The sequence below is a fragment of the Cetorhinus maximus genome, chromosome 32 (genome assembly GCF_964194155.1).
Source record: "Cetorhinus maximus chromosome 32, sCetMax3.hap1.1, whole genome shotgun sequence".
NCBI lineage: Eukaryota > Metazoa > Chordata > Chondrichthyes > Lamniformes > Cetorhinidae > Cetorhinus > Cetorhinus maximus.
In genome coordinates, this window is record NC_135910.1 from 5,091,895 (window position 1) to 5,151,887 (window position 59,993).

At 45.7% G+C, this 59,993-nt stretch overlaps 1 protein-coding gene across 4 annotated transcripts; it reads right to left on the bottom strand.

Annotated features, from left to right (window-relative positions):
- Positions 1 to 1,100: 1,100 nt before the first annotated feature.
- Positions 1,101 to 38,219, bottom strand: LOC144671354 (inositol-trisphosphate 3-kinase C-like). Of its 4 annotated transcripts, none has more exons than XM_078533211.1 (8): positions 21,866 to 22,088; positions 21,494 to 21,602; positions 14,340 to 14,439; positions 12,695 to 12,911; positions 9,470 to 9,674; positions 8,088 to 8,186; positions 7,812 to 7,883; positions 1,101 to 6,606 (listed from the first exon to the last, which is right to left on the bottom strand). In XM_078533211.1, the coding sequence occupies exons 2-8, from the start codon at positions 21,551 to 21,553 to the stop codon at positions 6,403 to 6,405; spliced, it is 957 nt and encodes a 318-aa protein (XP_078389337.1). In that variant the 5' UTR covers positions 21,554 to 21,602; positions 21,866 to 22,088; the 3' UTR covers positions 1,101 to 6,402. The 4 variants fall into 4 exon arrangements, with proteins under 4 accessions (XP_078389337.1, XP_078389335.1, XP_078389336.1 ...); XM_078533209.1 differs by having other exon boundaries at positions 8,088 to 8,189; XM_078533210.1 differs by lacking the exons at positions 21,494 to 21,602; positions 21,866 to 22,088 and adding an exon at positions 38,086 to 38,219 and having other exon boundaries at positions 8,088 to 8,189.
- Positions 38,220 to 59,993: the final 21,774 nt, after the last annotated feature.

Below are 59,993 nucleotides of genomic sequence, written 5' to 3' on the forward strand. Positions count from 1 at the left end.
GTATCTAACCCAGTGCTGTACCTGCCCTGGGAGTGTTTGATGGGGACCGTGTAGAGGGAGCTTTACTCTGTATCTAACCCAGTGCTGTACCTGCCCTGGGGGTGTTTGATGGGGAGAGTGTGGAGGGAGCTTTACTCTGTATCTAACCCCGTGCTGTACCTGTCCTGGAAGTTTTTATTCTTTGTTCATGGGACGTGGGCATTGCTGGCTCAACCAGCATTTATTGCCCATTCCTGCTTACCCTTGAGAAGGTACTGGTGAGTGACTTCTTGAATTGCTGTAGTCCATATGTTGCAGGGAGTTCCAGGATTTTGACCCAGTGACAGTGAAGGAACGACGATATATTTCCAAGTCAGGATGGTGAGTGGCTTGAAGGGGAACTTCCAGGTGGTGGTGTTCCCATCTATCTGCTGCCCTTGTCCTTCTAGGTGGAAGTAGTTGTTTTGGGAGGTGCTGTCTAAGGAGCCTTGGTGAGTTGCTGCAGTGCACTTTGTAGATGGTACACACTGCTGCCACTGTGCATCAGTGGTGGAGGGAGTGAATGTTGAAGGTTGTGGATGTGGTGCCAATCAAGCGGGCTGCTTTGTCCTGGATGTATCAAGCTTCTTGAGTGTTGTTGGAGCTGTACTCATCCAGGTAAGTGAAGAGTATTCCATCACACTCCTGACTTGTGCCTTGTAGGTGGTGGATAGGCTTTGGGGACAGTGTAGAGGGAGCTTTACTCTGTATCTAACCCCGTGCTGTACCTGTCCTGGGAGAGTTTGATGGGGACTGTATGGGGAGCGTTTTACTCTGAATCTAACCCCATCCCAATGAAACAAAATGTTTCATCACCCCTCTACACTGTCCACCAATAATTTTAAATATTTAAGACCAGCCAATAAGATAGAATGTTGTATTGGCTTTGCACAACCAGTCGGATAAAAGTGGGATGGTTCCCACAGCTGAATAGTGAATTGGATCCTGGACAAAATTCAGAGCATGAGCTCCAGGCTGCACTCACTGGGACAGTTTGGAGTAGGCTTTGTGCCTGAGGGAGTGAGTGAGGTGCTGACAGCAAATTAAAACCTTTTGGAATATGAAACAGATGGACACATGTGTAAATATGTAGAAATCCCCACTAGAGGCAGGTTTATTATGACAAAGAATCGGCTAGTTAACATTGTATGCAAATTAGTCCAGCAATACAATTTTAATGCAATATAAATTAGAAAAACATGCAGATTCCAGTATTTTCCAGCAATTGTTCATAAACACAAAGATATAGAGGAGGGTTAACACTTTTTCAAGGATAGCTTTGTAAACAACGTGTGCTTGTGTGTATTGGGAGCCGGAAGACGAGACCTCAAATGAGGGGATTGGGCTCTCTATTTGCAGGAAATATAACGAAAACTGGAAGAGAGTTGGACAGTCTGGCACAGGTAGCTGTGCTGGGATTTTAGATCAGTCTGGTTAGCTAGTCAATGTCCCAATCAGTGTTTTACTGGCAGGAATCTCAAAACCAGAATCCACTCAAAATACACTCGTCGACTGGTGAAAGTCTGAGGGTAGGACTTATGCTCTTCTACTCTCCCTGCATTCACCTGGCAGACGATGAGACTCTGGGAAGCTCTCAGTACTCAGAGCACTGGGCCTTGCTATCTCTGCAATGCTGGTGAGCGCAGTCAGACCTGCAACAACTGAGGTGAACCTCCCTCCATCTGTCCTGGCTATGTTCAGCTGTAGCTCAGTCAGGCAGACTCTGCACAAAGGTGCACACTCTCTTTCTGATCGGCACTAAGAGACCTGACTCAGTACCAGTGCCAAACTGCAACTCATGACCTGACAAGGGGCAGGCAGAATCTAACACTCTCAAATCTTTCAATCTCAACGGCAGTGAGAACTTGGAGGAAAACGATTCCAAAAGTGTACCGGACTAAATTAATACTGTAGGGGCCAGGTAGCATTCCGTCCTTCCACCTCCCTGAACACAAGGTTTTCAAATTGTGACCGCAACAGACTAGTGGCTTACTAATGTTAAATAACTCTCTTCCTGCTGTCTGTGGAGAAAGCATGGGGGAAAAGAGAGAGCTCACATCAAGTCTGACCACCTGTGCCAAGGTCACTTGATGGCCCTGAAAAGAGAAACTCGAGGTACCTTCCCTCACTCTCCGACACGACCCCGTTTACCCCAGTCCCGGGGATACATTTTACTATTCTTTTTAAAACTAAATGATGTGTTAGTCCTCCAAGAACTCAGCACCAAGGGCAACTCGGGATGGGCAACAAATTCTGGGCTTGTCGGCAATGCTCACATCCCACGAAAGAACCAAAGAGCTTCCAGGATTTAAAATAAAAACGGTTCCACCATGATACAGGCTGCTCAACTGGTTAATGTCCCACTCTGCAGCCTTTCCCTCAGCATCTGACCAGAACCAAATATTACATATAAAACCCTTGGCCAGAAAGGTGAAGAAGGTATACAGCAGGAAACATATTCAGTTAAGACACATTGCAGTTAGGATTCAATGTACACAGGCCCATATAGTACAACAGATTTTCGTATATAAGGCGGGAGCCCTCTGAACAAGGCGAGACATCAGAAATATTTACAATGACTGAACTCAATTATACCACCAACAGGATTATTTTGTTCTGATATTTCAGTGCTGTCACCAGAATTTCAATGCAGAGATGCAGGCTGAGACACATTTCCTGCTGTACAACTACAAACCTACCCATTCAGACCTGGGCTGTGTGAGAAGGAATCTCTCCGAGCCAGTTAACACATGGGCAGAGGGATCCCTCGGGGCTCTTTCACACTGGGGCAGAGAGCTGGTGGAAACTGGTCCACCTCAGTAAGGGGACAATTGAAGGTGGTCTCTGAAATTTGGTCACCGCCCCAAATATCTCCAGTGTCTGTTCTTCCCTTTCCATTTTAGGCAGGTTTTTGTACATTAAGGACAACATAAAGATGCAACTTGCTGCAGACTCAAGAGTTGCTTTAAGCGTAATGGATGCTGAACATTCTGCTGCTACTGTGGTCCCTGATGTACCACAAATGGGTTTAGTTCTAAAATGAAGCTTGAAGAAGCCCTGCAGAGACAGGGAGTGACTGGGCTGGTCTGAACCTGTCTGCTGCTGAGGGCAGCTTTCCCTCTCCACAGCACCCACAGGCCACCATCACTCCTTTTACACCTATACCACACAGGAAAGTCCAGGAATTGGTCCCAGTTTCACATTGTCCTGTCGGACAGAGGGGCAGAATACAGGCTTAAACGGATAGAGGCACAAATGGTCTTTTTGTGTTTAAAAAAAAAAATCCAGTTTACTCCCAGGATCAATGAATTAAATTCCTGTTGAGGTTGCAGCAAGTACGGGCCCGGAACTGATTACAACCAAATTCCGGAAACAAATCCCTGTAGAAATAGTGCCAGGAATTCACGGGAACTGCGTTGGACCGGAGTGGGATGAAGGGAAAATCTGACCTTTCTTGGAGATAATTCTAATGCCACTTGAAATATTCCACAGAATTCAATAAAAACACCTTGCTGGAAAGGGATTTAAACTAGGTCTAAAACTACTCATCCACGGAAAGCCACAATCCCCAGCTACAGAAACCTGGAATTAAAATCTGCCTTTGGGGGTCAAGACTCTGTTGGTTGAACCATGTTCCTAACTGTCCCAAGTCTGCTGCCCCGTGTACTGAATGATGGGAATTTCCCAGAGCCTGAGATTCAGCTCATAAAAGACTCGGGAGAGACTGAAACACGGGACAGTAAAACGCAGCGAAATACTGCAGCCAGTCCAGAACCGGGAATATCCAGGTTTGCATTCCAGACAGGAGACCCATTCACACTCAGCCGCCCCCCCCACCCCATCTCCCAGAACCCCCACTTGTCCGTTTATTTCAGCCTCGATTCAGAGGTTTCAGTTAACACTTTGGGAACATTTGGAACCTGCAGATGATGCATCTTCTCCCACTTTACAATCATGTGGGAGGCATTCCCAGGAGCGCTTCCCATTCCAAACTCTCAAGTCCTGAGGGTTTGGAAGAACCGGAGTCGGGGCAGAATAATTTTTAAACGTACAGTTTCTAAGCCTGGCCCCAGATGGCACCTGCCTCCCTGAATCAGTGAATAGCAGCACTGGGCAATTAGATCCCACCCCCCTCCCCAGTCTGGAATCACTGACCCTCCCTCCACTGTTATAAGAAAGGCCCTTAGGTGTCAAGTCCAGCATACCCAGATACTTTTCCCAGAGCTAAACACTGAGCACTCAGAACCATCCTTCCAACAAGAAGATTGTAACTTTCCAGGAACTATCCCATCTCCTGAGTGTTGGGGAATGTGTCACAGTTTGTTGGGGCCTTTATACCCTGTTGGAGGAGCAAGGTGGGGCAGCACAGGCATCAGAAACAGGAGAAATCGTCAGATCAAATCTGCTTCGCTCTCCAGTCAAAAAACAGATCCCAAAGGAGAGACCGCACAGTATAAATCCACTCTTGCCTTCCAGATCCCCTGTGTCAGTGTCATTGACTCTATGCTTATTTCCACGCTCAAGTGGGCTAACATTAAACCATGCCCCACAGAATGCTAGAATGATTTGCTCGAGTTTCGGCACATATCTTTCCTTGGTCATCAGCAGCCGTGCCACCATGAGCAATGTGGAAACTGCAGAGACTCTGGCTATCCCACTACAGACCTGCACCTCTTCGGACCCTGAACACGAGGGGGCAATGGCTTCACCTGTTAAGGTCACTGACAAAAGAACCCGAGGCGACATGAGGAAAATCGTTTTTTTTCTTAAACGCAACAAGGAGTCAGGATTTGTAATGTGCTGCCTGATAAGGTGGTGGATACAAATTCAATAATAGCCTTAAAAGGGGAATTGGATAAATACTTGGAAAGAGCTGGCACAGATGCATAGGGCCGAATGGCCTCATTCCCTGCTGTATGATTTACACCCATACCTGTGCTGCAAGGGGCACCATCCACCCAGTCTAATGGCACTGCCCAGGGCAGACTGCCACACTAACAGTGAGCTGTAAGTGGCAAGGCCACACAGAGCACTTACTGCGCACTCCCCTGTCCTCTGGGGCTCACCTGCTCTCTGACATTCTCTCACTGTTTGAGGCAGGAGCCCCAGCCCTCAAGCACCACATTCCAAGAGTGAGCAGAAACTAGATCAAGAAAGCTCTGCACTCATGGTTAAGCCCCCTTGCCCCAATCTTAACCAATCTCCTTTGATAAGATGCCCTTGCATCACCATGAGACAGGACTTGGTGCACAATCCTGTCCTGCTAGTAAAGTCTAGTAAAGGCTAGTAAACAGCAGAGAGTGCAAGGGGTGCACTCTCCTGGACACAGAGATACTGCAGAGAAAGGACAAATCAGTGTGGCTAGCTGATTGCGGAATCAGATTAAAATGAAACTGTTTGCATGGACCCTCTCTATTTCTACTCAGCTAACCCCCTCCCCAGTTTGTGTTCACAGCAGGTTTAGAGATTTTTTTCAATTTTTTAAAAAAGAAGTGTTTGACTCTCACCTGAGTCTCAGGAAGATTAGCACTGGATTGTTCCACCCAGTTTCCATTCAGCGTCACCCTCCCCTGTCCAGGGGCTTTTCACCCCACCCCCACTGCCCGGGGGTCTCTCCCGAGTTTATCAGTGCACAGTGCAGTGGGGAACCCACCTGGCTGGGGTGGGGGTGGGAGGGTTTGGCCAACGGGGAAATTCGGTTGAGTGACAGCACATCATTTGGGGCCTGAATATGGCAAGTTGAGAAAGAACGGAAAAGTATTTCTAATCTGTACAAGAGCCACAGGTCCCTGTGTCAGTGAAGGATTGGCGGGTTTTACTGCTGTTCTGTTCTGCAGTTTTAAAACCGTCGAACAGACCCAGGAATGAATTAGAAACATCTCGGCCTCTCTCCAGTGTTTCTGCTCGAGTTGCACATTGGAAAAAAAAAAGTGTTCACTGGCTCCACCAGTCATGGTGTCTGCTCTGCACCAACCCACAGGGAGCAGTGCCCACAGTTCAAAGTTCAAACTCTCCTTTCCCCTGCTGAGGTCAGAGGGTTGGCACAGTGTTCAGGAATGATAGCTTTATAGTTTGATCACAGCACATCAAACCCCGGAAATCACGAGCATGCTCTCGGCTCAGCTTTCATCACCCGTTTTTAGAACCGACACCACCAACCAACCCCTCCCTGCCCTGGACCACCCTCCCAAACGAGTGATGCACTGTCTCCCTCCTTGGTTACTGCACCAAGCTTCAGGTCCTGTCAGAGGTGTTGAGGAGGGAAGAAGTATTTTCCAGAGAGAGTCCAACCACCTCACTCCCTATGCCAGGGCCAGTGCGTCATCCTCAAAGCAGCAGACTTGGCCGGCTGAGAACAGAAGTCCTGAGGGCTGCCAGAAACAGTCACCCCTCCACCATTTGGTTGATAATGTTTATGAGGTTGTCCATCCCCCACAGGTAGCCGTCCTCCCGATTGCCCTCCACCCAGGCCACCCTGTGGTTCAGTGTCTCATGGTTGGGTAACAACACTGTCTTCCCAAAGTCAATCATCCAAACCTTTGCCAGTTCCGACTTGTCATGGACAAAGAGGAGAGAACTTCCCACCACCTGGAAACAAGGGAACAAAGAGAGAGACAATTCCACAGTCAGTAGTCAGAAAATGCTACAATTGGAAGAAATACAAGTAGGCCATTCAGCCCATCAAGCTGCACTACTATTCAATAATTTCATGGCTGATCATTTAACTCAAGCCCAGTTTCATACACTATCCCCATTTCCCTTGATTCCCGTAGCATCCAAAAACCCATCGATCTCAGTCGAACACATTCAATGATGGAGCATCTACAACCCTCTGGGGTAGAGAATTCCAAGGATTCACAAACTCTTGAGTGAAGAAATTTCCCCTCATAGTCCAAAAGGACTGGGAGATAATTAATAATACTCTTTTAATGCATTCTCAGGATGTGGCTAGTTATTGGTCCAAATTTTCTGCCATCCTGATTTGCCCTTGAGAGGGAAGTGGTGAGCCACTGCCTTGAACCACTGCAGTCTGTGTGGTGAAGGTACACCCACAGTGCTGTTAGGAAGGAAGGGTGAAAGAAGCAAAGGGAACCATCAACTGAGCTCCAACTCAAGTGGATTCTAGGGGAGGGAGTGGCGAGGTGACAGTGATGCACTCCATGGTTAACCAGCATAGTGACACTATTTTTTAATCAGCTGGGAATCTGATATGTGTAGAAGCCATCAACAGATTGAAGAGCCTCCAAATCCAACTGCTGAGAAATCTTCAGCATATGTGGAGTGTGCAAGTGTTGGGGAACCACCCACACCCCAGCTCCACTCCTACTCCCTCCCAGCCGCCAAGGGGTCCAGTACCAATAGTTGCCAAGCCTCAAACACTGGCATAAGCAAATGGACAGAGTGATGACATGAAATGGAGATACACAAAGCAGCAGCTTCCCCGCTAACCCCAAGCCAAAGACCAGGAGTCTCAGGCTGACACTTCAGCATCCTTAGGAACTGACACACAAGAGGAGCCCAAATCAGGATTGCTAGGCAGAGGTACGAGACACCCAGATAACCAGATAAAAAACAAATCAGAGACAGCAGTTCCTTTAACATCTGGACAGATGTTTTCGATTCTGAAAGTGTCACAAACCCTGAAGGTTTATTTTTCCATTCCAGCTGCTGCTAGGATTACTGTGCATCTTCCGCTGTAATCTTTTAATGTGGCGGTTGTTTTAGAAGCACAGTGATCTTAGCTGACTGGGCTCTGTACACTAAGCTGAGGGCGGACAGGGAAAACACATTACCTCATGTGTGTTGAAGAACTCGGAGCCCTCCAACGCTGTCCTCAGTTCTTTCAATCGCGTCAAGTAGTTTCTCTGCAAACAGAACAGGAACATTAGCGACACATGGACCCAGTGTTAGGATAAGGGAATCAGCCTAATTGTGGGTGGTGGAAGGGGGCCCACCCTAAACTACCCAGACTATTGAAAGAGAGAGAATCTGGGGGAAACTATGATCTCTGAAACGATGCTGAGAATCTGATACCTGAAAAAATGTAGTAACAAAGGGTAAATAGTTACCAGGATGTTTCTGTTGCTGTCCACAAAATCTTCCAGTGCCTCCATAACCTCCTCTTTGAGTCTGGTTTTCTTGAAGCTTGTGCTGCAGGAGCCATCGGCCTTCTGGGGGAATGAAAGAAATCTTTAACAGGAGATCTGAGCACAATCAACAACAGATACAAGTGCCCTGCAGCTGGGACTGATGACCACGGTCCCCCATGTCTTGCTATCTCCTCCTTTCCTGTTAACCTACCCTAAACCATTCTGTGACTAGCTAACACTTCTATGCTCAGTCCTGAGCACTGCGCCTGAGGAAGGATATATTGGCCTTAGAGGAAGTACAACATAGATTCATTGCAATGAGACCTGGAATGTAAAAGTTAAATGACGAGGAGACATTACACAAACAAACAAATTTCTTGGAACTTAGCAGGTTAAGTAGTGATTGGGTCTAAATTTTCAAGATAGGAACGTAGGACTTGGGAGCAGGAGTAGGCCATACAGCCCTTCAAGCCTGCTCCACCATTCAATAAGATCCTGGCTGATCTGGTTGTAGTCTCAATTCCACTTTCTTGTCTGCCCCCCCATAACCCTCGACTCTCTTGTCTATCAAGAATTTATCTAATTCAGCCTTGAATATATTCAATGACCCAGCCTGCACTGCTCTCTAGGGGGAAGAGAATTTCACATACTAACAACCCTTTGAGAAAAAATTTCTCATCTCAGTCTTAAAAGGGAGATCTCTTATTAAACTGTGTCCTCTCGTTCTAGACTCCCCCACAAGTGAAAACATCCTCCCGGTATCCACCCCATCAAGTCCCCTCAGGATCTTATATATTTCAATGAGGTCACCTCTCATTCTTCTAAAACTCCAATGGGTATGGGCCCAACCTGTTCAACTTTTCCTCATAGGTTAAGCCCTTTATCCCAGAAAAGATATTGAGGGGAATAGATAGGATAGATAGAGAGAAACTGTTTCCACTTGTTGGGGAGTCCTGGACTAAGTGACATTGTCAAAAGATTAAAGCAAGACCTTTCAAGAGTGAAATTAGAAACACTTCTACACATAAAGGATGAGAGAAATTTGGAACTATCTTCCACAAATTACAGTTGTTGCTGGGTCAGTTATTAATTTTAAAACCGACATTGTTTTTTGTTACCAGAGGTAGTAAGGGATATGGGGCAAAGGTTGGGGTATGGGCCCAACCTGTTCAACTTTTCCTCATAGGATAAGCCCGTCATCCCAGAAACATAGGAAAAGGAGTAGCATGGCTGATCTGTGACCAAGGTATTGGGATATGCAGTTAGGTCACAGATCAGCCATGCTACTGCTTTTCCTATGTTTCTTCCACATGTTCTTGCCAGTGTTGGATGTTGACTGGTACATACAGCTCACCACTTACCCTGATGCCTTCTATCCTGAACCCTAGTGTTGCAGTTGAGCTGAGCGTCTCCCGCCACTGCATGTAACGTGGCTTTAAAACAGCTTTCTGCTCATGCTCCTCCTGTGTGGGTGCGTTTGGATCCACTGCGATCATCTTCTCATACATGTCTTTCCTCAGTTTGGGCTTCTCGCGAGCTTTGGTCAACTCCTCCTCAAGGTATGTCCTTCAAAAGCAAATTTGGAATCCAGCGTCAGAAAAATATAAATGGACAAAACAAGCACAAAAAACATTAACTGCGATTCACAGAGATAGTTATTGTACCTGTCCTGTTCAAATCTTGTATCACCTCTCATTACCCCTCTCAATCTCAGTACCTCCCACAACTGAGATCTCTGCGTTCTTCCAATTCCAGCCTCTTGCCATTCCTCAATTTCCATGACTCCACTAGTGACAGACATGCTTTCATTTGACAAGGCCCAAAGCTCTAGAATTCCCTCCCAATATCTCTACCTCTCTCTTTTAAGGCGCTGTTTAAAACATCCCTTTGTGAAGCTTTTGGACATCTGCCCAAATATCTCCTTATGTGGCTCAGTGTCAAATTTTGACTGATTACATCACATTAGATATACTGCACAGAATCAGACCATTCAGCCCAACCAGTCCATGCTGGTCTTTTGCTGCACTCAAGCTTCCTCCCATCTTTCCTCATATAAATCCACCATCATAACCCTCTATTCCCTTCTCCCTCATATGCTTGTATAGCTTCCTCTTAAATACATTTATACTATTCACTTCAACCACCCACTGTGCTAACGAGTTCCACATTCTCACCACTCTCTGGGTAAAGACATTTCTTCCGAATTCCCTACTGGATTTCTTGGTGACTGTCTTATATTGATGGCCTCTAGTTATGCTCTTCCCCACATTCACTCTGTATCCACTCTATCAAAACATTTCATAATTTTAAAGACCTTGATTAGGTTACCCACTCAGCCTTTTTTTTAAAAAAGAGAAACGAGACCCAGTCTGCCAATCCTTTCCTGATGTGAGTAGGTTCTGTGAAGCACCCCTATATAAAAGGGGCTATATAAATACACATTACTGTTGATGTGGCAGTTGCACATGCTAAATCCCCTGAGACACTAACAGGGGACAAGCCTGGAGCAGCAACCAGAATTAGGTGCGATGATCAAGAGCGTGGTCCAGAAGGTGAGTCTTCATGTGGTTTTGATATATCAGAGAGAAGCAGTAAGGCAAACTGTTGAGGAGCGAGCAGAGCCACAGCAGCTGACTGCTCAGCCATCAATGAGTGGAGAGAGTGCACTGAGGTCAGAGTAAGGGTTGAAAGGATCGGAGGATAGGGCAGGAGTGGGGGTCTTCGAAAACTGGGGATACTGTCCTCCATTTATTGAAGGCCATGCCAAATGAGCTGGAATGTGTGTAGGGTGGAGTTCGGAAGGGGGTAGTTGGTATTGACCTGGGAAAAAAGGGCCAGGCCACAGGAATATTCTGACCCTTAACTCTACAATGCACAAGTGTTCTTGCACTAAGTGTGGTGACTCAGACTGGGGGCTGGGGGCTGGTCAAGTGATCATGGAAAGAACCTCCAGCAAGAAATGTTCCGGGACAGGCAGGGGTGAGGTGGTGAAGACGTTAAGAGTAAAGGGCCATTTGTAAAGGGCTGGTGCACAAGGAGGAGAGTTAGAGTTAATTAAAGCCCCTCTTGGCTGGAATATTTCTGACTGTTACAACAAAGGATTGTTTCTGATGGGCCTGTACGAACATGGTGCTAAAACTGGATAAACACGGCACATTGAAAGACAACAGGTCAGCAAGGATGTGGAGTGAAAAAAGAATCACAAAGCTAGGTATGTAACACAGAGCAAGCAGCTGGAGCTAAACACATAGCAGCACTCCCTGCACCTCACATACTTTTGGAGATTAGGACCTGTCAAAGACAGAGAATTAGGCAGGTTAACAACTAAGGAACAAGCTGTGGTTTAAGAGGAGACACAATGCTGCCGTGCCTTGAAATGCAGCAGAGTGGAAAGTTTGAAGTTGCTTTGCAAACCACACATTTGCATTCTGGTCTGGTGGTTCACAGCCAGCGTGCTGTAAACCTCATGCTCATATGTCTCAGAAATGTTCCTCGATGCTTGTCAAAAGTTACTTCACAGCTGCCATCCAGTGTTTCCACAGGTTTGCCAGCTATATCCAGGCTGGAACATTGAAATACGAAGGAGAGGCATGGCGGGAGTGGGGGGAAATCTGAAAACTCCACAGGGTGTTGGTAATATCACAGAGGAAATTTCTCATCCTCTCCTGCTTCTCGCTCAAAGATGCTCTCACTGGGATATGTCCCCCTTGTGGAGCAATCAGCCCACCACATCTTGCCCAAGTGCTTATTTTTCACATGCGAACCTAGACAGCTAGCACTGATAAGCTATTCGCCCACAGGGGAATCAGAACTAGTCCTCACCCTCCATCCGAGCACATTTTCCAGCAGAAGACATGAGATAGTGAGGGGGTTTCCACACACTAACCCCAAGAGCACTCAGTCAAATCGCAACCTCTCAGCCCAATATCACGAACTGCGCAGACTGGAAATCAAATCTGGATCCTGTACATTCAGGGTGGCTCCGAAACAGTAACTTTCTCCAATTACAATCTTAACTGACATCTATACAAGCTCTCTGATCGAGGCCCTGCTGTGGTGCATCAATATATCAGGATGTTAAATTCTGAGACAGAGCAACAACTTAAATTTATATAGCACCTTTAACCTAATAAAAACATCCCAAGGTGCTTCACAAGAGTGTTATAAAGCAAAATTTAACAACGAGCCACATAAGGTGATATTATGACAGATGGCCAAAAGTTTAGTCAAAGGAAAAGGTTTTACGGAGCATCTTAAAAGAGGAAAAGAGGGGTTTAGGGAGGGAATTCTGAAGCTTAGTGTCTCTGCAGCAGAAGCCACAGCCATCAATGATGCAGCAATAAAAACTGGTGATGCTCAAGAGGCCAGAATTGAAGGTGGTTACATAGATTGGGAAGAGTGGCAGGACTAGAGGAGGTTACAGAGATCAGAGAGGATGACAGGACTAGAGGAGGTTACAGAGATCAAGAGAGGATGACAGGGCTAGAGGAGATTACAGCAAAAGGACACAGTGGCACACTCACTACCAGATGGCACTTGAAGGCCCATTCAGTGCATTAAAATTGAGCGTTAACAGTTCAACATACCTCACCCCCATCTTACAGTCCATGATTGATGGGGAATCAAACTCTGACAACAGATCATCCATCTGGTTGTAGCTGTCGCCATCCTTGTCCACCACTCCATAGTAGCCTGGCACATAGGGGCGCAGCAAAGGATCCTTCATCAGGGACTCCAAACACTGATGCTCACACTCACAGTACTTCTTCAGGATCTTTCCATAATCTCCAGCTTTAAAGTTACCTGAAACAAACAGGCAGCTTTGTGAACACCATTGGTCATCCTTCAATAGTTCGCATTTCTGCTGCTACCCATCCCACCCCCACATTCTAATCTCCCCCCCCACCCACAATCACCCTCCAACCATCCCCCTCTACTTGACAGTGTCTGGCTGGGCAGCAGGGAATGACATTACTTGAAAGGGAAAGAGGAGGTCTGTTACTGAACCTCCCCCATCCCAAGGGATGGTAAATATCAGTCAAATACAACTGGACTAATGACAGCTGCGCCTCAAGCGTGTAGCTTTGAGACAGAAGTTTGTGGGTTCAAACTCCATTCCAGAGACATGAACACAAGATCTAGGCTGATGTCCCAGTGCAGTGCTGCACTGTCGGAGGTGATGTCTTTCAAATGAGACATTAAATCCTCTTGGGTGAATGTAAACAATCCCACAGCACCCCATCCCATATTTCACAACGAGCAGGGGCTGGGAGTGGGGGGGGGATTATCCCCCGGTCAATATTTATCCCTCAACCAACATCACTGATCAACAGATCATCTGGTCATTATCACATTGCTGTATGTGGGATCTTGCTCTGCAGAAATTGCCTGCCTCGTTTCTTACATGTCACAAGCATTGTATTCATTGGTTATAAAGCATTTTGGGGCATCCGGAGAATGTGAAAGGCACTGTCTAATCACCAGCTTTCCTTTCAGGGTAACTGATGGAGTAAAAGAGAAATCCCAGCTGGACATCACATCCTTGAGAGGACATTACCACAGATGCAGGATGTGTGCCTGTCTACAGCTTCACTATTCTGGGGTGGAATTAACCCTAGATGTGTGTACTGGTCAGTTTACTCGAAGAACCTGCTGGTTACTGTCCTGGGAAAGATGAGGAGGCTCAGCCTGGCAGCATTTTACAAAGTCACAGGACAGTATCAAGAGAAATAGTATTGAATCCATGTGCCGTCTGTCCCATTCATCAGTCATTACTTTCCCCTTCCTCTAGCAGGAGCATCCCTCTTGCACAATTCCACAGTGCCTGCTGACACCAAAGTGGACATGCTTCAGGAGTGAGCTGAATGGAGCAATGCCAGGCTGCTCGACCACAGGGAGCATCACAGTAGAGTCTGATTCCGTCCTCACAAATGCAGACTCTCGATTTCAAGCTAATGAAAACTGCGATCGGGAGTGGGAAGCCTTCCCCCACCTATCAAACTCCTCCTAATCCAGACAATCCATCACTCCCAATGATGCAGGCTGTGATCAAACAAACTAGAAAGGGAGAGGTTTCATTGTTTGCTTGACTCGGCACCACCCCAGGAGACACATTTACCCTGTGAGCTATTAAGGGAGCCTGGGCTGCCAGCTCTCACTGCCAGTCATTCTCCTGGGCAAGCGCTCAGGTAGGGGAGCGCACACTGACACATAGTATCCAGGGTGCCTTACCTGCATGACCTGCTAACTGTACCCAGGGATAGCGTTTCTTGAAGGAGACAACAAACGGGGACCAATGCACCATGGTCTTCAGCTTTTTCCACGACTTGTTCTGCAAAAAAATTAAAAATGACGTTTAGACAAAAAAAATGCACATCACATTCACTGGAGTGACACCATCCCACTCCAAAAGCCAGTGAACCCCCCCACCCCCAAAACTACCATTCCACCCCCAAAACCACTGAGCCAACCCTCTCCATCCCACGTGGAAACCTCTGTCCCACCCCCAAATGTCCCCGCCCTATCCTGCGATGAAAGCAGCCAGCAACGGGTGAACTCGCAAGGCAACAGTAAAAACAACTCGTACTTATTTGGTCCCTTTAACACAGTAAAACAGCCCCAGGTTCTTGACCAAGCTACATAAAGAGATATTAGGACAAATGGCCTGAAACTTAGTTAAACAGATAGGTTTCAAGGAGCACCTTAAAGGAAGAGAGAGAGGCAGAAAGGTTTAGGGAGGGAATTACAGAACTTTGATCCCAGGCAGCTGAAGGTTGTTCCATATTTTGAACGCTGATATATTTCAGCCCTGAGTAATCGACTGTACAGGCAGTATTCAATGGTAGAGCTAAGAAAATCTGTGTACAAGGGGCTAGAATTGGAGGAGCACAGTGATCTTCAAGGGTTGTGAGGTTGAAGGAGGTTACACAAATGGGCAGGTGGTGGGTGGGTGGGGTGAGTGCAAGGTCATGGAGGAATTTGAAGACAAGAATGAGGCTTACAATCCTGTAAGAACTTTGGACTACTAACTAAACGATCTGCTATTACCAGCAGTGACAGACAGTCCTCTCCCTCTGTGTGTGTGTTTTATTGACACTGCTGAGGTTAATGCTCCTCTGAATCTTCCTCAAACTCCAAACACAGTCCTGCTGCCACTCTCTCCTCTTGCACAGGAACATCTACCTCAGTCTTTACCAGGACTTTAGATAATGTAGTGGTCATGTTACTGGATAAACAATGCAGAGAACAGTAGTTTAATGTCCCCTCACCTTTGCCTTTCAGTTGAAAAAAATGAAACAAATTATAAACCAGGGCTACACAAATAACAGGGAAAACAGGAACATTGAACCCCAGATGCTGTCATACTGAGTGTTTGCAGCCTGTGAGTATTTAAGCTGTCTTTTTTTTTCCCGAGGACTCTTACAGCCAAGATCACAACTGAAAATTGTGGCATTCCCTTGTGTTCTGAACTAACTTAAACTTAGCCAGCTACTTCTAACCCTAGAGATAAACAAACAAACCACACAGCCTCTTACTAAGACTGCAGTGTCACTACTGGAAAGCTAAACACACAGCTTTCCTCATGAGAGCTGGTCTTCAGAGTACAAGATGCCAAGAGGAAGCGTTTATTATGTAACCACGTGTTCGATTTCCGGTGACTATCGCTAATATGTGCTACACGTCCTGCCTGAATAGTCGCCATGCATGTCATCCCAGCACTGCCTCACTCAGACGCTTCTGGACACAACGGTGAGTCTTCTCCTCAAGCTGATGCTGCCTTCTGCCAGCTCAATCTCCCCTGTGCAAGTGTCCTAAATTACATGTGCAGCCTAACTCACCCATTCAATGTGGGCAGTCCCTTGCATACCTGTATGCACGCAGAGCCTCACACACATACTGCTGCATTAAATTACATCTATCTGTGTAACCTACTAACAATCGTGTACCATCACTTAGCTCCCCCATCCCCAGATAACAACACACCATCTATTGTTCGCCTTCTTTCCCAATTCCAGATTATTTACATGAACTGGGAAGAGTTTAACGCTGATCCAGGTCTGAACACTGACCAGCAAATTTCAACCCTCCTGTCCAAAAAGCATCCATTGACCACGACTGGGTGTCCTTTAACCAGCTCCTATTCCTGCCGCCCCTATAAAACCCTGTGCCTTAACTTTCATTGACAAACACCCACCCCACTGCCCCCCACCTCACCTATGCTGCACTTCAGCCAAAGACTGAAAAATCCAGGTTCACAACATTCACCGACTTTCATCATTCCACCATCATTTCCTCAAAGCTGCTTTGTTAAAGTTCGACAGCATTCCTGCTGGCTGGATGAAAGGAGCCAATGTTTTTCTGATGTTTGATCCCAGTTTGGGGTCCTTCATTATGCAGCGATCCGGGAGGTGCACATCTGGGTGTTGGGCGAATGAAAGATTGGGATTGGCTGGGATGTCGAATGAACAAATTGCTTTTTGAAGGCGACTGGCCATTGGCGGCCGTGCCTTCAGCTGCCTGTGCCCCCGAGCTCTGGAATTCCCACCCTGAACCTCTCTACCTCTCTCCCCATCTTTAAGAAGCTCTTTACAACCGCTCCCTTCGACCAAGATTTGGTCACCTGTCCTAATATCTCTTTATGCGACTTGGTGTCAAATCTTGTTTGATAACACTCCTGTGAAGCATCTCGGAACATTTTACTGCATTAAAGGTGTTATATAAATGCAAGTTATTGATGGATGAGGTACTGAGAATCCCTGGTGGCTGTGCTTTCCAAAGTTTAATCAGACAGTGAGCTCAGTCCCATTAACTGCCCACTCCACATCTGGTAGTAGGCAGGCACCACAGGCCATGTAACCAACAAGTTCAGCCCAATAAACTATTAATCAGCAGCCCCATCAATTGCTTCACAGGAGTTTGTCTCAATAAGTCAACCATTTTCACAAGTGATCAAAGCGTGAAGCACTTTTAGGCGTTTCACACTTAAGGTGCAACATTAAATCACCACTGTATATTTTAACACAGACATCTCTACACATATGGCAGATGCCGACCCTTGTGATGTCCTCTACTGCTGGGATCCAACACGTTGCACCTTTCATAAAGATAAAAGCAAAAAACTGCGGATGCTGGAAATCCAAAATAAAAATAAAAATGCCTGGAAAAACTCAGGTCTGGCAGCATCTGCGGAGCGGAACACAGTTAACGTTTCGAGTCCTTATGACTCTTCAACCGAACTAAGTAAAAATAGAAGAGAGGTGAAATATAAGCTGGTTTAAGGGGAGGGGTGGGACAAGTAGAGCTGGGTAGAGGGCCAGTGATAGGTGGAAATAGCCAAAAGATGTCATAGACAAAAGGACAAAGAGGTGTTGAAGGTGGTGATATTATCTAAGGAATGTGCTAATTAAGGGTAGAAAGCAGGACAAGCAAGGTACAGATAGCCCTAGTGGGGGTGGAGCAAAGGAATCGAAATAGGCTAAAAGGTAGAGATAAAACAATGGATGGAAATACATTTAAAAATAATGGAAATAGGTGGGAAAAGAAAAATCTATATAAATTATTGGAAAAAAAGGGGGGGGAAATCGGAAAGGGGGTGGGGATGGAGGAGAGAGTTCATGATCTAAAATTGTTTGAACTCAATATTCAGTCCGGAAGGCTGTAAAGTGCCTAGTCGGAAGATGAGGTGCTGTTCCTCCAGTTTGCATTAAGCTTCACTGGAGCAATGCAGCAGGCCAAGGACGGACATGTGGGCATGAGAGCAGGGTGGAGTGTTGAAATGGCAAGCGACAGGGAGGTCTGGGTCATGCTTGCGGACAGACCGAAGGTGTTCTGCAAAGCGGTCACCCAGTCTGCGTTGCATCTTTCATCGTGTGAACAGCCTTCAGATTGCAACAGACCCATTGTACCATTGCACAGTGCAGGAGGAATGTTTCATGCACGCAAAGTCAGACCTCTAGGAGATGGGACTCCTCCCTTGTGTTGAGAAGACGAGCAATGAACTGGAACATACCGGTAGCACAACATTCTTTTGTTGTGTGGTATGGTGCTTTATCTGCACATCAGGCAGCAGCACTCTCTCTCTCTCTCATACACCACTCTCACACTGTTCAACTTTGTACCAAGGTAGCACTAAGAGTCAGGGAGGTATTGCTCCCCTTGTACCCCTTATCATAGTAAGATGTCCCAAGGTGCTTCACAGGAGTATTATCCAACAAAATTTGATACCAACACATATGACATTAGGACAGATCACCCAAAGCTTGGTCTAAAAGGCAGGTTTTAAAGATAGTCTTAAAGGAGGAATGAGAAACAGAGATTTATAGAGGTAATTCCAAAGGTTAGACCCTTGGCAGATGAAGGCACACACAGCCAAGATGCCAGTATTAGAGGCATGCAGATAGCGCAGAGTGCTGTGGGGGTGGAGGAGATTACAGAGATAGGGAGGGGTGAGGCCATGGAGGGATTCGAAAACAAGGATGAGAATTTTTAAATCGAGATGTTGCTTAACCAGAAGTCAGCGAGGGCAATGGGGAAAGAGCGAGAAAGCACAGGGAGGGCAAAGGACATAGGGGAAAGAGGGGAAAGGGCACAGAAGCAAAGGAGGGAAAGACAGAGAGAGAGAGAAATCAGCTAGGACTGCTGCTCCTCACTAGGCAATGATGTGTGCTGACTGAACATGTCGAGCAGTGGAGAGGAAACCCTAGAATCATAAGGTACAATGAAATATCCGAATGGAATTGAGGCAAGGGGGGCAGACGCTCTGGGGTTTAATGGAAGGATGAGGCAACAAGGGTTGAATTGCCTTTCCCTCCTCTATCTGTCCATATCCAATACCACAACAATAGCCATGCTCCTAATACTCACTCAACATTCATACAGAACTGCCACTGGGAGTGAGGTGTCACATTTAATCAACAGGAATTTGCTTTCTGAATGTGTAATTTGGTGCAGGAAATAAGTCAGAAAAAAGCCCAGTGGCCTGTTCTCAAACCAACACATTAATTCAATTCAGTCAGCCACGGTGAGGATAAGCTCCAAGTGGCAGGAGGGAGCTTCAGTCCCCATCTGGTGTGACCCTGAACCTGTCTCTCACCCTGTTATCATCCTGCCCTGCACAAGCTGAGTGCTGGTTCAGCTCTGCTGCAGCTTGCCTGTAACCAGTGATGACACATCTTTTCCATTACAGCCCATTTGTGGTTTCTGTGGATCTCTCAAGGTTTTTTTTTTGTAACACAATAAACACAGCATAAGTTGCAGCAAATCTGGCAGAAACCACATCCACAGCGAAGGCTTTATTTTCCATCTACACAGCTGTGAACTGAAACATGGATTTAAAAAGGCCTTCAGGAACAGCGCAAACCGCTGGGTTAATAAAACTCCATTCACTGCCAGGTCGACGAGTTCACACAACACCGAGACATGTTGGGCAAGCCAGTCATTTAAAACATTAAACTAGGAATTATAAACTTGCAGCCAGCAATCTCTTCATTCAGACAAGCATGTATTTGAGCTGCCCTCAACAACAATGTGCATTTATATAGCGTCTTTAATGTGACAAAACATCCCAGGGCCCTTCACAGAAGTAATTATCGAACAAAATTTGACACCAAGTCACAAAGAGGTTTCAGGGTAGATGGCCAAAAGCTTGGTCAAAATGGTAGGTTTTAAGAAGCACCATGAAAGGAGGAAAGAGAGGTAGAGGGGTTTAGGGAGGGAATTCCAGAGCTTAGGGTCCAGGCAGCTGAAAACATGACTGCCAATAGTGGAGTGATGGAAATTAGGGATGCGCAAGAGGCCAGAATTGGAGCAGCACAGATATCTCAGAGGGTTGTAGGGCTGGAGAAGGTTGTGGAACTCTGGAGATACTTGGCAAAACCTGGAGTGGAAAAGGAGAGCAGAATGCATTTTGCACTAGAGTCAGCTACACTGTCAGTGACAGCCCGGAGACCAGAACACCCCTCTGCTTTCAGAGCTGTGGAAATGGTCCCCTATGGATGTTTCAAAGGACACCCTTGATGCTGAGATGTAAATGCACAAGACGAGAATACGAAGCAAAGCTTTCAGCAAGTTGAGCATATCTATGACGACCCTTGCTGCCTCTCCTCCATCCCAGTCCTGCTTTGTTACAACATATAGGCCAACTCATATTCCAAGAAGAAATGGCTAGAACAAGTGATAGGTGCAGCAGGTTCTTCTGCCTTCAGCATCGGCCAGACCAGCAGATCAGTCATACTCCCTTCCCCTTCCATGCAGCAGCAAAATCCTGCACCCCCGCAGTAAGCAATCCGACACAAGTGGAAGGTTAGAATTCAGCAGAACGGGTACTTGAGATAACTTCGCAAGACACCGCACCCCACACCCATACACAGGGAACCTTCTGTACAGCAATGCAGCATATCAGGGTACGGGGGGGTGGTATTTTCCATCTCAACCCCAAGTGGCAGGACAGACCTGCCCACACCCTTCCCACTGCCTTGAACCCAAGAGCCACAAACAGGGACACACATCAGAAGAAAGATCCACAAAAGAACAAGTATCAGTTACAGGTCCCTTATCCAGCATCCAAAATCCTGAAGGACCCAAAAACCGGCTACATTCGAAGCTGGCGCCCTGGGTAGCAATTGGAATAAAACCCTTTTATTATTTATTTTTCATACTTTATTTTTATGTATCATAAGTACATGCTAGGCCTAAGATCCAAAATCCGTAAAATCCCCAAATCCGGCACACGTCTGGTCCCAAGCTTCCCGGATACAGGGCCCAGTATCTATAATAATAGCATATCCTCCACACTGAAAGCACCAGGTTTCAGGTTTCTAGCATCCACGGTATTTTGTTTCTGTACCAGTACCCTGCTATCCATATGAAACAAGAGTACATCAGGCTGGTGGTTATGGGATCGGACCAGCAACTCGAAAGCCACGAGTTCAAATCCCAAAGCAAATTGTGAAATTCAATTCAAAAGAACCATAGAATTAATACTGAACAGGAGGAGACCATTCAGTCCCTTGTTGCTTGTGCTAGTTCCTTTCCGAAAAGCCCTGCAAATTTCTCCCTCTCAAGTATTTATCCAATTCTCTTTTGGAAGTTACTATTGAATCTGCTTCCACCGCCCTTTCAGGCAGTGCATTCCAGATCATTGTAGCTTATTGCACAAAAGCATTCTCTTGATCTCCATTCTGGCTCTTTTGATAATATGTTAAATCTGTGCCCTCTGGTGACTGACCCTCCTTCCTACCAGTGGAAGCAGTTTCTCCTTATTTATTCGATCAAAAACCCTGTGTGATAGATTGCAATCAAGATCTGGTTGGAACCAGAAGTGAATGAGCACAAAAACTTGTAGAAATCCAACCTTTCCTTTAAGGAAGGAATCCTATCCTCCTTACCCAGTGACTCCAGTCCCACAGTGTTAGATTCTCAATGCAATCTGAAGCAGCGTGACTCATGTTGTACAACAATCACTGCTCAGGCAGGTCTATCACCTCCTGAGTGTCACTGCGAACACAAGCATTAAAAATTAGGCTTCACCAACACTGACCCACATGCCAAGAAAAATAATCCAACATTCCCATCACACCCCCCCAACTTGACAGGTGCTTTCAGTCACAACACATACAGGAGGGACAAAGCATTAACCAGCTTCACCAAGCATGATTCAACTAGTGACCTCAGCTGCCCGAGAGAACACTGAGCATTCCTGCTCCATGTGGCTAACAGTCTGATTAAAAACCATTCAGTGGTAAAACTCCACTACTCACTGATTTGACAGACTCCAGGAGAAAATGGTTTCAACAATTACAAGCGATCACAAATCCTTGAAGGTTTATTCCACAAGAGCTGAGCATTTGAGCGGAGAATTCAGAGGCAAAACCAGTATTGCATAGAAGGGGGAAAAAAATCAACTCCAGATCACAATCGCCACGGATGAAAAACAAAGAGAATGCTGCAAGGCAGCTGCTGCGACTAGGAGTGCCCCCTCAGTTAATGGTGCAGCCTGAGTCCTGGCTTTATCCCATGTCTCAGGGAACGTCACTAAGACACTCCCCTCAGTACGTGAGAGACAGCAGAGTGACGCTTGCAACAGCTCATGGCTGATGATGTCAGAAAGCGACCTTGGCTCAGTTGTTTGTTTTTAACTCACCACTTTACGGACAGGATCAGGGCACCGAGTTTCAATCGAACCTCACTGACCAGCCCTGTCTGGCCAGAGCTTCTGCAATAATCTCAGCTGCACCCAAACTGTCAGGTGTGGCAGCTGCCCGAGCTGCTTCTGCGCTCAATGAGAAGGATCTTTCTAAACACAATTGTTTTCTCTCTCCCAGGGAAAGCGAGTTTCTAGCTGTGGCAGCTTTGAGACAAATGCTCAGAAAAATTACAATTTCACAAGATTTGATGATTCCGCCCTCCCACTAAAGATTGAAGTCCAATTCTTCTTAGGCAAGAAACTGAGATACCAGTCACCAGCCCACAACCCAACAGACTACACGGCAGTCACTATACAACAGAGATTGGTATAGTACGTACACAGCATTAAAAAATACAACTAAGCTTCTTTTGGCTCAGGACTTGTAAAATTACTTATTATAAAGTGCCCAATTCAAACCACAGGACTGAAAATGGCTGTATGACTGCAGAAATTGTTATTCTAGTTCCTAATTACTAAGTTAGGATTCTTTCATGTAATTTCTGGAAATGGATGAGCCCCTGATAGCTATTTCCTCAGCTTTGCCTCCACACCCAAACACAAAGGTACACAACTATTTATGTAACACCTTTCACAACCTCAAGGCACCCAAAGTGCTTTCCAGCCAATTAAGCACCTTTTGGAACGCAGTCACTGTGGTAACAGAGGAAATGTGGCACACAGCAAGATCCCACAAACAGCAATGAGATAATGGCCAGATTTTCTGTTTTAATGCCGGTGGCTGAGTGGTAAATATTGACCAGGGCATCAGGGAGAAATCCCCTGCTCGTCTTCAAACTAATGGGATATTTTGCCTCCAACTGAGAAGTGAGGCAGGGCTTCAATTTAATGTTTCAGCACCTTCAACACTGCATTGAAGTGTACGGAAAGAGAGCAAGATACTTCCAATGCATTAAACAAAACAGTCAATCTGATGTATTCCAGCTCCGGGCCCACAGATGATTGAAGTTGTGGTAGAAACACCAGTGTGTACGGTAATGAAATACTCAAGTGTAACAGTATGTGAGAATTATCATATGCTGACCTGCCCTACGGTGTTGTGTGCTTTGGGTGTGTGTGCACAATACAAAAAAAACCATTGTGCCAGAGTGTCTCAGAGGGAACGACTCACGCTCCTTGATTGATGTGCCTTTAGGGATAGTTCTGCCGACACCAGGTGAGCTGCTACACATCCAAACTGAAAAGGCGATACTAGGATAAGCTACACTGCTAAAGAATCTGGTATTCATTGGATATCACCATGAGGCTGGCATCACTGGTGGGCACATCAGGGACAGGAAGAGACATCACGACTCAGTGTTTGACAGAAGTTCAATTAAGGAGCGTTTGGGGCAGTGTGTGTCACAGTTTGTGTCAAGAAGCACAGGCTCTACTCACCCACCCTTACCAACCCCACCCACTAAGATCAATCCAAGCACCTGACTAAGATCAGAACAGGAACTGAACCTAGGACCTCTGGATCTGGGTGTCTCAGGAATACCAAGGCAGTGCTTTCATTACTAAGCCATTTGGGAAACATTTATCCTGATCTATCGAAGTGTTCTTTTACATTGGGGCTGCAATTTCAAGCTCGTAAGCTAACTATTCAATCGATTATCCAAGGAGGACTACTTGCAGCACTTCAAACTCTGAACTTGTTTTAAAAGAAAACCTCATGACTCCAGCACACAGGAGAGACAATGGCATAGTGGAAATGTCACTGGGCTAGTGATCCAGAGGCCCAAGCTAGTGCCCTAGGGACATGGGTTCAAATCCCACTATGCCAGCTGGTGGAATTTAAATTCAAATTAATGAAAATCTGGAATTGAAAGCTGCTCTCAGTAACAATGATCATTGAGTGTCAAAAAAAACCCATCTGGTTCACTAATGTCCTTTAGGGAAGGATCTGCCGTCCTTACTTGGTCTGGCCTAAATGTGACTCCAAACCCGCGGCAATGTGGATGACTCTTAATTATCCTCAGAAATGGCCTAGCAAGCCGCTCATTTGGACCGAACCTCTCCAGGAAGTCATCAGGTGGGCTGCAGTGGTTTAAAAAAAGCAGCTCACCACCACCTTCTCAAGGGCAATTAGGGATGGGCAACAAATGCTGGCCTTGCCAGTGAGGCCCACATCCCAATAAAGAATAAAAAAGTCCCCAACCGTTGGTGACTGGAAGCTATGCAAGAGCAGAAAGGCTGATGTCAGTATGAACCATGCTGCTTCCTGTCAGTGAGCAGCAAAGAGCCTGGACTAGCACACATTACAGCAATTACATTACAACACTTCACAAGACCTGGAGCTGTAGGGAAAGTCATTACAAACCTAAAGGAGCTGATGGGTTAGAGTTACCGTAGTCAGAACAGGCAAGGGGACTGGGAAATGGAGAACAGGTTGGGGGCAGGGGGGTAGCGGGAGGCTGATAATGGGCGAGTTAAACTCAAAACATTAGAAGGAATTACTACGATAACATCTGTTGACTTTCAACTGTAATCATATCCTTCCCGAAAAACTTATAAAACAAAATGAGTAACAGAAAGTAAGTAATGTCCATTCCATTGTTTGAGGGGACGGAGTAAACGGGAAAAACAAACAGGAAGGAATAATTTCCAGCACATGGAGCAAATCTCAGAGGCCAAGAGAATGAAAAAATACCGCAGATTGTCAGGCTGACTCCAAGACAACAAAAACACAGAGTTTCATGTTGCTATTCAATGAACTGCACGATATTACAGGTGAACAGTTTATAAATGGACACTGTATGAGCCAGAGAAAAGGGGACAGGGTAATGAGAGAGAGAATGGGGTAGAGATTATTAAATCACCAAAGTGATGCCGCTGCAAGATAAAAGGTGATAATGAGAGAGATCAAAGGAAAGAGATATCTGGAGGATTTGTGAATGGCCACAACAGAATAACAGAAGGAAAAACAAAAAATGCTGGAAAAACTCAGCAGGTCTGACAACATCTGTGGAGAGAGAAACAGAGTTGACGTTTCGAGTCCGTATGACTCTTCTTCAGAGCTAAAGAGAAGTAGGAATATGATGAAATTTATACTGTTTAGAGGGGTGGTGGGGGGAGATGGAGCAGGTGAAGCTGGATACAAGGTCAGTGATAGGTGGGGGCAAAGGAGATATTGACAAAGATGTCATGAACAAAAGGACAAAGAGAGTTAATGGTCATGGTAAGAGTTATAAAAGGTGCTGATAGTGGCGTAAAGGTAAGAAAGCAGAATGTGATAATAGCAGGACAAGGGTAAGCACTCTGAAAAGAACATGAACAAGTAACAGATGGCCCTTGTGGGTGTGGGGGAGGGGGCAGTGGTCGGGGTTGGGGGGGGGGAGATTGGAAATGGGATAAAAAGTGGGGAGATAAAACAATGAATAAAAATAAGTGGATAAAAAATAAAAATGGTAATATTGAAAAAAGGGGTAAAAAAAATGTTAGATAGAAAAAAGAGTTCATGGGCTGAAGTTGTTGAACTCAATGTTAAGTCCGGAAGGCTGTAAAGTGCCTAGTCAGAAGATGAGGTGCTGGTCCTCCAGTTTGCGTTGAGCTTCACTGGAACAATGCAGCAGGCCAAGGACGGACATGTGGGCATGAGAGCAGGGTGGTGTGTCGATATGGCAAGCGACAGGGAGGTCTGGGTCATGCTTGCGGACAGACCGAAGGTGTTCCGCAAAGCGGTCACCCAGTCTCCGTTTGGTCTCTCTAATGTAGAGACCACCACATTTGGAGCAGCAAATGCAGTAGACCAAATTGAAAGAGGTGCAAGTAAAGCACTGCTTCACCTGAAAGGAGAGTTTGGGCCCTCGGACGGTGAGGAAGGAGGTAAAGGTGCAGGTGTTGCACCTTCTGCGATTGCATAGGAAGGTGTCTTGGGAAGGAGATGAGGAGTTGGGGGTGATGGAGGTGTGAACCGGGGTGTCCCGGAGGGAACGGCCCCTACAGAATGTTGACCCGGTTGTGTTTGGGGGGGGTGGGGGGGGGGGGAGGTAATTGTGTTTGGTGGTGGCATCATGCTGGAGTTGCTGGAAATGGCAGAGGATGATCCTCTGAATGTGGAGGCTGGTGGGGTGAAAAGCGAGGACAAGGGGGACCCAATTATGGTTCAGGGAGGGAGGGGAAGGTGTGAGGGCAGAGGTGCGGGAGATGGGTCGGACACAGTTGAGGGCCCTGTCAACCACAGTGGGTGGGAAACCTTAGTTAAGGAAGAAGAAAGACATGTCAGAAGCGCCATTTTGGAAAGTGGCATAATCGGAACAGATGTGACGGAGGTGAAGGAACTGAGAGAATGGGATGGAGTCCTTACAGGAAGCAGGGTGTGAGGAACTGTAGTCGAGGTAGCTGTGGGAGTCAGTGGGCTTGTAATGAATATTGGTGAACAGTCCATAGACTGTCCACCAATATCCATTACAAGCCTACCGACTCCCACAGCTACCTCGACTACAGCTCCTCACACCCCGCTTCTTGTAAAGACTCCATCCCATTCTCTCAGTTCCTTCGCCTCCGTCGCATCTGTTCTGATGACGCTACCTTCAAAAACAGCTCCTCTGACATGTCCTCCTTCTTCCTTAACCGAGGTTTTCCATCCACGGTCGTTGACAGGGCCCTCAACCGTGTCCGGCCCATATTCCGCGCATCCTCCCTCACGCCTTCTCCTCCTTCCCAGAAACATGATAGGGTCCCCCTTGTCCTCACTTATCACCCCACCAGCCTCCGCATTCAAAGGATCATCCTCCGCCATTTCCGCCAACTCCAGCATGATGCCACCACCAAACACATCTTCCCTTCACCCCCCCTGACGGCATTCCGTAGGGATCGTTCCCTCCGGGACACCCTGGTCCACTCCTCCATCACCCCCTACTCCTCAACCCCCACCTATGGCACCTCCCCATGCCCACGCAGAAGATGCAACACCTGCCCCTTCACTTCCTCTCTCCTCACCGTCCAAGGGCCCAAACGCTCCTTTCAAGTGAAGCAGCATTTCACTTGCATTTCCCCTAACTTAGTCTACTGCATTCGTTGCTCCCAATGCGGTCTCCTCTACATTGGAGAGACCAAACGCAAACTGGGCGACCGTTTTGCGGAACACCTGCGGTCTGTCCGCAAGAAAGACCCAAACCTCCCTGTCGCTTGCCATTTTAACACTCCACCCTGTTCTCTTGCCCACATGTCTGTCCTTGGCTTGCTGCATTGTTCCAGTGAAGCCCAACGCAAACTGGAGGAACAGCACCTCATCTTCCGACTAGGCACTTTACAGCCTTCCGGGCTGAATATTGAATTCAACAACTTTAGATCTTAAACTCCACCCCCCCCCGCTTTTTTTTTTCAATAATTTATATAGATTCTTCTTTCCCCACCTATTTCCATTATTTTTAAATCTAAAACTAAAACCTTGTTAGCCTTTCCACCCCACCCCCACTAGAGCTGTACTTTGAATATCCTGTCTTCCATTCTTAATTAGCACTTTTCTCAGACAAAACACCTCTTTGACCCTTTTGTCTGTGACATCTTTTGATTATCTGCTCATCTCCACAATCACCACACCATCAATGTCTCTCTCTCCACCCCCCCTCCCCCCCCCGCCCCCACCCACCTTAAACCAATTTATATTTCTCCCTTCTTCTAACTATGCTTCAGTTCTGCCGAAGGGCCATGAAGGCTCGAAACGTTAACTGATTTCTTCTCCGCCGATGCTGCCAGACCTGCTGAGTTTTTCCAGGTAATTCTGTTTTTGTTTTGGATTTCCAGCATCCGCAGTAGCTTTTAGCTTTTTGTGTCTATCACCAGAAATGGAGGTCAAGAGTTCAAGGAAGGAAAGGAAACCGCCGGAGATGGACCACGTGAAGGTGATAGAGGGGTGGAAACTGGAAGCAAAATTGATACATTTTTCCAGGTCCAGATGAGAGCATGAAGCGGCACCAAAACAGTCATCGATGTACCGAAAAAAAGTGTGCAAGGGGGCCTCAGTAAGACTGGAACAAGGAACGTTCCACAAACCCCATAAAGAGACAGACATAACTGGGGCCCTTGCGGATACCTACAGCCACAGCTTTTATTCAGAAGGGATAGAGCCTGCTGCAGATAGTGCTACAAGCTCCAGCCAGAATGGTGATGACTGGCTAAATCCCCCATCAATGACTACTCTAAATGACTGGGCTTTGTTTTATATAGGGTGGATGTAATTATCCACCACTCACTGCATTCCACTACAGAAAGATTCCTAGTTTTATCGGGACGTTTTGCTGTGGGTTTGCTCTCAGGTTCTGTGGGCTATTGTTCAAAAGGTAATAACACCTACTTTCAATGTCTCATGCATTTCAGACAGTCAAAATATTATAATTTTAACACTTGCAGCTTCTTCAACAGTTATTGTCAGTCCTATACTGTCTAAACACGCATATCTACCACAGATCTACAAGATATTACAGGACGGGGGGAAGGGCAGGAGAGCTGGGCGGGGGTGCGGGGGAGGAAAACTATTGTAAAACCCAGAGGGTACAACACAATGCACATGCTGTAGTGCTGTCACCAATTTGACTGTGCTTGTGACAGAAGCACCATCCACTGAATTAGTATCTCCTTTCTCACTTGTCATTTTCTGAAACAGTCCATACAGATCACACAAAAACAAAAGCATCATTTTCCCTCAAGTTCGATGAGCTCAGTTTCAGAATTGACTGTGGAATTTCCCAGTTCCACATTGAACAGTTTGCCAGGTTTCTGCCATTTTGCTGAAACTACAACCAGATAGAAGCTTCAGTGCTTCAACTGGGATTAGGATTAACCTCGAGGCAGAACCTGCAGTATTCCTGGAGTCTCACGCTCACTTTTACTGGAAGAGGAGTAGTGAGAACCATCAGGAGGTCACAGAACAAGTAATACCATAATCAGTGGCCAAGAATGATTCTGTATTTTAGAATAATTACCCTTTGATAAATGACTGAAGAGGGAAAGAAATTGGATTCTCTACACAACCTCTCTTTAGTTTGGGTTGTATCTAAATATTTACCAGAATGGAGAGGTTATACCTATCTGGCTGGGGTCAAATTCTCTAAAAAAAAAAGGGGTGGTTGAGAAAGAAAGATCTTTAAAATTATGAAGAGGTTTTCTAGGGTAGACATGGAGAAAATATAACCCCCACCAAACTAGGGGCCATAAATATAAGGCAGTCACTAATAAATCCAATAAGGAATTCAGGCGAAACTTCCTTACCCAGAGATTGGATAGAATGTGGAACTCACTAGCACAAAGCAGTTGAGATTAATAGCATAGATATATTTAAGAAGTTAGATAAAGATGGGAAGAAAGGGGTACAAGAGTTGATAGGATTCTATGAAGCAGGGCAAGAGGAGATTCATGCACAACATGAAGACTGACATACAACTCCTGTTCACTGTCCAGTGACACTTGCTGGGTGGTGAGAGGGCAATGCCAATTTTGAGAATCGAGCTGTGATGCCCATGTAGCTGAATAGCACATCAGCAGTCACCGAGAATGAAGACTTACACATGGAGATGCAAACAACGTCGAGGTTCTGCAGACACAGTTGTGACTGTAAAAACTGGGACCACTGGATAAGATGAAGTGTAAAGCGAGGAGAGCAGAGGAAAAAGGAAAAGACAAATAGAAAAGAGCAACAAGTAGGAAAGCCCAGCAAAGAGAGGACTGGGAGTAGGTATTGAGGAACCAATGGCTGGGCTTTAGGGAGCTAAGTTACCTTTGCTGCTGCACTGGGTGACGAGATTGAGGTGAGGAACAGTCATGGACAATGCAACTCTGGACAAACAACCCGATGAAGGGTAATATGGAAGATGAGGCAGCCAATTTACACACAGCAAGATGCCACAAACATCAGTGTGATAAACGACCAGATAATCTGTTTTTCAGTGATGTTGACTGAGGGATAAACGTTGACCAGGACACACAGAGGAACTCTCCTGCTCTTCAAAATCGTGCCATGGGATCTTTTCTGGCCACCTGAGGGGGCAGACAGGGGCTCAGTTTAATGTCTCACTTGAAAGACAGCACTCCCAGATAATGCAGCTCTCCCTCAGCACAGAAATGCACACTTAGATTTTGCGCTCCTCTCTAGAGTGTGAATTGGACCCACAATCTCTGACTGTGTTAGCAGTGCAGCCCACTCAACCACAGCTGTCACCAAGGTATTGGGCACTTACATCACAACTCGATCAACCTCTGGTGAAAGGATCCACCTCACCTCCCTTCTAAATGTTAACTTGTTAACAAATTAACTACTGTATCACAGATTTACGACAAAACACAGCAAGCCTTGACTCCACTCCAAGTGCACACATTATATCCCACTGCAATGCAGTAGAAAGCCCATTCACTTCACTGCGGGTGGTATACTTCTTGTGCAATACTCAGTTCATGACCTCAAAATATTCCAACCATGGCAATCACCTGTACCAGAGCTCTACTCATCAGTGTCAGCCCAGAGTAAAAGAGCAAAGGGCTCACTGTAGACACAACAGTACAAAAGGGACAGAATACTGCACTGCTGGGTACTTGCACAGGGTAATTGTTATATGCCACTGAAATCCAAGATCGAACAATGTGCAATGCCCATTTCCTGGGACATAAGTACTTATCTCACATGCACAGACTGCAGAATTTGTTCCTTAGGCTGCTGGCTGTAACAGTTCTGCAATAAGTGTCAGCAGGCATTCCCACAAACAGTCTTTCCTAAAGCCGTCAATCCTCCCTCCAGCACCTCTGGTACTTAAGGTGGCACATGGAGTATCGGGAGGTCTTGTGGCACAGTGGGTAGTGTCCCTGCCTCTGAGCCAGAAGTTCCAGGTTCAAGTCCCACTCCAGGACTTGATGGGCAAAGAAGGTACATTCATAACGTGGCCAAACAGGTGGGGTATCAACCTGCAAATCCTCCCAAAACACTCCAATGGCAGGTGCTAAGAACAGGAGAGATTCCTGGTCAGCCATGTGATGGAAAGAATGTTGTTGAAGCCCCTACCATCACTATCCATAGCTCCAGGCTACAACATGCATGTAAAAGTGTATGTTGCCACAGTAACTCGAACTCGCTGAGTGAACTGTAAGACAGCACCACGTGGAGTGTCGGCAGGATCTCAGGCTATGGTAGTGCAGCACTGAATCAGATCCTATCCTCAGCTCATTTACACACATACATTGTATCAGGGAGCCAGGGAAATCACTGGGAAACAGACAGGACCCCAGGAGGCGGCGGCTTTCAGCCCTTCTTAACCGCACCAGATTGAGCTTCATCTCAAGGGCTGACTTCACTCAATTTCCCTTTCCAGTAATTCCCAGCACCTTCTCGCAGCTGTATTCAATTCTAAATTGTTCAGCAATTGTGGCAAAGCATTCCACATTTTGATGACAATGAAGACCATCTTTGGTCCTCCATCTTCATATATCTAGTTGCCCATCTCCAGGTCATATGCTTTCTATATCCCTACAAATAAAGACGCCACTTTTTTTTCCATTGCTTTACCATTTTGAACACCCCTGTCAAATGCCCCAATATCCTGAGTTTGTGAAAATACAGTTCTAGTTGTTCCCCTCTTTCATTATAACCAAGATCCTTCACTCCTGGTAAGTCTGCTGTTTCTCCAGGAAAATTCCAGCCCGTGTGCAATGCTCACGCTACGGCCTAATCAAATTATCATGACCTCTTGAAAAATATAAAGTGCAAAATCCCATGTTTCTTAAACCAAGGATTTGTCTGCGTGCCAAGATCTATTTTCTTGAATGCCGAGAACTTTATCACTCAAGATATATTTCCTTCGTTATTCCTGCCTCCCCCACACAACGGATAACCTCACACTTGTGTGTTAAATTGTGTCTGCCACTTGGCTGCCTGCTCTCCCAGCGTATTTGTGTCCTTCTGTAATCTCTTTTTCCCGGCAGTTTGCTGCTGCTCCACTGTTTGATACAATCAGCAAGTCACTCCTTTCGGTCTAGGTGCAGATCATTTATGCATCACCCCTAGGATAGCCCATTAGCCATCTGTCGCCGGTCTGAGACAGCCATTTACCCCAAATCTTGGCCTTATCCATGTCCTGACCCACACATTCCCTTTGATGCCACTGAATTAATTTTCTCAACCAAAGCTCTTTCAAAGCAGCAGGTACCTTTGTCACTTTTCCCCATCCCCGAACCCAGGGACACTTGGGCCGACTGCAGCTATGCCTGCTGAAACCACCTAACTCGGCACAGATCAGGTATTGAGCTAGAGAATTTCCTGGGCCATAGGAAGTGTCATCACAGGAAAATAATACTGGCAACCCTCGAAAGAATGCCAGGCTTTTTTATTGCACAGATGGTTCTTACAATGTGGAATTCTCTGGCACAAACTGTTCTTTATGCTAAGCGCATAAACTGCTTTGAAGGGAGAATGGAAAAAAGAATTTAAGGGAATGGGGAACAGCCAGGCAGCATGATTAGGCAGAGAGGTTCAGGTTCAACGCGGCAGAGCAGAATTGATGGGCTGAACCATCGATCCGTTCCTGGCCTGTTACACTCTTTAACTTGATGGAGTGTTGCGCATTGACTTTTGTACCAAGAATTGTCACAGTGATCACAACACCGGGAACTTGAACAACCTGTCCTGCCATATCCTAATGAAAAATGCCAGTTTCAGTGGTGTGTGCGTCATACTCCAGATAACCAGTTCTCACAATCAGTATACTGTAACAACTTCACATACTTCTCTGCTACAACTCAGATAGCCAGGCGGTGAAGGATCAAACTAAAGCCCAGTCTCTGTACACTTTTATGTAGAGACACACATTGCAAAGCATGCGCCTCCAATCCAAACCACCTCAGTTTCAGCCTGCACCTACATGTTTGAGCACAGGTGAATCCCAACTAATGCTCACCACCTGAATACCATTAAAAATAAGATCATAAGAAGTAGGAGTAGTTCATCAAGCCTGATCCGCCGTTCAATAAGATCATGGCTGTTCTATTGTGGCACTTTACTGCCTGTGTTCCATAACTCTAGACTCCCCTGTAGATCAAAAATCTGTCTAACAGCCTTGAATATATTCAATGACCCAGTCTCCACTCCGGGGAAGAGAATTCAAAAGACTAATGACCCTCAAAAGAAGAAATTCCTCATCTCTGTCTTAAATGGGCGATCCCTTATCTTTAAACTATGCCCCAAAGTTCAAGACTCCCCCACAACATGAAACATTCTCCCAGCATCTACCCCTCACAGTCTTATATAGTTTCAATAAGGTCATCTCTCATTCTCCTAAGCTCCAATGAGCAAAGGCCCAACCTGCTTAATCTTTCTGCATAAGACAACCCCTTCATCCCAGGAATCAGCCTGGTGAATCTTCTCTGACCGGCTTCTAATGCAATTAATACAAAATTAACATGCTCTGTCACTGCCTCTCCCCTTCAAAAACCAATGCATAATCACACTCTTATTCCAACACTTCTTTATGCAGGAATGGGCACACACAATTACCAAATGCCTATACATAACATGCATCCCCAATACGCAGTCCATTTTTCTACCACTGTCGAGGTGCAGTGAAAGTTGCTGAGCATTTTAAAGCCCAATGGCACAGCAACCAATCCATGCTAGAGAGTCAAACGCCAGGATCTCAGACAAAGCCTCACTCTGGAACTTGGGTTTATTTGTACAAAAAAAAACCAAAATCACTTGGAAAAAAGTATGCAAATCAATAGGGCACAACACATCAAAACAAACACCCTTTATTCCACCTGTGAAGGAGGGATGGCAAAATTTAGTGCAGCACCAAAGGAGGCCTGCAGCTTTCCTTCACTTGTGGAACATTCGATTCACCATGTTTCCTACCCAGCCACGCACAAAATCTACCCAGAAATAGAGCTCAGGCGGAGAGCTGAAATACCCTGGAGAAAGTTTCCACCCAGTTCTGAAGACATGAACTGGGGCGGGGGTGAAGAAAAACATCTCAAAATGTAGTAGATTAACTGCAACTAGAGACTCATTATGCACGCTCACACACACTCACACTCACACACACCTACAGATCAGCCCTGAAAGTCAGAGTCATTGACATTTCAGTTAACCCACCAACTAAAAGTCCAAAACATTTCTTTTCCAAAGTCACAGGCTGAATTTTGGAACAGTTACTCTCAAACTTTCCTGACATTAATCAAAGTATCAATCAGCACACAAGGGCATTCTGTCCATCCTGGCTGTGGTAGCTCTTTAGTAAACCTATCCACTTCATCTCACTCCCCTGCAACACTGCATATCTACACGGAAAACCAACAAACTCATTGTAAAGTTAACTTATAGTGTGTGGTGGGGGAACCACACCAGATTACCAGCACGTGTTTGTGGGTGAGCTCTTGCTCTGTAATTTGAAAGAGAGTAAAGATATTGACACAATGTTCCACAGTGGGCAAAGACACAGATCAGACATGCAACCCACCTTTCATCTCTGCAACATGACTCCAGCCCAGAAAGAAAGACTTGCATTTCCACAGCGCTTATCACAACCTCAGGACATCCCAAAAACTTTAAGCCAATGAAGTACATTTTGAAGTGCAGTCACTGGTATTATGTAGGTAACTTGGCAATCAACTTGCGCACAGCAAATAGCAATATGATAAGGACCAGATAATCTGGTTTAATGAAGTTGGTTGAGGGATAAAATTTGGTCCAGGACACCAGGAGAACTTCTCTGCTCTTCTCGAAATAGTGGCCATGGGGTCTTTCACATCCAGCTGAGAAGGAAGACAGGGTCTCAATTTAATATCCCACCTGAAAGACAGACAAGTAGTACGTCTCCTCTTGGAAGACTTGGGGCCAGGGGACAGTTTTAGATTTTAAAGCAGCTTTCTCCTGCATCTAATCTGTGTTGAGCCAGGGTCTTACAACGTCCGACCCCGACAGCAAATGTTCTGTTCATCAACTGAGATTCAGACAGCAGATTCGTCAAAATAAATTAAAAACATCAGTCAGCAAGAATTCAATGTTCATCATTTTGGGATTGTTTTAATGTTCTCCCTTCATCTTTGAGAGGTGTGGAGTCCAACTATGCTACAGTTCTTATGGGGGTTGGGGAGGGAAAGAAAGCTGTTGAACCATATCCTGTCCTTAACCAATTTACGTGCTTGTACATATATGCTTACCAGCGGGGACCATTGAGCAAGAACAGAGGTACTGAGGCCAACAATTGTGTCTGTGTGAGACCCCTCAGTACATGCCTACTCCCTCCACACAGGCTAGTCACAATGCTCACAGGTTCCAAAGGCGATGCATTTCAAACGAAAAACTAACATAGGGCAAATGTGCACTTGCTGGAATCTTACCCACAGAATCCCCAAAGGGGCGATCACTGTAAATAAATGCCAGCTCACACACTGGCAGAATCATACACTTGCAAGTCCTCCCTTATCACAATGTTTAGACCATTGTCAGGACCTGTGCTGTTAAAGCCTATCCCTCCCAATAATGCAGTGAAAAATTCCAAATCCAGCCCGTATTTGTTCCAGTGACTGCTTTGAAATGTGAATCCAGCTACAGCCAGTGACACTCCCAGCCCTTCAGGCATCGGAACAATCTGCTCAATTACTTGAGCCACACTGGAGCATAATCTGCACACAATCACAGCCCATGCACATCCCACCTCCCAGAGAAACTTTACAGGGTTGAAGTTGGCAACAGAATCTCAAGAGCTTTGTTTTCAGAAGCTCCCAAGCTTCCACAAAGCAACGAGAAAACAGGGTGTTGAGAAGCAGCCATTTCTAAATGCCCTCCTGTGTGACCAAATCATGTGACTAAACCTTCCAACAAAGGCCATTTTCCTTCGAAACAACCGCCCTTTCTGTCCACTGAGACTTTCAGCTGACAGTGGAGCACGAGCTAAAAATAAAGAACTTCATTGTTGAGCTGGAGCCTTCCAGAGTTTCAACACTTCATGGGCTTGGGGTGATTGCAAGGTGCTAAAAAATGTATTTTAACTCAACCGTTGCACACAGAGAGTCACTTAAGTTTTCCATCCCATTCCAACTTAGCCTTCTACGCTGTTCCAGTGAAGGTCAAGGTTATTGACAACCATCAGTCAACACTGACTTCATCAATTTCAGATTGTAACCATTGCTCCTTTTTTTTAAAAAAGGACAGTAAAAGTTCTGCCGTTGCTATCAACAGCCCTGCTGGACCCACCTTTTGTTTGTTTACTTGTCCCATTATCAGCCCCTTTTTGTCTTGCACCAACATTCCTTTTGTCATTTGATCTCTTCTGTCACCCTGCCACCCTTAGCGTTTCGAGTCCATATGACTCTTGGGAACATTCGCTCTGCTTCTCTCCCGACAGATGCTGCCAGATCTGCTGAATTTTTCCAGCATTTTGTTTTTATTTCAGATTTCCAGCATCGGCAGTATTTTGCTTTTATTACCCTATCACCTTTTCTTCCCGTCCCCTTTCCATCTCAGCACTTGCTTAACAGCTGCTGAGTCTTGCACTTCTTATGAAACATCACTGACCTGAAACATTAACTCTTTCACTCTCCACATATATTGTCTGAACCGAGGATTTCAATATTTTCTTTTTGATAACCCTCATTTAAAAGTCAAGCCTTCAAGTTTTCTATTTCTATTCTAAATTCTCCTATCCCCAGTTAAAATGGAAACTATGTAAACTTGTCACACTGTGACTGCACTCTCCTGCCAGTGGGGGCACTGCATAAAGCTTAGTTCAGTCTTTCAGAGACACTGGCTGGGCCCTCCATGCCAACCCCATCTCAAGAACAGGGCCCATCAACATTTCAGCAATAACTACACTCCCCCCTGACAATCAGCTATGGACCAAGACAAGGCTAAGAACTGGTCTGGGCAGCAGCTTAGGCAAAAGGTCCTTTCAACAGTCCCCAAGGAATCGGGATAGAATTCGATGAACAAAACCAACATTGACAACCAGCAGCTTATCCCTAGGATGTAGATATTTGTGAAAAAGGGAACCCCTGCAGATCAATTTTACTCCACCTAACAGGAACTCTATACAGTTAGACAGTAATCCTTACCCTGCTGAATAAACAGAGGCCACATACAATTATACAGTGAGTAACCTTAACCTGCTGAATAAACAGTGAGTAACCCTTAAACTGCTGGTAAATAGGAACTCTGTACAGTTACCTTGTGAGTAATTACTACCCTGTTCAAAACAGGAATAGAGCCAAGTTAGACAGTGAATGCAGTGACTTTCACTTGTATTTTGACATGAATGCAATGTGATAGCACTCTGTGGAACAACAGTGAACCACAGCATTCAGAATTAATGCTTCATGTACATCGGAATGAGAAAAAACAGGTTGGCAGCTCCTGGTGTCCCCCCCCACTTCCTAACACACCATACAAAGCAACTGATCTGCAATTATACAACAAACAGAATTGCTCCTGTCCCATTCAGGCCATTCTTTAAGTCATGTGAATACCAGATACTCATAGCAGAGGATTTTGACTACAACCCTGCAAGTGATAAACCATGGTAATCAAATAGGCTATATGCATCTAAAAAGGAATAAAAATACAGAGAGACACTGCATAACTTCATACTCTGTAGATGGCCATCTGGATCTCAGCTCTTCCATACGCATTCCCTCCAAAAACAGGTGTAGATATGAAGAGTTACAACTGAAGCATCAAATCTCCCATAATTTATGATCCTAGATGAGGCCTGGGGATAAATTAAAAAGTAAAAGCAATGGTCTAGCCTAAACCGAACATGAAGCTGTTATAGTGCCAGGAAAATCTGGATTTAATGATCTGGGAAAAGTACAGCTCACCTTCACAGCATCTGAGGCATACGGAGATGCAGGCGATGGACAGTCACCTGCCTGCAGCATCGACAGAGATTTCTCTTAACCAGGCAGACTCTTGCTGACCCATTCAACCCCAAGGTACCACACAGAATGTTTGATAGAGCAGAGAAGCTCAGCTCGCTATCTGCTCGCCTCCTCTGGCAATTTCCTGCAACACCCTCCTCATCTGGTCCTGCTCACCACAAAAGGCAAGGTGACGTAACCTGGTTGCCTGGCAACTAGTTACCTGCACAAAAAAAGTTTCCATTACACGCCAGTGATGTTGTGGTTTCTGTGACAAGTTGATCAAAATGTACAAAAGGACTGAGAGTGGCAGTGTAACTAAAACATCATCTACAAACAGCTCCTCTCACAGACAACAATCCTGTTCAGGGCTATACAGTTAATCTGTACACAGGGTCAGTGTTATCAGGTGTAAGGGGATGAATTAGTCCTTATTCTGTACCGTATACAGTGTTACAGAATCAGAATGGTTACAGCACTGGAGGCCATTTGGCCCATCGTGTCTGTACTGGCCCTCTGCAAGAGCAACTCACCTAGTCCCACACCCCTACCTTTTCCCTATAGCCCCACAATTTTTTTTATCTTAAGGTGCTTATCCAGCTTCCTTTTGAAAACCACAGTTAAATCTGCCTTCGCCACACTCAGGAGCAATGCATTCCAAACCCTAGCCACTCGCTACATGAAACAAGTTTTTCCCTTATGTCGCCATTGGTTCTTTTGCCAATCACCTTAAAATGGTATCCACTGCTTCTCGGCTCTTCTGTCAATGCGAGCAGTTTCTCTCTATCTACTTTGTCAAGAATCCTCCTGATTTTGAATACCTCTATCAAATCTCCTTAACCTTCCCTAAGGAAAACAGCCCCAGCTTCTCCAAACTATCCACATAACTGAAGTCCCTCACCCCGGGACCATTCTCGTGAATCTTTTCTGCACCTGCTAGAAAGCCTTCACGTCCTTCCTAAAGCGTAGTGCTCAGGATGGGACAACACTCCAGTTGAGGCTGTACGTGCATTTTATACAGGTTCACCATAATTTCCTTGCTTTTGGACTCTATGCTCCTATTCAAAAAGGCCAACCTTCAGTGACTTATGCACTTATACTCACCAAATTCCTCTGTTCCTGCACCCTATCTGAAGGTGTACCCTTTATTTTTATACTGCGTCTCCTCATTCTTCCTAACAAAATATATCACTTCAAACTTACTGTATTAAATTTCATGCCATATTAAGGGACAGATCCATAAAGATGCAGTGGCAGACATTTAAAGGGGTATTTTAGAATACACAGAATAGATACATTCCAATGAGAAAGAAAACTTCCAAGGGGAGAACCCACCATCCGTGTAACTAAAAAAATTCAATACCGTATCAAACTTAAAGAAAAAGCATTGCACAAAGATGGGTGGTAGGTCAGAAGATTGGATAAAATATAAAGAACAGCAAAAGGTGACAAAAATATCAATGAGGGGGGCGGAATTAGAGTACAAGAGAAAGCCAGCTGGAAATATAAAGACAGATAATAGTTTCTATAGATATTTAAATAAGAAAAGACTTAAAGTGAGCACTGGTCCTACAGAAAGCAAGTCTGGGGAATTAATAATGGAAAGGAAGGAGATGGAAGATGAATTGAACAGGTATTTTGCATCTGTCTTCACCATAGAGGTTACGAGTAACATCCCAGAAATAGCTGTAAATCAGGAAATGGAAGGAAGGGAGGAACACAGGAAAATTACAATCACCAGAGAACTAGTATAGAGCAAATTATTGGAGCTGCGGGCTGACAAATACCTGGGTCCTGATGGACTTCATCCTTGGGTCTTGAAAGAAGTGGCTAGTTAAGATAGTTGATGCATTGGTTTTAATTTTCCAAAATTCCCTAAGGTTCAGGGAAGGTACCATTAGATTGAAAAATAGTGTATGTAACTCTTTTATTCGAAAAGGGAGGGAGACAGAAAGCAGGAAACTGCAGGCCAGTTAGCTTAACATCTGTCACACGGAAAACGTTAGAAGCTATTATTAAAGAAGCTATAGCAGGGCGCTTAGAAAAGTTTACGGCAATCAGAGTCAACATGGTTTGGCGAAAGGGAAGTCACGTTTAACAAATTTATCGGAGCTCTTTGAAGGAGTCACGTGTGCTGTGGATTAAAGGGAACTGGTAGATGTACTGTACTTAGATTTCCAGAAGGCATTTGATAAGGTGCCACATCAAAGGTTATTGCAGGAAATAAAAGCTCATGGTGTAAGGGGTAATACATTGGCAGAGATAGAAGATTGGCTAGCTAACAGAAAAGAGAGGGTCTTTTTCTGGGTGGCAGGATATAATGAGTGGTGTTGAGAGATCAGTGCTGGGGCTTCAACCTTTTACAATTTATATAAATGGCTTGGATGAAGGGACAGATGGTATGGTTGCTAAATTTGCTGATGACACAAAGATAGGTAGGAAAGTAAGCTGTGAAGAGGATGTAAGGAGGCAACAAAGTGGCATACATAGGTTAAGTGACTGGGCAGATGTGATATTGTCCATTTTGGCAGGAAGAATAAAAAAGCATATTATCTAAATGGTGAGAGATTGCAGAGCTCTGAGATTCAGAGGGATCTGGGTATCAGTGCATGAATCACTAAAGGCTAGTATGTAAGTACAGCAAGTAATTAGGAAAGCTAATAGAATGCTGTCTTTATTGTGAGGGAAATTGAATACAAAAGTAGGGAGGTTACGCTTCAGTTGTACAGAGCACTTGTGAGGCCACATCTAGAGTACTGTGTACAGTATTCGTCTCCTTATTTAAGAAAAGGTGTAAATGTGTTAGCAGTTCATAGAAGATTTACTCGGCTAATACCAGGAATGGGATTATGAGGAAAGGTTGGACAGGTTAGGCTTGTATCCACTGGAGTTCAGAAGAGTAAGAGGTGAGGGGTCTTCACAGAGTGGATGTGGAGAGGATGTTTCTTCTTGTCAGAGAATCTAGAACTAGGTGTCACGGTTTAAAATTAAGGGGTCACCCATTTAAGCAGAAATATTTTCTCTCAGAGGGTGAGTCATTGGAATTCTTCCTCAAAAGGCAGTGGAAGCAGAGACTGAATATTTTTAAGGATGAGTTAGATAGATTCTTGATTAACAAGGGGGTGAAAGGTTATCAGGAGTAGGTGGGAGGTTACAATCCGATCAGCCATGATCTTAATGAATAGTGGAGCAGGCTCGAAGGGCCGAATGGCCTACTCCTGCTCTGGTTCATATGTTCTATGTGGCACTTTATCAGATGCCTTTTGGAAGTCCTCAGCCAGACTTCCCTCATCAAAAAAATTCAAACGAAGTTAATTAAGCATGTCTTGCATTGAACAAATACGTGCTGACTTTCCTTAATTAATCCAAGCTTGCCCAAGTGTTAATTTTGCCCCATATTGGCATTTCTAAAAGTTTTCCTGACGCCAAAGCTAAACTGACTCTTATTTCTGGGTTTAACCTTAACACCCCTTTTTGGACAAGGGTGTAGCATTTGCAATTTTCCAGTCCTCTGGCACTGCCCATGTTGGAGGGGATTTGGAAGGTTATGGCCAGCACCTCCGCAATTTGCACCCTTACTTCACTCAGCATCCTCAGATGCATCCCATCCAGTCCTGATGACCTACCAACTTCAAGTACACCCAGCATTTTAATGCCTCCTTTTTATCAATTTTTAGCCCACAGTGTCTCAGCTATCTCCTCTTTCATTGTGACTCTGGTAGCGTCATTTTCCTTGGTAAAGACAGAAATGGGAAACAATAGATGGGGTGAAGATTTCAACAAGTTAAAAAACAAGTGAGGTGGAGGGCAATTCAAGGGTCGGCGAGTGGAGCTGCAGGAAATGGAGGGGGGGGGCGTTGGTGAGTGAATGACACCTGGGCAAACAGTGTCAGGATGGAGCATGTGAGGGACTGCTCTGATCTGGTCTGGTCTCCATATTATAGAAAGCACTGGAGAAGGTGCAAAAAAAAAATGTTCAGTGGAATGTACCAGAACAGAGAGGGAAGATTGAGTAGCCTGAAGCACTTGTCTAAAAGAGAAGTCTGAGGGGTGATCTGATTGGGGTCTTTCAAATTTTACAAGGGGTTGACATTGAGATGTTTTCCCTTGCAAGCACGACCAGGACTAAGGGCCAGAAATATAAGATAGTCACTCGTCAATCCAGTACGGAATTCAGGAGAAACCTCTACCCAGAAAGAGTGATGAGAATGTGGAACTCACTACCACAAAGAGTGGTTTTGCCAAACAGCATAGAAGCATTTAAGGGGAAGCTAGATAAGCACATGAGGGCGAAAGGAACAGGATATGCCGTTGGGGTAAGGTGAAGGAAGATGGGAGGAAGTTTGTACAGAGTATAAACACTCATGTGGACTCATTAGATCAAGTGGCCTTTTTCTGTGCTATAAACTTTGTAATATGGCATTTAAAGCAAAGATCAAGATCTGGTAGGCCACCAGTGCTGCACAGCCCAAATCTAGTTAGGGGAGAGAGGTGGGATTGGAGCAAAGCTGCAGAGTTTTTGATGGGAGCCAAGTGAGATGGCTACACTTTTCCCAGTGTCACACTTAGAAGGTTCTGGATGACACATGACTTTGTCTGACAACACAGGAATGGTTTATGGAGCCACAGTCCAGGAAGGGGAGTTGGAAGCCAACGTTTGGAAACTTTCCCCATACTAAAGGGCTTTTTTTAAAAATTCATTTTCAGAATGTGGACCTTACTAGGAAGGCCAAAATTTATTGTCCCAAGATGGTGGTTAATTTAGTGAATTTAATTTTACAACTTGCCTCGGTGAGATTGAACTCCTGACCTCAAGAGCTGCACGTCCACTCCCACAGCCACTATCCTAAACACATTTTTTTTGTACAGATAACAGGGCACTGGTATGTTCAGTAAGGATGTTTGACTCGATTATAACTGAAGCCCATTGTTTTCTAGTCCTTGTGCTGTGAAGTGTTTCCCTGACAGGATCTCCATGTACCTGTTTGTGGATTTATCTTCAAAGCAGCGGGCACAGCATAGATAGGTCAGTACTGCCAGCTTGCAGCAGTTAGGAGCAAACTGGCATGTGCTGTACTGCTGCAGGGCTCCACAGGTGCCTGCCAGCATCGGCTAAATGGCCTGTTTCTCTGCACTAAATGTGACTTTGAAAGAGGCTTTCATGCTACATGCTGAGAAATACAGACACTAATAAAAATGTTTGCACTGAGCTTAAGATCAGATCTCTTCTCCCCTTGACCATCTATCCTGAAGACTGAGACTGTCTTGGGGTATAGCCACCCTTCCAGTACGTCACGCTAGGCAGTGTGCTTTGACAAGGTGTTCAATGAGGAACGGGATAGGGTGGCAAACTCCATCCAGGAAAAAGCACTGGCTGATTTCTACACCTGCCTCGGCTACAGGTGCTGAGACAAACTGTGGCAAACCAAGTACAGTCTCTCCCAAAGCAAGCAAATTAATTCAATGAGAGACTCTCAATATGGCTGAACTACCAAGGGAGCAAATGCAATGGGAACCTCAGCCTCTCTGTATCCAAAACCTCAGCACTTTCACTAGCGAGAGTTCATAGGGGCTTCCTGCTGTCCTCAACCCTTAACCCAGTTCTGCCTCTTTTAGTGCACCTGGGCATTGCTGCATGGCGACAGAACTGTGGGAAAGGGCACAAAAACAGAACAGGAGGAGAAAAGGATGTCCAACTCAGCACAGCTATGTCCCTGGAGGATTTTTCCCCATCTCCAATACTTTGAGAACTAATCAAGCGAAAATGAAAAAGAGCTATTTCAAATATTGACATGATTTTGCTCTTGGTCTGCTCACAACAGCACCCAGAAGTTTCAACTTTCATCTCATCTCTACCATACACTTGGTGGAAACATAGACTTTATAGATACTGAACAAATAAAAGCCTTTTATAAATCCACCACAGAATACATTTTTAATCATCAAGGTCTGGTTCACTTCTCCACAGCACTCCTAACCTACATAAAGGCAATCTCCAGCTCCTGTCCAAAAATGGGACGGACATTGACCAACTTTGCCTTAACATAGCCCAGGTCCGAGTTTGGCTCCAGCAGCACCGATTGAACAACCAACACAGCTCTGCGCCCACACTGGCTGTTGCCAAAGTATGGGGTGGGTTTGGTGGGAAGGAAACACAGACTTGCTCACAGCATCGAGTGTGCCACACTGGCTGTCACCAACAATGAAGTTTGCAGCATTCCACAAACACTCAGCCATCTCAGCCGCGCTCTGAAGTGTGGCTGATGTAATCATGGGCACCAATCGTTTTGACTAGTTCAAATACACAGGTAACAATGAGACGCCACACTACCCAAGTACCTCAATGTCTTGGGCAAGTTTGGAGCCAGTACCCAATGAGTGAAACAAGCTTTCTGCTGTACATGAGATTGTAAGCTATGTGTTATGTAAGGGAGTGTAAGGCAAGGCTATTGCCACAGATAAGGCGGGTGATATAATGAAAGTCATTCAGTGATGGTCTGGAATATGTCGGCTTAATCACTTGTGTTTATGGTGAATTGGCCTGAGTTCAGGAGGGCAACACAAACATGGAAATAAATTGATTGGAAGTGATTGAGAAGGGCTAAATTCAATTTGCTCTGTTCATGTTGTTATTTGCATATCAATTGTGTTTAACTGCATGCAGTTTTGGGGGGCATTAACTGGGGACTGTGCTCCTGTAAATAGGAAAATACTGAAACTGGGACTGTTGGGTTAGGAGGTGCATGCTTGTAATGTTTATCTCTGTAAAAGCGTGTAAAAACTTGGCTCCAGTTCTACAACTCATTGCTTGGCTTTCTGGAATAGAACACACATTCATTGGTACTGTACTTGTTTCAGTATGATCTATTGATGGCAGGCATGGAAAGTAATTAAAGTCCACAAGTGAGAGTCAATGCATAGTAGCACAGGAACCATGAAAGTAGTGCCTCAAAGATCCGGTCTTTCATTGTTTTGTGTGCGCACGTCTGTGTCTGGATATGTATACACAAGTTGTTGTTGATGGCAATGGGACAAATTTGGATAGAAAAATAGTCCAACCACACTGAGAACATGATCACAAGTAAAACACTCCCCAGAGCTACGGACAGCAACGGTAGAACCACAACATACTCCAGAAGATCACACAATAAAGGGAGAATGTACAACAGTATCAAGATTATGAAAGTATCACAGTCAAAAACACCAACAGTCTACACAATTCAGCTCATTAAGACAGAGCCAGATAAACATCTCAGAATATGAAACCAGCGCAACTTTTTAAAAATACACATGCCATCAGTGAAGGCAATGACAGCTATCAGAAGCCTCACTGCTTCATTCATCTCTTGGCTTCTTTCCCTCTCCTCCTACTAAAACAGAGGAGACTAGGATCAAGCAGCATTGTTACCCCAGCTTCCAGTCAGAGGGCCCCTTTGCAACAATGGGGCCTGCAGGCTCTCGCTCCAAGGAGGGGAGTCCCTGACTAGCACTCTGCAACAGGGCACAGAAACATAACTGCAACTGGAACTAACTCTGTGCATGAGGGGGGAGAACAGCCAGCCCAGGCCTCATCAGTGTGAGGCACAGAGAATGGATAGCTCAGGCCCCATCACCGTGAGGAGGAGAGAACAGCCAGCCCAGGCCCCATCAGTGTGAGGCACAGAGAATGGATAGCTCAGGCCCCATCACCGTGAGGAGGAGAGAACAGCCAGCCCAGGCCCCATCAGTGTGAGGCACAGAGAATGGATAGCTCAGGCCCCATCACCGTGAGGAGGAGAGAACAGCCAGCCCAGGCCCCATCAGTGTGAAGGAGAGAGAATGAACAGCCCCCCACGCAACGCTAGCTTACAAGGGAAGAAAATGACAGGGCTGTGGGGAAAAAGCTGAGGGGTGAGAGCAAAAGAATTGGGATTATTTGAATAGCTCTTTCAAAGAACTGGTACAATAAACCACCACCCGCAATCCAAGATTAAGTGTCAGCAGGGTGTTCAGCCATTTTGGGAGGGGCGGGGGGGGCATCACAACTAGATTTGGGGCCTCCCGGGGTTTGCCCATTCAACCTTACCCTAATCCTGTCCACAACCAGCAGACAGCAATATACTGTGAACACTGTTCAAGCACAGGGTCAAACAAGCAAGGTCCTATATTGTCCTGACTACTGAGTATGAAACCAAGGCTAGGCTATTACAGTTATCAGAATCACTTCATCATTAGTGGTCATACCTTCAGTTGTCTGGGCCTCAAGCTCTTTGAATTCCCTCCCTACATCTCTCCGCCTCTCTACCTTGCTTTCCTCCTTTTAAGACGCTCCTTAAAACCTACCTCATAAACCAAGCTTTTGATCACCTGACCTAATATCTCCTATTTTGGCTCAGTATCATACTTGCTTTTACAATGCTCCTGTGAAGAGCCTTGGGACGTTTCATTCTGTTAAAGGTGCTATATCAATATAAGTTGTCATTGCAGTTTTGGCGAGACCTGGTCTGTGTAATTATTAGACAAAGCCAAGCCTCAGATCACTGAGCCACTGAGACACCCATCTTGGTGTAGATTTGCTGCAGAGATTCACACTTGAGGAACTTGATTCAGAGCTTTAAAATTATTCGGGACATGGATAACATGCTGGTGGATAGATCGTATCAGCAAAGGCTCAGTGGGTAGTTTGTTCAATGCCATTCTCGGTCGACATTCCCAGCACCGAGGCACTGCTGCACTGTCAGAGATGCCAACTTTCAGACATGACATTAAAGAGGCCCCACCTACTCTCTTAGGTGGATTTAAAAGATCCCATGGCATTATTTGAAGAACAGGAGAGTTTTCCCTGGTGTCTAATATTTATTCCTCAACCAACAGAACTAAAGTTACAATTATCTGGACATCAGAGAGCTGTTTGTGGGAGCTTGCTGTGCACAATTTGGTTCAAGTTTTTCCCTACATTACAATACACCTCCAAAGTACCTAATTGGCTGTAAAATACTATGGGAAGCCCCGAGGTGGTGAAAGACGCTATACAAATGATAATCTGTCTTTTTTTTTTCTTGGTTTCTCTTTATGAGGTAATAGAGCTGTGTAGAATAAGGAGCCACTCATGGAAATTCAGGAAGCAGGGAATGATATGACTGTGGATGTTTCAATGTTCGTTTTTCTCCAATGACAGACGAGCTATTGGACCAGCTTCCCAGAGGTGGGGAGAAAAACTGACTCATTCTGGTTTTTCCAGAAAATTCCAGTAGTTTGTGGATAATGATCAAAGGGTTTAGGGCTCCTGGGGTTTAGGAGGAAGTTTTCTCACATTTTCCTGAATGAGCTGTCTGTTCTTTCCCACCACCTCCAGGGGCGGGAGAGGGCTGCACGTGGTAGGTTAAGATGAGCTTCAACAGAAAATGGGGCTGTGTGTGCCCTAAATGCAGAACATCCTGAGCACACAGTCTACGATGGCACCGTTACTGATCTAACACTTAAGCAGCAGCTAGTCTGGAAGGTGTGTGGTTTTCCCCAAAATCTTGAATAGCTAGAAAGAGATCATTCCTGCTCTATCACTGATCGCCATTCCAATTACATAGTCATTTCCTGTCTGAATAAGGCAGAGGAACATGAGATAAAGTACTTCCTTCCAATCCCTGAATCAGCATTTCCAGCAGATAGTTAGTTCCACCCTCGTCTTGTTTAATCAGCCAAGTGCCCGAGTAAGTGAAGGACCAGAATAGAAGCATATCACACAGACACACACACAGGCTGTACAAATACGGGCAGGGCACAGAACGAGTCAGAGCGAGGTGGAAGGGAGTAAGGGTGGTAGCCAGAGAGAGGGAGGGTGGAAATGAACCAGAGCAAGCAGGAGCAGGAAATGGGAGAAGAGGGCAAAAAGAGGGCAGGAGAGGAATTCTGAGCGAGAGGGATCAGAGGAACAAACCACACACAAAAATAAACACAGATGACCGAGGCTAATTAGCCCATCTTAAATCATGCAGTGAGCCACATTGCAACAATTGAAGGGTTTTACCTCCACTGCTCTAGCTAGGGTCCAACTTATGTCTTCATTACTGTGTGACAATCTTCCCAAGATCAGCCTGAAATTGAATTGTTAATTGTTTGAACACATGTCCCCTTGTCTAACACAATCTATATTTGAAGCAAAATTCAAGATTGACTGTTTTTATTCGCGCTCAATCTCAAAAATCTCAATTTCCCCCAATTGTTTCTCATCTGGGCCTTCAGCCTCTCGTCAGTCTCCACCCCCCCACCCCAGGGCCTGAATGTCTCGTTGCTTGGTGAGCAGAACTAGGCACAGCACAGAAGGCGGAAGGAGTGGCACTAGGCGAACTGCCCCTTCAAAGAGCCAGCGCAGGCACAACAGGCCGAATAGCCTCCTTCTGCGCTGTAACTATTATGATTGCGTTTAAATTCCCCGGCTACTGTGCTGGGATTTATACTCATGCCTCAAGGTCATTATTTCAGTTTTCCAGATTTCTAGTCCAGCAACATAACCACCCTCCTATCCCATGTTATGCTGCTGCAAACCTCTGTTAGTGCCACCAGCTCCTGACACGGGTCTTCTTCAGCTGGCTACAAAAATTAAAGGCCAGGAAAAGTCTCAATTCCCTGTCCAAAAAACCCAGGGAGAAACAATTCTTCCACCTTCTCACTTCAAGATACTGGTGTTAGCCCTCAGCCAATTTTAAAATTCTCATCCTTGTTTTCAAATTACTCTATGAGTCGCCCCCCCCCACCTTTTTCCATAAGCACCTCCACCCAACAACCCTCTGAAATCTCTGCGCTTCTCTAATTCTGGCCTCTTGCGAATTTAATCACACCACCATTGTCTGGCCCCCAAACTCTGGAATTCCTTTCCTCAGCCCCTCCGTCTGTCTGTCGCTCTCTCTAAGATGCTTTTTCATTTTCCTCTCTTTGAACAAGCTTCTGCCCTGTCATCTCTATGATTCAGTGTATTTTGTTTGAGAATCTTCCCATGAAGCATCTTGGGATGTTTTATGCCATGGGAGCAGCTGCATAGCACAAATTCTTCTTACCAACAGAAACAATCTTTCACTGGAGAATACAAGGAATTTTAATTCAGAAACAGTCCATTCGGCCCAACCAGTCCTTGTTGGTATTTTTACTATTCCCATATAAAAACTAGTTTGGCCTCAATTTCTTTCTCAAAACTTTTCCTAACTTCTGAAACTCTTTCAACCTCCCAGCCATTTCTCGGCTCCAGAGGAGAAAGAAATCCCTAATTATCTGAGCCTTTCCTTCGGAACAACGATCCCTTGGCCCTGGGATCACCTGAGTGAATCTTCACTCTCCTCCTTCCTCTGCAATGAGGTGCCCAGAACTGTACACAATTGTTTGGGGCCCAACCAATGTCCTACACAAATGCCACATCACTTCCTTGATTTTACATTTAATGTTAACTGCTCACTTCCCTGTATCTACCCACTCTGCGTACCCATTTCTTCCTGCATCACTCCCCAGTTTATTCCACCCCCATGCCTCTGCCCAAGTCATTTCTAAAAATGGATAACAAGAGGCCCTAGGACAGATTCCTAGAGCACATCACTGCTGCACCTTTCCAGAACATATCTCTTTACCTCTAATCATCACCCCCCACCATCTCTCTATCCACAGTTAAATTCCCTTTAATCATATGTGCCTTAATTTGGCCAAAAACTAAATCAGCTGATGCTCAATGGGAGCACTCTCACCCAAGTGTCCGAAGGTTGCGGGTTCAAATCTCCACTCCAGAGGCTTGAGCAGCTTATTCAGTGAGACATGAGGAACAGTTCATTTCACTATTGTCACATAATCTAAAACAAGGGGAAACATCTTCAATTGTTGAAAATTCGACAACAAAAAAAAAACGGAGATGCAGCCACTGAGTGAGAAGAGGAGACTATGGGACTACACCTGACTCAATGGTCTGCCCAATCTCTCCACAGGTCCACACTGACAAGATCCCGCCCGATCTCTCCGCAGGTCCACATTGACCTGAAGTGAGTCTCCAGTATTCCCTCCCCTTGGAACGCACTTGTCGGAGGGAGCAGGGTTCAATTTTTGAACCAGTATAACGTGCTGTCAAGCCTTTTTTGGAGATGCAGAGAGCCAGGCGGTGGTGAGTTATGAAATACCATTTGTGATAACCACATAAAGGACTAGGAAGAACTGAGGGAGTATCAGTCAAATTCTACATTCCAACGCACAAGAATAGCCAAGAATGCAGGCAAACTGTAAGCAATGGAATCCCTAAGAGTTGATGCCTTTCACCTCATCTGATCTGCAGTCCAAACTCTATTCTTCCAATAGTGCCAGGTTCAGCTTTGTCATTCTATAACATTGATACACAGTACTGGCCGAATAAACCAGGGTACAGGTCTAACTCTGCATCACACTGGGATACAGTGTTGGGGGGTACAGATCTGTCACTGCATTACACTAGGATACGGTACTGGTCTGTCGCTGCATTACACTGGGATACGGTGCTGGTGGGTACTGGTCTGTCGCTGCATTACACTGGGATATAGTGCTGGTGGGTACTGGTCTGTCGCTGCATTACACTGGGATATAGTGCTGGTGGGTACAGGTCTGTCGCTGCATCACACTGGGATACAGTGCTGGTGGGTACTGGTCTGTCGCTGCATCACACTGGGATACAGTGCTGGTGGGTACTGGTCTGTCGCTGCATCACACTGGGATACGGTGCTGGTGGGTATAGTTCTGTTGCTGCATCACACTAGGATACGGTGCTGGTGGGTACAGGTCTGTCGCTGCATCACACTGGGATACAGTGCTGGTGGGTACAGGTCTGTCGCTGCATCACACTGGGATACAGTGCTGGTGGGTACAGGTCTGTCGCTGCATCACACTGGGATACAGTGCTGGTGGGTATAGGTCTGTTGCTGCATCACACTGGGATACAGTGCTGGTGGGTACTGGTCTGTCGCTGCATCACACTGGGATACAGTGCTGGTGGGTACAGGTCTGTCGCTGCATCACACTGGGATACGGTGCTGGTGGGTACAGGTCTGTCGCTGCATCACACTGGGATACGGTGCTGGTGGGTACAGGTCTGTCGCTGCATCACACTGGGATACAGTGCTGGTGGGTACAGGTCTGTCGCTGCATCACACTGGGATACGGTGCTGGTGGGTACAGGTCTGTCGCTGCATCACACTGGGATACAGTGCTGGTGGGTACAGGTCCGTCACTGTGTAACTCTGTGGGTTACAGTACTGATGGGTAGAGACTTACGCCATTTTTCTCGAGGACACTGGTATCACATTAAGGCCAACGAAGCTAGAAAGGAACTGTAGGTGTCATGAAAAATCATTAATTAAGTGAATGAGCAATTAAAGAAAGCTTTTCAGCTAAAGAAAAGGAAAATGAAAGGTATTCACAATGGTAAATTATTGTACAAATATATCAACAAAAATTGAACTGCTGGAAGTGAGGTAGGACCCTAGGTGGAGAGGAAGCGAGCTCACTGAGATGAGCAGAACTTGTCTGGGGATGTTTAACGACTCCTTCATTTTAGTGTTTGCACAGGTGTTTGGGAAGAGTTTGCTGAATTGGATCAAAGTGAATCGAAGACATTGTAATAAATAAAAGGGAAAGATTTGAGCAGTGAGTTATCCAAAGATGGACAAAACACTGGGACCTGAGAGTAAATAAACAGGAGTGCCAAGGAAATAGGGGAAGAATTAGCAAAGGTGTGAGATATTCTATTTCCGGCTCTGCTCAATGCAACTGGGAGGCAGAACATTAGAGAAGGCAGGTACACAGTCCCCAACGGATAAGTGTGTTCACGCCAGTAAATGGATTTCTCGCTAGGCCCAACGGCCGGTATAAAAGGGTAGCACTGTGACAGGAATGAACCAGAATGTTGTAGATTTATCAGTGAATAACCTAAACAACAATAAAGTGCAGCAAGTGTTTGGTAGAAACCAGATTCCTGAAACCAACTGAGAGGGGTTTAGAAGGTTTTACGTACACAAAAGGCAATTTTTTTCTTTATTCTTTCATGGGATGTGGGCATCGCTGGCCATCCCTACCGTATTGAACCGCTGCAGTTTACGTGGTGTTGGTGCGCCCACAGTGCTGTTAGGGAGGGAGTTCCAGGATGTTGACCCAGCGACAGTGAAGGACGACGATACATTTCCAAGTCAGGATGGTGAGTGGCTTGGAGGGGAATTTCCAGGTGGTGGTGTTCCTATGTAACTGCTGCCCTTGTCCTTCTTGGTGGAGGAGGTCATGGGTTTAGAAGGTGCTGTCGAAGGAGTCTTTGAGTGTTACTGTGGTGCATCATGCAGATGGTACACACTGCGTTGGTGGTGGAGAGAGTGAATGTTGAAGGTGGTGGATGGGATGTCAATCAGGCAGGCTGCTTTATCCTGCATGGTGTCGAGCTTCTTGAATGTTGTTGGAGCTGCATTCATCCAGGCAAGTGGAGAGCATTTCAATACATCCTGACTTGTGCCTTGTAGATGGTGTATAGGCTTTGGCGAGTCAGGAGGTGAGTTACTCGCTGCAGAATTCCCAACCTCTGACCTGCTCTTGTATTTATATGGCTGGTCCAGTTCAGTTTCTGGTCAATGGTAACCCCCCCCAGGATGGTGAGAGTTGGCGATTACTCACAAGGTGCCCTCTTTGTTTTCCGTTCAGTGTACCTTAATGTGGTGTTAACAAGTAAGTAATCAGTTGTTTCTGCCCAAAACAAATCAAGCACTTAATACACTATGAGCTGCAATGTTGAAATGGATAATGGTCATCGCTTTTTGGCTGATAGATGTGATTGCCCATTTGAAACAGGGATGTTTTAAGTGTTTCAAGTAAATGTTTTAAGGTAATGCTCAGGGGCAATCAAGGAAGCACACTCAACGCAAGTGAACAGCAGATCAGTTATATGGAATGCTTTTGCATCTTGAATGAAAAATTGATGGTATATCTAAATGTGGAGATTGGAAGCAGTCAATATTGATTTCAGAAAGTAAGACTGTGCTTGACAAACACACTGGAGTCTTCGAGAAGGTGAGTGAACATGGTGGATGGGGAAATGCAGCGGATGTGACATCCATAAACTGTCAGCAAATCAGGCATGGGGTTACACAAGAGTCTACTGGAGAAGATAAAGGCGTGTGGAATTACAGGTGTGGGGGCAAAGCTGACTAGAAGGGAGGAAAATGGGTAGGATTAGTAGACCCCCCCGTGTAGACGATAAACACCAACACAAACTGGTTAGGCAGAATGGCCTTTTCTGTGATGTAATTTCAATGTTATGGTGGGGGGGGAGGAGGAGGAGTGCGGGGGGTTGAGGTGCTCTCGGTGTGGGAGGGACCTCTGCCTACACTGCCCCCAGCATGAGAGGGACCTGTGCTAGTGCCCTATGTTTCAGTAAATGAAATATAAGATAAAATAACAAAATAAAATATAATATATATTATATAATAGGAGGAGTGATGGCGTAGTGGTATTGTCACTAGACTAGTAATCCAGAGACCTAGGGTAGTGCTCTGGGGACCCAGCTACAAATCCTGCACAGATGGTGGAATTTGAATTCAATAAAAATCCTGAATTAATGGTCTAATGAAGCCATTGTCGATTATTGTAAAAATCTATCTATTTCACTAACATCCTTTAGGGAAGGAAATCTGCCACCCTTACCTGGTCTGGCCTACATGACTCCAGACCCACAGCAATGAGGTTGACTCTTAACTGACCTCTGAAATGGCTTAGCAAGCCACTACAAAGTTTCAAAAAAGGAATGGAACTGAATGAACTACCCGGCATCAACCTAGGCACCAGAAACGACAACGGCAAATTCAGCCCCATCAACTCTGCAAAGTCCTCCTTACTAACATCTGGGGGCTAGTGCCAAAATTGGGAGAGCTGTCTCACAGGCTAGTCAAGCAACAGCCTGACATAGTCATCCTCACGGAATCATACCTTACAGATAATGTCCGAGACACCACCATCACCATCCCTGGGTATGTACTGTCTCACCGGCAGAACAGACCCAGCAGAGGTGGCGGCACAGTGGTATACAGTCGGGAGGGAGTTGCCCTGGGAGTCCACAACATCGACTCTGGACCCCATAAAGACTCATGGCATCAGGTCAAACATGGGCAAGGAAACCTCCTGCTAATTACCACATACCGCCCTCCCTCAGCTGATGAATCAGTGCTCCTCCTAGTTGAACACCACTTGGAGGAAGCACTGAGGGTGGCAAGGGTGCAGAATGTACTCTGGGTGGGGGACTTCAATGTCCATTACCAAGAGTGGCTCGGCAGCACCACTACTGACCGAGTTCTAAAAGGCATAGCTGCTAGACTGGGTCTGCGGCAGGTGGTCAAGGAACCAACAAGAGGGAAAATTATACTTGACCTCATCCTCACCAACTTGCCTGCCACAGATGCATCTGTCCATGACAGTATAGGTAGGACCAACCATCACACAGTCATTGTGGAGACAAGGTCCCGCCTTCACATTGAGGATACCCTCCATCGTGTTGTGTGACACTACCACCCTGCTAAACGGGACAGATTTCGAACAGATCTAGCAACTCAAGACTGGGCATCCATGAGGCTCTGTGGGCCATCAGCAGCAGCAGAATTGTACTCGATCGTGATCTGTAACCTCATGGCCCGGCATATCCTCCACTCTACCATCAGCATCAAGACAGGGGATCAACCCTGGGTCAATGAAGAGTGCAGGAGGGCATGCCAGGAGCTGCACCAGGCATACTTAAAAATGAGGTGTCAACCTGGTGAAGCTATAACACAGGATTACATGCGTACCATACAGCATAAGTAGCAAGTGGTAGACAGAGCTAAGCGATCCCACAACCAACGGATCAGATCTAAGCTCTGCAGTCCTGCCACATCCAGTCATGAATGGTGGTGGGCAATTAAACAACTCACTGGAGGAGGAGGCTCCACAAATATCCCCCTCCTCAATGATGAGGGAGCCCAGCACATAGTGCAAAAGATAAGGGTGAAGCATTTGCTACAAACTTCAGGCAGAATTGCCGAATGGATGATCCATCTCGGCTTCCTCCGGAGGTCCCCAGCATCACAGATGCCAGTCTTCAGGCAATTTGATTCACTCCACATGATATCAAGAAATGGCCGAAGGCACTGGATAGTGCAAAGGCTATGGGCCCTGACAATATTCCAACAACAGTAATGAAGACTTGCACTCCAGAACTTGCCTCACCCCTAGCCAAGCTGTTCCAATACAGCTGTAACACTGGCATTTACCCGACTATGTCGAAAATTGCCCAGGTATGTTCGGTCCACAAAAAGCAGGACAAATCTAAACCAGCTAATTACCACCCTATCAGACTACTCTCGATCTTCAGTAAAGTAACAGAAGGGGTCATCAACAGTGCTATCAAGCAGCGCTTGCTTAGCAATAACCTGCTCACTGATGCCCACTTTGGGTTCCGCCAGGGCCACTCCACTCCTGACCTGATTACAGCCTTAGTTCAAATGTGGACAAAAGAGTTGAACTCCCGAGGTGAGGTGTGAGTGACTGCCCTTGACATCAAGGCAGCATTTGACCGAGTGTGGCATCAAGGAGCCCTTGCAAAACTGGGGCCAATGGAAATCGGGGGAAAACTCTCCACTGGTTAGAGCCATACTTGGCACAAAGGAAGATGGTTGTGGTTGTTGGAGGTCAGTCGTCTCAGCTCCAGGACATCGCTGCAGGAGTTCCTCAGAGTAGTGTCCTAGGCCCAACCATCCTCAGCTGCTTCATCAATGACCTTCCTTCCATCATAAGGTCAGAAGTGGGGATGTTCGCTGATGATTGCACAATGTTCAGCACGATTCAGAACTCCTCAGATACTGAAGCAATCCAAATCCAAATGCAGCAAGACCTGGACAATATCCAGGCTTGGGATACAAGTGGCAAGTAACAATCGTGCCACACAAGTGCCAGGCAATGACCATCTCCAACAAGAGAGAATCTTAACCACCGCCCCTTGACTTTCAATGGCATTATCATCACTGAATCCCCCCACTATCAACACCCTGGTGGTTACCATTGACCACAAACTGAACTAGACCAGCCATATAAATACTGTAGCTACAAGAGCAGGTCTAGGAATCCGGTGACGAGTAACTCACCTCCTGACTCCCCAAAGCCTGTCCACCATCTACAAAGCACAAGTCAGGAATGTGATAGAATTCTCTCCAGTTGCCTGGATGAGTGCAGCTCCCACAACACTCAAGAAGCTTGACACCATCCAGGGCAAAGCAGCCCACTTGATAGGCACCCTTTCCACAAACATGCACTGCCTCCACCACTGACGAACAGTAGCAGCAGTGTGGACCATATACCAGGTGTAGTCCATGCATTCATCAAGGCTCCTCAGGCAGCACCTTCCAAACCCACGACCACTACCATCTATAAGGACAAGGGCAACAGACAGATGGGAACACTATCACCTGGAAGCTCCCCTCCAAGTCACTCACCATCCTGACTTGGAAATATATCACCGTTCCAGCACTGTTGCTGGGTCAAAATCCTGGAACTCCCTTCCTAACAGCACTGTGGGTGTACCTACACCACATGGACTGCAGCGGTTCAAGAGGGCAGCTCACCACCACCTTCCCAAGGGCAACTAGGGATGGGCAATACATGCTGATCAGGCCAGCGAAGCCCACACCCCATGAATGAATAAAATAATATATAACATGCCAACGGTGCCCTCGATGTTTTTGATTCAGCAAAGCACTGGTGATTTCTCTCATAGTTAGCCATTATTAGCTCGGAACGTAACATAAATAACCCTTTAATCTATTTTCTCAAGGCAACAAGAATTTAAGATATTCATTTCAGCTTGAATGTTCACGAATTAAAATTGTTACTAGGTTGCAGTGTTGATTGTAAAAGGAATCGTGCCTTATTTAAAAGTATGTTGAATATCAGGTCTCAGGTCAATTGCCTCAAGACTTGTTTCAGGCTGCTAATTTGCCTGTTGCCATAGTCATCATGTCTTTTCACAGCATGGTCACAGATGGAGTGAAGTTCAAGCTCTCAATGGCCCACTTCTAACCCGCTCATCTTGTGGTGGGATGGAGTTGACTTGTAGATGGGGCTAGGTCCTAGCCCTGGATACCATAGAATTACTCCAAACATAAATAACAGTCACAGCTCCCAAAACAAACCCAGCTGTGTGAAGCAATGAAGACCAGTTTAAGTAAAACTCCCTTCACCTTCACCTCACTGAGCACTCATATATAGTGATAATTCACCAGGGACTGTGTTAAATCAATTCGTGCCAGGATAGTCTAGTATACCGTATTACGCAATCTTAAACTAAAATGTTTCATTCTTCCGATCATCCCAAAATAAAGGGAGGCTTCTTTACTGAAACTGCAGTCAGTTCAATTAGTGATTACTCAGATACCTGGAATTCCTTTGGAAGTCTCAGCCCCGGCACATGGTTTATTAATAGCAGTGCCGCAGGTTGTTAGTTACAACACTGTTCAAATTGAGGGGAGCTGAATCACAGCAACTCATCACAACAAAAACATTTGACTTAACCAACACAGATACACGCACGTACACACAGTGGGCTTTCATACTACGATACATTCATCTGCAGATGCCAAGCTCATCACTGTAACAATCGTTGACCTGAAACGTCAACTCCTCCCCACAGACAATGCTTAAACGCCTGAGTGCTGCCAGCATTTTCTATTTAGAAGTTACATAATATAAAGACAGTGACAGAGTGTCCCCCATTCTGAGACACTGAGCTCCCCAGCAATATTGCTACCCTGTGTAAAATGTACAGTCATTTTTCTTGCTTTTAACCAACAAGGGTGTTTTTTTAAGGGTGTTACGATAACAACTTAAACCAACTCATCACGATATACCAAGCAATTATACAAAGCGTGATTCCAGAGAGAATGCTCTTGGCTGCAATGCGGAAGATATTATTCACACACACCCAGGTCTTGATAATCTCACAACCCAGTCAGAACAAACACAAATGGCTTTTCCTCCAGCCCAATCAAGTTGCCTTGCAATTATCTAGTGACTTTCACAACTTTAGGACATTCTGGAGCACGCTGCAGCTAATGAAGCACTTTAGAAATGCAGCCACTGTTGTAATGCAGGAAATGTGGCAGGCAAAAAATCCCCCACAAACAGCAATGTCATAATGATGAGGTCAACCGTGTGTTTTTTTTTAAAAAGTGATGTCGGTTTAAGGATAAATATTGCCCTTGACCTGGGAGAACGCCCCTGCCCTCCTTTAACAGTCTTGTGGGATCTTCAGGTTAATGTCTCACCCTGTCAGTGCAGCTCTGGAGTCTCAGCCTAGATTCTGTGATGTCTTTGGAGTAGGATTTGAACTCTCTACCACCTGTCTGGCATGAGTATACTACCAACTCAGAATTTGACCCCGAGCCACACAAAGGAGAGATATTAAGACAATGGCCAAAAGCTAGGTCAAAGAGATAAGTTTTGAGGAGGGTCTTTAAGGAGAGGTTTAGGGGGGAAATTCCCGAGCCGAAGACCCAGGCAGCCGAAGGCACGGCCACCAATGGCAGGGTAATTAAAATCAGGGATGTACAGGAGGCTAGAATTGAAGGGGAGCAGGGATCTTCGAGGGCTGTAGCAGATTAGAGATAGGGAGGTGGGGAGGCCAGTGACAGAGCTGGAAAGAATGAGAATTTTAAAATCAAGGTGCTGCTGGACGAGCTGCCAACGTGGGTCAGCGAGCACAGGGGTGATGGGCGAACGCAATTTGCTAAGAGTTCGGAAACGGGCAGCAGGGATTTGAGTGAGCTCAGGTTCACAGGGGGTGCAAAGTGGAGGCCAGCCAGGAGCACCTGAAGACATTTCGTGCAACACTGAGCCCATTTCAATTCGCAGTCCGTACTTGGTTCATTAACATCAGCTGGAGTACCACAACTGGCTTCAGTTCCTGAGTTCGGGAAAAGTCAGGCAGCGCTCACTAAGCAGTGAATCCTTTGGGGTCAGAAAAGGGTTTGGTTCCGACACGCCCCATGGTGAAACATCCTGCAGGAACAAGGATCACCTGGAGGCAGCCCATGAAGGCCCCAGCATCAGCAGAACTGGACACCAACAACAGGCAGATAAGGGGCGAAGAAACATCGTCACAACACCTGGTCTCAATGCAGCCCCAAGCTGGAGCTGGAGAAAGTGCTGCTCTGTGATCAACACTGAAAAGGGGAACACAAATACTGAATCCCTCCGCCGAGTTCTTGGTCTGTGCCACGAGTGGACCCATACCCACAGAACAAAAACATTAAAACAATTTTGCTGCTTCCACACAGCATGAAATAAATATTACCTGGAAAAACTCAGCAGGTCTGGCAGCATCGGCGGAGAAGAAAAGAGTTGACGTTTCGAGTCCAGGACTCGAAACGTCAACTCTTTTCTTCTCCGCCGATGCTGCCAGACCTGCTGAGCTTTTCCAGGTAATTCTGTTTTTGTTCTGGATTTCCAGCATCCGCAGTAGTTTTTTGTTTTTATGAAATAAATATTTCCAATCAGTATATCTTCACATAAATAATAGGTTAGGTACAAGACAGAATGATGCCTCCGAAACCTGGACAATAAGATCCATGGAAAAAAATAGAGGCTTTTGAAATGCGGATGCTAAAATGTTGCTTAAAATTCGGCGCATAGATTATAAGACAAATGAAGAGGTGCTTCAAATTGCAAGAGCAAAAAGAACTCTTAAAAAGTAACATCCGGAAAAGAAAATGTCAGTATTTTGGTCATTTGATCAGAGCTGAAAAGCTAGAGAGATCTCTTCCAGAGGGCAAAGTGGATTGCAGCAGGAAGAAGGGTCAATCTAGGCATTGTTGGATGACGGACCTCAGAGTGGCTGC

What these genes read in the sequence shown, in the direction of transcription:
- LOC144671354 (XM_078533210.1), bottom strand. Translation starts at nt 38,145, where the DNA reads ATGCTGCAGGCAGGTGACTGTCCATCGCCTGCATCTCCGTATGCCTCA. An exon ending in GACTGTAAGATGGGGGTGAG is followed by an intron (nt 9,675 to 12,694) that starts GTATGTTGAACT and finishes TTGCTTTTGAAG; the next exon opens with GACATACCTTGAGGAGGAGT. An exon ending in TCAGGATAGAAGGCATCAGG is followed by an intron (nt 8,190 to 9,469) that starts GTAAGTGGTGAG and finishes TCATTCCCCCAG; the next exon opens with AAGGCCGATGGCTCCTGCAG.